This window comes from Gossypium hirsutum, chromosome D11 (assembly GCF_007990345.1).
Source record: "Gossypium hirsutum isolate 1008001.06 chromosome D11, Gossypium_hirsutum_v2.1, whole genome shotgun sequence".
Lineage (NCBI taxonomy): Eukaryota > Viridiplantae > Streptophyta > Magnoliopsida > Malvales > Malvaceae > Gossypium > Gossypium hirsutum.
The window spans coordinates 18,807,704-18,879,118 of record NC_053447.1 but is presented as its reverse complement, the minus strand read 5'-3'; the positions used below and the strand labels follow the sequence as shown (position 1 = coordinate 18,879,118).

Below are 71,415 nucleotides of genomic sequence, written 5' to 3'. Positions count from 1 at the left end.
CAATATGTCCGAGAAAACCCACCTCTCGAAGCCAAAATTCACATTTACTGAATTTAGCATATAGCTGCTTTTCTCGCAGAATTTGCAACACAATTCTCAAATGTTCTGCATGCTCATTTTCATCTCAGGAATAGATCAAGATATCATCAATAAAAACTACGACAAACCTGTCTAAGTACGGTCTGAATATCCGATTCATCAGGTCCATAAATATTGCAGGTGCATTAGTCAGCCCAAAAGGCATAACCAAAAACTCGTAGTGCCCATACCTGGTTCTGAAAGCTGTCTTCGGTACATTTGACTCCTTTACCCGTAACTGATAGTAGCCCGATCGAAGATCAATCTTTGAAAATATAGTGGCACCCTTCAACTGGTCAAACAGATCATCAATCCGAGGCAATGGGTACTTATTCTTTATAGTGACTTTGTCGAGCTGTCGGTAATCAATACATAATCTTAAAGACCCGTCCTTATTCTTCACAAATAAAACCAGAGCACCCCAAGGTGAATGACTTGGTCGAACAAAACCCTTGTCAACAAGTTCTTGCAACTGTGTCTTTAACTCCTTTAATTCTGTAGAAGCTATACGATACGGAGATATGGAGATTGGAGTAGTTCCCGGAATCAAATCTATAGAAAATTCCACTTCTCTTTCTGGTGGCAACCCCTGTAATTCCTCTGGAAACACATCAGAAAATTCACATACAACTGGCACTGCCTGTATCTTTGACTCGGATACCTTAGTGTCTAACACATATGCCAAATAAGCATCACACCCTTTTCTGACACACCTCTGAGCTGTCATAACCGAAATCACATTAGATAATTCCTCTATCTGATCAGATTTAACCCGAATAGTATTCTCTAACCAAAACTCAGCCCGTTCAGAATCATCATCAATTGCAGCTCTGAATTCTTCTGCCCCATATTTTCTGATTTTATCAACCGGAGCTTTCCCTTTTCTGATAGATTTAGTACCTGTACCCTGTGGAATCTCGGGAACTGATGGAGGAGGAGGAGGAGGGGGAGCTTGAGTTTGCTGCACTACAGGGTTAGTTCTTATATACTGAGTAAACCATTCATTCATCATTTGATAGAAAGCCATTTTAGCTTCTTCATTTTGAGCCTTTGTCTCGGACCTTCTACTACTAGTAGCTTCAGCTTCTCTTTGTTCTGAAGCCGGAGCATGACTCCCGACTTCTTCGGGTTGAGCTCGGTCGGCAGACATTTACTATAAGAAAATCACATTTCAAATGGTCAGGAGATATCACACTATCAATGATAATTTAAATGGCATGTATAGCTAATCTCATATTTGCTAGTCGGTCCGAGAACCGGCTAAACCGTAGCTCTGATACCAACAAATGTACTACCCCCTATCCGTATTCGTCGCCGAAATAGAGTATGAGGCATTACCAGATTTTACCGAATTTTTTTTTAAAACCGAGACCAAGCCAACACAACCAATTCATTTCAATATATTTTCAAGATAGATTTATTGTATTCATAAGATAATCTCATCACTTACCAAAATTAAAATTTGTTAGCCATACCAATGGCTAACTATACATTCATTTCACATTAACATATACTTTACTAGCTTATACATGCCATTGATTTCCAAAATAAAGTTTCTTTATATACCGAGATCTTAAGGTTGATAGTGTGATGCGTCTCCGACCAAATCCGACCTCTGAGCTCTTAACACTACAAAATAGGGGAAAAAGAAACAGGGTAAGCACTTTGTGCTTAGTAAGTTCATGCAACAGGAATTATACTTACCATACTTATACATCCATCATTTAATAACACAAGCACACATCCAATTCACATAAACATATACCTATCACATACAAACTCAACATCATACAAATTCATTACAAAGATAAATGATTGATGAGCTCACCAATTCCATGATTTCCATTTCCTTGTTATTTTTCCATATTTATCCTGTTGAACTACTTGGAATTTCGATGGATATTCAGGGGTACACCTAAGTGTACAAATCCGGGTCCGTCAATTCATATTCATGTGCGCACATTTCCATTTCAGAGAGCACACTCCGGCGAACCTCATCCTTACAGCTGGATTACCAGTCTAGGCTAAATCCCCTATAATATAAACTCATAGAGTATTGTCGGGATTACCAGTCCAGGCTAAATCCCCTGCAACGACAATTACTCTAATGAGCTTGGATCTGAATTACCAGTCCAGGCTAAATTCAGACCCTAATTCGGATTACCCGTCCGGGCTAAATCCATTTTCCACATATTCTTCGGGAGGGCTATATCAGGATAGGATCACCCGTCCGTGCTAGATCCTTTTTACCGTCAATTCCTTTTTCAGATATCCATCGAATTTTCCTTTCATTCAACAAGGATTTATTTCCTCTTTTCATCCAGAATATCAATACTTCATCAGTTATCATACAATAAACATCCAAATCATATTCACATCAATAACAAACATTTCAAGCATTTATGAATATAATTCAAGTTACACGAACTTACCTCGATAATTGTTCGTAAACAAAAATCTACTAATCCGGAACTTTTTATTTTCCTTGATCTAGCTTCGTATTTGAACTTTCTGGATCTAAATAAATAAATTTAATCATTAATCTAATACATTTCATGTTCATGTGTAACATTCTCTATAATTTCCTTATTATTTATAGTGCATTCAAAGCTGCCTCACTGAGTCACTGTCACTAAATTATTTATATCTTGAGCTACAAAACTCCAAATTAAGATCTGTTAATTTTTCCTGAAACTAGACTCACATATCTTCTTACCATAAAATTTTTAGAATTTTTGGTTCAGCCAATAAGTACAGTTTATTCTTTAAAGTTTCCCCTGTTTCACTATTTGACAGTTCCGACCCCTCTTCACTAAAAATTAATTATCTCTTTGTACAGAATTCGGATGATGTTTTACTTTATTTCTTCTGAAAATAGACTCATTAATTCTTCTAACCATATAAATTATAACTCATAATCATTTTTTTACAATTTTTAATGATTTACAATTTCATTGATTAAACCGTTTTTCTATGAGAAACTAGACTCGATAAGCTTTAATTTCATATTTTATTCATCCTCTAATTCGACTTCTAAAATTTTTGGTGATTTTTCAAAGTTAGAATACTGCTTCTGTCCAAACTGTTTTAGTGCATGAGGTTAATTACCATTTTTCCCTAAACTTCCAATAAATGATAATTTCATCCTTGCTCAATTAACCTCTCAATTGAGCTGATTTTTCTCAATTAACACATTATTCCATCAATTTAAACTACCTTATAAACTTTGGAAATCAGAGTTTTAGCACTAGACTTTAATTTCAAACTTTTTCACAATTAGGTCCTATAAATCAATTTCTATTAAAAATTGCCTAATAAAATCATCTCATAGACAATTTAAAGCTTCAATTTCATGCTATTTCATCATAAACTTCCAGCACATATTCATATCAACTTTCAATATCATTCATAAAATCAAAAACTAATGAATTTAGCAATAGGACCTAGTTGTAAAAGCCTTAGAAACACAAAAATTACAAGAAAAAGACAAGAATTAACTCACTTGGTGCAAAAATTATGAAAAACCAGCTTGAAGAAACCCTTAGGACGTTTTTGGCTGATGAGAGTGCAGAAAATATGAAGAGAATTCTAGATATTCCACTTAAGTCCCAACTTTTAAAGCAAAATTTGTAATATTCCAATTTTACCCTTAATTCTTCAATTCTCCTGATTTTTCTCAGCTTATGCCGCCAAAATATCTCCTTTTGGGGTTATTTACAATTTATGACCCTCCTCATTTAACAATTAAGCTATTTAATCCTTCTAGTAACTTTTACACATTTTTCAATTTAGTCCTTTTCACTTAATTTACTACCCAAACATTAAAATTTTCTAACGAAATTTAATACCATATTACTAACACTTCATAAATATTTATAAAAATATTTTTGACTCGGTTTTACGATATCGAAGTCTCGATATCTTATTTTTACTCAATTTCTTCAATAATTTTTTTTAACTAACCACTAAATCGGTAAAATTTTTCTATCGATATTTTCATACGATTTTTTTTCCTATCATATCAATATTCATGCAAAAACATTAAAATAAATTTCTCTTTAAATCGGATTTGTGGTTACGAAACCACTATTCCGATAACTTTGAATTTGGGTCATTACACCTTGTCTCACAAAATCTATTATATCTCATGATTTGCAATTCCATTGATTAAACTGTTTCTTTTATGAGAAACTAGACTCAATAAGCTTTAATTTCATATTTTATTCATCCTCTAATTCAATCTCTACAATTTTTGGTGATTTTTCAAAGTTAGACTACTGCTGCTGTCCAAAACTGTTTTAGTGTATGATGTTAATTACCATTTTCCCTAAACTTTCAATAAATGATAATTTCATCCCTGCTCAATTAACCTCTCAATTGAGCTGATTTTTCTCAATTAACACTTTATCCTATCACTTTAAACTACTTTATAAGCTTTGGAAATCAGAATTTTAGTACTAGACTTTAATTCCAAACTTTTTCACAATTAGGTCGTACAAATCAATTTCTATTGAAATTACCTAATAAAATCATCTCATAAACAGATTAAAGCTTCAATTTCATCATATTTCATCATAAAATTCCAACACATATTCATAGCAACTTTCAAATTCATTCATAAAATAAAAAACTAATGAATTTAGTAATAGGACCTGGTTGTAAAAGTCTTAGAAACACAAAATTTACAAGAAAAAGGCAAGTATTAACTCACTTGGTGCAAAAATTATGAAAAACCAGCTTGAAGAAACCCTTAGGACGTTTTTGGCTCATGAGAATGCAAAAAAATAAAGAGAAATCTAGATAATTCCACTTTAGTCCTAACTTTTAAAGTAAATTTTGCAATATTCCAATTTTACCCTTAATTCTTCAATTCTCCTGATTTTTCTCAGCTTATGTCGCCCAAAATATCTCCTTTTGGGGTTATTTTCAATTTATGTCCCTCATCATTTAAAAATTGAGCTATTTAATCCTTTTAGTAACTTTTTTACCTTTTTCAATTTAGTCCTTTTCACTTAATTGACTACCCAAACATTAAAATTTTCTAACGAAATTTTAATACCATATTACTAACACTTCATAAATATTTATAAAAATATTTTTGACTCGATTTTACGAGATTGGGGTCTCGATACCTTATTTTTACCCAATTTCTTTAATAATTTCTTTTTCTAACTAATCACTAAATCGGTAAAATTTTTGTATCGATATTTTCATATGATTTTCCTATCATACCAATATTCATGCAAAAATATTAAAATAAATTTCTCTTTATATCGGATTTGTGGTTACGAAACCACTATTCCGATAACCTTGAATTTGGGCCATTACAAGAAATGATATAATGTTTTATTTCAAATAGTTATTATGAAATTATGATTATCGTTATGTTATAAAAATCGAATTGTAAGTTCATATGGCTGAAATTTAATGATTAAATGTTAATTTCATGAATTATATAATGTATGATGAGATATATTTGTTGATGAATTGAGAATAAAATAAAAGTACGAAAACCGAATAAATGATTAAATTGAGCGGAACGTTGGATTTGAGTACTTCTGATCAGTAACAAGTGATAAGTGGTAGCTTTAGCTACACTTATCTAATCAATGACAAGTGACGATTGATAAGTGGTAGCTTTAGCTACATTTATCTGATCAGTGACAAGTGATAAGTGGTAGCTTTAGCTACACTTATCTGATCAATTACAAGTGACAAGTGATAAGTGGTAGCTTTAGCTACACTTATCTGATCAGTGATAAGTGACAAGTGATAAATGTGATTAGTGTAAGACCATATATGGGATATGGCATCGGTGTGATATGTGTTTCTGTGTAAGACCATAGATGGGCTATGGCTTCGGTGTGTGATATGTGACGATGTGCAAGACCATAGTTATACTATGGTAATGTGAAAATGAAGTACTCAATCCCGTAAGATGTTCTCTAATTTGACAAATTATGGCAAGTGTTAAGCAAATTTTATGTGATAAAGCATATTAAACAGTGAAATTTAGCTCAATTATGTAATCTCATCATTCAGAGATTGTGTTTGACAGGTTATGTTAATAAATTATGTGTATGTGAATTTAAGTGACAGAAATTAAACAGCTAATGATATTGAGCTCATTTACATGAATCTGTCATTTGAAATTGTGATTGACAGGAAAAAATAGTGAATTGAATATGAAAATGTGAATAGAAAGCATGAACCAAATGTTCATGAGATAAATAATGGCTAAATGTGATAGTATATGATGTTATCTAATGAAACCTAAATTGAATTGTAGATGACTCGAATTATCCGAAAATGTTCTGAAATCTCTGGTAATGCCTCGAAACCCTATTCTGGCGATGGATATGAGTTAGGGGTGTTACATGCTAGGCTGTGTGTCACACACGGCTGAGACACACACCCGTGTCTCTTCCCGTGTGGACAAAAATAGGTAATTTTAAGGCCTCTTCTCACCCATTTTGATATCAACCCATACACAACATTTCAATACATCAATATATCCCAAACAAGAAATCAATACAAGTTAAAATCATGTTTTAATCATGACATAACATCATAAATACCCAATTTCTTAAACTTACCTATTTAATCCATTTCACTGACTTATCAACATCTACATAAGTATTTCATTTCCAAACCAACCCTATACATGTTGTATAAACCAAAGCATATGTTACAAAAGCTACCGGATTAAGTTGGATAGTGTGGCTTGATGTGTTGATTCGATCTCCCAACCTCACGTTAATCTACAAGATCATTAAACAACACAAATAAGCTTAATGAAGCTTAGTAAGTTCAATAGGTTAAACATAAATCTTACCAAACTTAATATAATAAATTAAATAGTAAATTATTCATGCACTCTCCCTGTCAATCACAACATAAATCGATGAACACACTTCTTTTAAATCAATATTAATAATAAACGATAAATCTTTCAATTTCAATCACATAAGTCATTTACCAAATCTTACCAAATCGGAGAACGGCTTACGAATATGAGTACATCATTTTCGGAAGCCCGAAGGCTAAACAGAAGCACATAAGTGCTAAACAGAAACCCGTAAAGGTTGAACGGAAGTTCATAAGAGCTGAACGGAATCCCATAAGGGTTAAACAGTAGCTCAAAAGAGATGAACGGAAACCCATTAGGGTTGAACGGAAACTCAAATGAGTTAAACAAAAACTAGTGAGAGCTAAACGGAAAGTAAACACGAAAGTTCGCAACAAATGCTGAACCTCAGTTTACTTGGGTAATTTGCTGTCAATTCTTTCTTTGCTATTTTTTTCCACATAACGATTATACTCAATCCCGCACTCCATTCATTTTGAACATTTAGTTCAATTTCATAATTTTAACAATAATTTTTTAACAATAGATATGAATAAATAAATAATAACATTCATCAATTTAATATATAAATATTAAAGTTTAACCATACGAACTTACCTGGGTTAAATTGTAAGATTTGTAGTAGTTCAAGAACTATTTTGCTAATTTCTCTTTTTCACGATTGTCTACAGGCTCTTGATCTAAAATATAAAATTATTCATTCGTTAGCATATATTTCAGTTTCAATTCACTTCACAATTAATACCCTTTAATTTTCAAAATTACACATTTTCCCCAAATTTTACAACTTTTGCAATTTAGTCCCTCAATAAATTAGTCTATCAAATGAGCTAATTTTTCTCAATTAAAAATTTATCTAAATTTTCTAAGCTATCATACAACACTTGAAAAATAGAATTTAATACTAAACCTTAATATTTAGCCATTTTTACAATTTAGTCCTAAAATCATTATCTATCAAAATCACTTGATAAAATCATCATATAACAAAATTAAAGCTCTAAATCCATGTTAATTTATCAAAAAAATCCAGAATTAATCAATGGTAGCTTTCAAAATTTCCAATAAAATCAAAAACTAATGTAATAGGTAGTTGTACTTAATTGTAAAAGTCTCAAAAACATAAAAATTTCAAAAGAAAGGCAAAAATTGAACTCAGATGAAGTCAAAATAAGTAAAACCAGCTTAAAATCTTCTCCTATGGCATTTTTGGCTGAGAAATTGAAGAAGAATGACCTAGAAAATTTTAAAATTCAATTTATTTAAGTTAATTTTATAAAATTTACAATTTTACCCTTAATTCACACTAATTTATTATTTCTTTTCTGCTTATGCCACCTCAACCATTCCCATGTGTCTATTTACCCTTTAAGTCCTCCTTTATTCATTATTTAAGCCATTCAATCACTATTTCATTTAATTAGCAAGTTTTGTGCCTTTTTCAATTTAGTCCTTTTTGATTAATTAACTATCTAAAACGTTAAAATTTTCTAACAAAACTTTAATACTACCTTAATGACACTTCGTAAATATTTATAAAAATATTTACGGCTCGGTTTATAAAATTAAGGTCTCGATACCTCATTTTCTAAACTATTTAACCTAATAAATCCTTATAAAACACAAGTTACTAATTCAAAAATTCTCCTAAAATCACATTTAACTTGTAAATACTAAATAATAAAATTTAGAATCTTACTCGTGGGATTTGGTGGTCTCGAACCACTGTTTCCAACACCACTGAAAATCGAGTTGTTACACTCTACCTAGAGGTGGCAAGCAAAAAGGTAAAAGATGGTTATTATGCCAACCAAAAAAGAACAAGGACAAGCCTTATCTCGATGGAGAGAAGTGTGAGCGTCCCTGGTCAAGGACCAAGACAGAAACATTTTACTTGAGAGAAAGAAAGAGCTTTTTTAGGATGTTAAATTTCATCACACAAAGTTCAATTTAAGTTCAAACAAAACTTTCATCGTTGGACGAGATTAATCATATCCCTTAAATTATGGGATTTACAAGATATGTCATATCAAATCTAATCTAATCTTTACAAGATATGATTCCTAGCAATCTTCTAAGATTAGCTGCCAAATTTACCAAGATAGTCTTATGTTGTCATATCTTCATCATCAGGCCACCAGGCTTCAACCTGACATGCTTCTCTAATAGCTTACGAATCGGGCCAGTTCTTTTGGGTCAAATGATCCCTATCTAAACAAGAAACTTCCATTGGATGCATTTGGTGCGATAGTCATGGGCTTTGAACTGCGGTCTGTGACACATGCATGTATCATATACCTAGAGAGAGGATGGATAAGAAAGAGGGGAGACCCTAGAAAATCGACCACTATGGTATGCCTCGGCCTAGGGGTGGCAAGCAAAAAGGCAAGAGATGGTTATTATGCCAACCAAAAAAAGAACAAGGACAAGCCTTATCTCGATGGAGAGAAGTGTGAGTGCTCCTGGTCAAGGACCATGACAGAAGCATTTTACTTGAGAGAAAGAAAGAGCTTTTTTTGGATGTTAAATTTCATCGTTCAATTTAAGTTGAAACAAAACTTTCACTACAATCCCAATGCTAAATTAAAATTTATAGGTCTTAAGCTATAATTTACTACGATGTTTGTATTGGTGTCTTTCTGTGTTGTCCGTGTCTTTTCATGTTGAAGTTGTCTCGAGTAATCGGGCAATCCGCGTATTGTGTCTAGTGTTTGCTTTTAGTGTTCGCCGTGCAGTTATGAGATGTGTTGAAATTTTCAACACAATTATAACATATCTTTATAATAAGGTACGTACTCTTTGTAGAAATTTAAATTTTAAATTTTTTACTCGTAAAAAATAATGTTATTATCATTGGTTTTGGTATGAAAATAAAACAAAATTTAATCTCTACGTCTTAAATCTTAAAAATAAAATAAAATAAAATTATAAATCTAAAATCTGTACGTCTTAAACCTAACACTTTATATTATTTTTTAAAATGATTCAGTGTCAGTAGTATGAATGGAGCTTTTACTACTACAACGATAAATTGGAACAGTGCAAAATTCAGGTCGCAATGTAAATCACGTTGCATGAGTCTTTTCAAGTCAACTTTATAGTCTAAGTCTTTCTTTTGATAAACTTTCCCTTTATTTAGACCCAATCAACCCTTTCTATCTATACTTTCCTAATTTCCCTTGTCCTATTTTCCATCAATCCTAAGAAAAGAAAAAAAGAGAATGATTTATCATTGCTTCTCATCATCATTAATACCTGATCTTCCACTTCTTCTGTACTTTTCCTTATTATTCATCATCTTCGGTTTTCCTCTTTCACTAAGCGATCATGAACTGTACCAGAACTGTCGCGATGCAGTCTACAAATGCGGGAATATCTCCGCTGGATTTCCTTTCTTTGGAGGCCAACGAGCGATGGACTGTGGACGACTCGGTCTCGAGCTTCGCTGCGACAACAAAAATACAACGACGATCGTAATTAGTGATATAGAATATCGGGTTCTGGCCATCCATCGGGATCGTCATATTCTAAGGATTGCGAGGGAAGACCTCATCAAGTACGATGGCCTTTGTAGCCCTCAAATTATCCCAACTCGGAATTCGGTCCTCAATTCCGAGCTGTTTTTACCTGGTCTTGGTTATGCCAACGTTACTTTGTTTTACGACTGCCAATCTTCCATCTCCTCACGCAGTACTCTCGGGTTCTTCCCTTGCGACAACGCCGGTTCCAGTTACAGTAACGTTTCCGTTGCGACGCGAAATAATATCCGACCGAAGAGATGCTCGGCTAATGTTACTGTTCCGATTCTTCGATCTTCCCTGGAGGGATCACTGAATTCTTTGTTGGGGTTGAAAGAAGCCTTGAAAAGAGGAGTGGAAGTACAATGGTATTGGAAGGACAGCGAAGCTTGCGGGAAGTGCAATGATTCGGGCGGAGCCTGCGGTTTCTTTGGGCCGGCGGAGAATCAAACAGTGTTCTGCCACTGCCCTTTCATGTTTGACAATTCGCACGATGACAGACAATGCATTCGCATTGTTTCCTCACCATCCCCAACGACTGCCCGAGGTATGTAATTTTTATACCTGACAAATTTTTAAAAATTCTTTGTTCAAGTCTCACTATTTCAAAATGATTAAAAATGATGTTATCAAAAGCATCCAACTCTTATATAGATGAAGCATTAAAAAAAAAAATATTGTCAATGGCAGATACATTAGCAACCGTGAGTGTCTGGTTCAAATGCATCAAAACTATTTATATTAAATTAAAATTTCTCATCTGAAAATTACTCATTTAAAACATCAAGATTCCTTTTAAAAATAGCATATAATAATAAATAATTAAATATATTATTTAATAGTAACAAATAAAATATATATGATATTAAAATAAAAATAGATTAAATTATAAGTAAAATTAAATTTAAACGTGTAATATATCAGATTAAGAATACATAAATATTTTGATTGAGTTGGTGTTGCCCGTAACTGGACCTAGACTGCATCATGGGCCGAGTTGGGTCGATGCAAAATTTAGGTTCAGGCCTGCCTCAGCTTGAAAAGTGAGTCTAAAATTTTGTCCTAGCTCAACCCATATTAAAATGCTAAACTCAAGCCAAACCGACCCAACCCAACCATATTATTTTTATATAAAAAATTTAAAAAATATAAGACATCAAATACATTAAAAATATTAAAATAAATGTTTCCTAAAAATTGAAAATACAAAAAAAAAGGTATATGTGATTCTGGCTGAACCAGACCCAAAACAAAAAATTTATGTCTGAGGCCCGACCCGTTACTCGTTTGAAAAACGGGTCTTATTTTTTGTCCAAACTTATTTTTCGAGCATATATATATTTTTAAATCCTCCCGCTTTTTATATTGGTCTTTAAACTTAGACATTTGACCTGACTCATGACCAAATCTAATTGAATCATGTCTCAATTATTAAATTACTAAAATATCATTATTTTAACAAAAAATAAATATTAGTTTAAATTCTTATATATTTTTTATATAAAATCCAAAAAAAAATGCATGTAATGAAATTTGGAATAATAACACTCCCAACTTTACCATTTCAATAAAAAGTAACTTTTATAATATTTTTAAGACAAATATACAACACCGTTAATATGAGAAACTAATATTTGTTAGGTACGCATCTGCATCGGTTTTAGAGGACAAGTCAACACCTAGCATTCTGTATGTAACTTTTATCCATTCCATTAATATTTTTTATTTGAATATTTTATCAAATATAAACCATACTTTGCTTTTTCCTCAAGAAACTCATTTGAATTTTGTTAAAAAAAAAAAAGAAGCAATTTAAATGGTGGAATTATTAAAATGATTAAAACTGCAGAATAAACTAATTTACTACATCTGCCATATGTTTTACTTGCAGAATCCAAAGCTAAATCGAAATCGAGGCTGAATCTAATATTTATAGGTATGAATCAATTTGTTTCATCAAATGTTTTGTTATTTAAATTTAATTGAATAAAAGGTTTTAAATTTATGTTTTTTTTTGTTTAAGTAATTTTACTTCTTATTTATTTATTGAAACTTGGTTTCCTTATAGGGTTTTTTTTTTACTATTATCTGAAAGTGGTTCCTCTCATTCCTTGAATCAATTAAGGATTTGAATTTAATTCTACCAAAAAAGAACTAGTAACCTTCAATTAATTAATGGGGGAGAGAAGGAGAAGGGTGAGATTAAATGTGTTCATGGATTGGGTCGGGTTGAGTCTATCTATAATATAAATATATTTTACGTTTGTCTAAGATTGGTTCAGCCAAAATATCGGCTTAAAATTTTACTCAAACTTGCTTATATTTGTAAAAAAAAAAAACTAATCCAAATCCATTTTAAACTCACCCATATTATTTTTAAGATATTTATATTATTTTAATTTAATATTTAATATTTTTATTGAAAATTTTTATATAGCCATTATAATATTATTTTAATATTTATATTAGAGTAGTATTATATCTTTAATATAAGTTTATTTTTTCAATGTGTTATAAATTACATAATATATAAAAAACATAATATAAAATATTATAAACTTAAAAGTGGATCGGGTTGGGAGCCCGAGCCTGATCCATATTTTAAACGGGCCTAATTTTGTTACCCAATCTAATTTTTTGAGCCTAATCATTTTATCCAAACCATCTCAAATTTCGGGCAGACCTTCGGGCCTAGGTGAGTAGCTCGGCTTATGAATAGATCTAGGTGAGGAAGAGGGTGAGGGAAGGGATATTTTTTATTTTATTTAATATTAATATAATTATAATTGTTTAATATTATTATAATTTTTTATTTAACTAGATTTTAATGAGGTGCTGATGTGGCACTTCTTGATCCGCTGTAGCTTTTTTTTTTTTTAAATGGAGTCTATCAGTAAAGGCCAACTGTGGTTATGAGTAAAGTTTAGATACCCTGTTTGACAAAAAAAAAATTTAAATACCTAACCTAAACAAAATGCATAGTTAAAAGGCCTCTGTTATTTATTTTAAGATTTCTTGTTTAACTCTATTCATTGTTTTTTTAAAGTAATAATTTTTTACTTAATTAATCTTATTGATATTCATTTATAAATGATTAAGTAAAAGTTGATTAATACACCATGAACAGGATTGACGGTTGCTGTAACCATCACCGTTGTATTGGTTTCTGCTATATGCTTCTTTGTGTTAAGGTTAAAAGGGAAATCACCATCAAGTCATCTATGGAAGGGGAAGAAGAACGACAATGCTAGGATTGAGGAATTCATCACAAAGTTCGGTTCTCTAGCTCCTAATCGATATTTTTATGGAGACATTAAGAAAATGACAAATAAGTTTAAAGATAAATTAGGTGAAGGAGGATATGGTAGTGTATACAAAGGAAAATTGCCAAACGGTCGTCTCGTGGCGGTCAAAATCCTAAGTGAATTCAAAGATAATGGAGAGGAATTTATGAATGAAGTAGCCAGCATCAGTAGAACTTCTCATGTCAACATAGTGACTCTTTTGGGTTTCTGTTTTGAGAGATCAAAAAGAGCTTTGGTTTATGAATTCATGCACAATGGATCTTTGGATGGGTTTATTTATAATAAAGGATCACATAGTCAAAGTTGTCAATTGGAGTGGAAAACTTTGTACGACATTGCAATGGGCATCGCTAGAGGACTCGAATACTTGCATCAAGGTTGCAGTACCCGGATCTTGCACTTTGACATTAAACCTCACAATATCCTTTTAGATGAGAACTTTTGTCCCAAGATCTCTGATTTCGGTTTGTCTAAGTTATGTGAACGACAGGAAAGCACTATTGCAAATACAGGTGCTAGAGGAACTGTTGGATTTATAGCTCCTGAAGTGTTTTATCGAAATTTTGGTGGTGTTTCTCATAAATCAGATGTCTACAGTTATGGAATGATGCTCCTTGAAATGATCGGAGGAAGAAAAAATAAAAATATTGAGGGTTCCCAAGCTAGTGAAACATATTTTCCCTTATGGATATATAACCATCTTGATCAACCTATGAACTGCAATCCTAATGAAGTACTATCTATAGAGGAAGAAGAAATAACAAGGAAACTAATCATAGTGAGTCTTTGGTGCACTCAAACCAATCCAGTAGACCGACCATCAATGACTAAAGTATTAGAAATGTTGCAAGGAAACCTTCAATCATTAGCACTTCCGTCGCAACCCACCTAAAACTGTTGCAGATTTGTTGTTAACTTGAGTAATTTGTTCATGTTGAGGCAATCTTTAATAGATTTAGGAAAATGTTCATTTTGATCTCATGTTTTTTTATTGTTAGTTGTGTATATATAAATAGAACAATTTAAATGTGTAAAATTTTAAACATAAATCTATGATATACCTAAATGGTGTTATTCTTATTCAACGTATTTTTTGTAGAAATAATTTTATAAATATTAAAAGATAACATCGTTGAGAGAAACGGAAAAAATTCCTAAGAGGTTTTGTCACCATGAATCATAAAACAAAATATAAATGAATTCCATTAAAAAAAAAAAGCAAATATAAGATTTGATTGAAGATTCCTAATAGAAACCTAAACTCCTTCAATGTTCCCCTTTTATAGGAATGACAACAAGTCGAATACTTATATTTTTTGAATTATTGAAATCTAAATATGAAAATATGTTGAAATATTTGAATTTATTTATTATCTATAAATTATTCAGAGTATTATTATCTAATCTCAAATCTAAAACTAATATATATTTATACTACAATAATGTTTTAGAAGGAAAAAAGAAACAAGCTTAGGTGGCATGCTTTAGTCTTTGACAAGTGGCATTATATTTATATATAGGGCACATTTGTATTCAATATTGTGTGAATAATTTTTATGGGTTTCGCAATGATTATATGTTAAAATGAAAAAAAAAAAGTTTTGTGTCAAAATGTTTGAATATTATATAACAACAATTATATTAAAAAAATCACTTTTCATATTATTTTCTTAATTTTTATATATTAAAAAATAGAGAAAAACTTAATGAAATGATATAAATTTGTTAAATTAATAGTTTGTAATTTTTTTCTTAGTGACACGACTAAATTAAATTTCTTGAAAATTTTGAATTAATTGCAAACATATTCAGTAATATGAAATATAACTTTACATAATCAACAATTTAAAAGTAAAAAATAAATTAAAAGAATTTTGAATAAAAATAAATCAAACATATTCAATAACTTCACATTCTTTACGCTATAAATAGTGAAATTGCATAGTGTTACAAATAAATTTATTTTATTTTATTTTATTTTATTCTTGACCCTAAAAAAATTAAAATCAATACAAATTTATCACAATACAAACCATCAAGATTCTAAAAGTAAAAATTTTATATCATTTTATTTTTACCTTTTCATTTATAATATTTCCAAAAGGTTACAAAATTTGCAACTTTTTTTAATAAATAAATGTAATATACTTTAATTGATGCATATAATCAAATCTGTGCATTGTGTAATGCCCTTAACCTGACCCGATTCACCGAGTCCAAATCTCGAGTGTTACTACACATAATAATTAAAAAAATCTTGTCAAACAACTTTGCTATGAAGGATATAAGTGTAGCAAATGTTGTTCTTGATATTAAAATAACCCGAGAGGAAAGCACTATAACTTTATCACAATCACACTACATTGAAAATGTGCTTAAAAAATTTGATCTTTTCAATTATATATTAGCATCTACACCCATAGATTCTCAAATAAAATTAGTATCTAATACTGGTAGGAAAGTTGATCAATTGAATTATGCAAGTCTAATTGATTGTCTTATGTACATAACGAATTGTACAAGACCAAATATTGCATGTACTTTTAGGAAATTGAGTAAGTACACGAGTAATCCAAGTAGTTTTCATTAGCAAGCTTTAAATTAAGTACTTAGGTACTTAATGAAAACTATTAACTACAGGTTGTGCTATAGTGGGTATCCTTCAGTTTTAGAAAGGTATTCGGATGCTAGTTGGATTACAAGTTTGGAGGATCATGCTTCTATTAATGGATGGATCTTCATTCTTGGTGGAGGTGTCATTTTTTGGGGTTCTAAGAAACAAACATGTATTACTGATTCCACCATGACAACTAAATTTATTGCATTAGTTGCTACATTTAGCGAATCAGAATGGTTAAAAATTTTGTTTTATGATTTACTTCTATGGCCTAAACCAATTTCACCTATTTCTATTTGTTGTGATAGTGAGACTACTCTAGTAAATGCATATAGCCAAGTATATAATGAAAAGTCTAGACACATTAGATTAAGACAGCTATGTCTGACAATTAATCTTTGATTGAGTAATCACTATTAATTATGTGAGGTTAAGTGAAAACTTGGTGGATCCTTTGACAAAAGGTCTTGCTAGAGATGTAGTCAATAAGACCTCAAAAGGGATAGGACTCAAGCTTATTAATTAGAGTCACCCATGATGGAAACTTGACTTAATGCATAGTATAACGTCAAGTCTTGAGTTTAATGAGACAAAGTACATAATTAGTATGTGACTGCTAGCACTATAAATAAACTCATCTTAAGATTAAAGTGCTAGGTACCCGTGATGATAAGGGAAAGATTTGTAATGTACTTTTAACGGGCCCATAACATAAATATGTTAGAGTGATTTGTAATGTACTTTTAACGGACCCATAACATAAATATGTTAAAGTGTTATAATTACTAAAACACTCTTGATGAGATCTACCTATATGAGTATAAACTGTGGCCACTTTTAGGAGCACAAGGGCTTGGCTCTAACAACATTCATGAAAAGTTGACACAAATACATGACCATAATAGTGTCCGCAGATACTATGCATTGATCGATGTTGAAATCATTAAGTGAGATGTGTTTGGCTAATCAAACGGAATAGCTGGTTCAAAGCTTAATCTACCATCCAATTTTGATTAACTTTAACATGTTTTCATTAAGTAGAGTTTCAATCGTAAGACTCATTTATGCAAATTAATTTCCTAGATTATCAAAATCTAAAATATTTTGAAAATGGGGGAGATTGTTGGAACATTTTCAAATATTTATAGTGTTCTAATAGCCATAAATGAAAAAGTGTAATTAACCAAAAGTTATATCTTTTTGTTATTGATCATGAATTATAACAATCCATAACAATAAGTTAAGTCTCTTAAGTAAGAAGAGTTATATCACTTGATTTTTTTGACAAAAAACTACAATTATTCAAGCAATATTACTTGAATAGTTTTGTTTATTTAAGAGATGTTACTTGAAAAATTGTATCTCTTACTTTAATAGTTATATCTATTTAAAAAATATTAGTTGAATAATTATGTCTTTTTAAATATGTGATTATTCAAAAAAGATACCTATTAGAAATTATGTCTCTATGAAAATACATGAGAATTCCTATAAATAGGAGTGAGATTTTATTTGGAAAATATATCAAAAAATTCTCAAAAGTTCTTTCTATTATTCTTCCATATTTCGTAGATTGTTCTATAAAAAAATACTATAGAAGTTCTTCATAAAAATTGATTTTCTTGTTATACCATGCTCATTGCTTAGTCAGCTATTTTCATCAGTGCAAAACATAAATAATCATTGGGTTTCATTGTATCCTTGAGGTTTATTTGCTTGAAACTCATTTGCACACCAAGTATAGGTGAGGGCAAATAGAACCTTAAAGACAATGGCTTGATACACGCCTTGGAGCCTTGTCCTATTGCTTTGTTTTTCTATTCAACTTGTTCGTGTTTCGTTCGTGTGTTCGATATTTTCCTCACTGAAGTTACGCACTGACATGTGGGCTTATTGGATAGGGTGGTCATGGTTTGCTGTCGTTGTCATTGGGTTTCCTTTTCTTAAAGAGGATTCAAATGTTAGAAGTCCCTAGCTTTTGTCAAAAGTAAAAAATATCATGTCAGCAATCAGTTAGTGGATTAACAGAATTTTTAACGACAGTTACTAATTCGAATAATTATCTTAATTAAAGTGATTAAATTAACAAAAAAAATTTATGTGATCAAAAGAAAAATGATGCTATTTTAATGTAACCTGCAATGTAATTTACCCTTTTCTCTTTTTTTTTTTTTAATTTGGAACTCTAAAAAATCATATGCTATTCCTCAAAAAAATTTCATACGGTACAAATCTAAAAATCTAAAAATTGTACCCCGGAAAATTATTGATGGTACCAAAATATTTGTACTTACTTTCCTTTCACGAAAATAGAATTTTTAATACTCCGTTTAATTTTCGAGAATGCTTCCTATTTTCATTTTAAAAAATATTTTTTTATTTTTAAAAATTAAAAAAATACAGTTTAATAAAAAAATTGATTAAATAATGAAAAACATATTGATACTGTTTTCCTATAATAAGAACTTTAGAAATAAAATAAAATAATTTACAATTTCAAAATTTCAAAATTACTTTTTTAAAAGAATATTTCTATTTTTTTATGTATTTAAATCAAGGTCAATTCATTTAAAGTTAAAACACTTATTTTTATTATTTTTATTTTTATGAAGTATTTTTAGTGAAATCAATGAAAATAATTTCTTATTGTATAACTTATATCACACATATTTTCATTTTCATTTTCATTTTCATTTTCATTTTCCAAAAATTATTTTTAAAATTTTCAACCAAACATACTTTTTTTTAATGTTTTTTTTTATTTTCAAGAAAACAAAAATAAAATAACATATGTTTCTTTAAACTTCAAAATTTCCAACTTTAAATTTTAAAAATTCTACTCTTAAATCTTAAAAAATAGAATCTCAAGTTGTGTATAATCGAGTGTTTATATATTTAAAAAATAATTTGAGTTCGAATCAAAATCGTAAAAAATAAAATAATTATTGAGGAAGTTTGTTTGACTCACTAATTTATATATGGATTTTTTACCTAGATAATATAAAAAAATAAAATAAATACTGAAATAGGATGAGGCCCTAATATTTACAAATCTAAGCAAAGTGAACAGTGTAAAATCGGTGCTGCTTGACCAATTGGCGACACCCTTCTATCCTGCCACCGATGACATCACATTTTTAAAAACATAATTTTTTGGGTGCCGCCGATATCTTTAGACCCAAAAATACATGATTTTTTTATATTGGTAAAACGAAAAAAATATATTTTTTATTGGTACCGCCGACGTGCCAAGCGACACCCGAATATTTTTAAATAATTTTTTTAAAGCTGGAAAAAAACTGGTATATTAAATTTCGGGTATTGGAACCCGGACCCGTGACCGACAGGTTTAATATACCAATTTTTTTCAGCTTTAATAAAAAAAATTATTATTATATTATTTTTATTATTATAGAAGGGATTGGTTTGGCCCCCAAACCTTCTCCCCTACATATATCAATCGCCCCTACATATATCAATCGAAAGGGAAAAAAATCAAGAGCTGCTGAAGGTCCCCCCCCCCCACCCCAAAAATCAAAAGGAAGGTATGTATTTTTTTAAGTATAATTAGTTATATTAGTAGTAGTTCAATATTATGAAATGCTATTTTGTTTAAAAAAAGGTTAGTACTAATTATTCCCCCCAGATCAGTCACCACACGAAAGGAAAAAAAAATAGATCTAGCTAAAGGTCCCCTACCCAAAATCAAGAAGAAAAGGTTAGTTAATTACTATTAAGGTTATCTTTTTAGTAGTATAATTAGTTTTTAAGTAGTAGTTTATTTGTGTTAATAGTTTCTTTTATTTAGTATTAAGGTATGTTAATTATGAAATTTATTATAATTGTGTATGTTTACTTTTTATTGTTCGTTTATTAAGATGTTTTGTTGTATTTTTATAGTTTTATAAAAAAAATGGAGAATCAATTTGTTGCAGCCATTCATTCCGATGATGGTATTTTAGAAACAACTGTTGGTTGTATTTTTGAAACTCGTTAGAAAATGGTAATAAGATTCAATAGAAATGTGTCCGTCGTTGATATGAAAGAGAATGTCAATGAAAAAATTTTCAAACGTTGTGGAAGGAGGATGACAAAACTATTCTATAAATTTCTAGTTTCGTCAAATCCTATCAATTTTACCGGGATGGAACTTTTAGACGATGATGACGTCGAGACAATAGTCGCATTGTATTGCCCGCCAGGGAGGGTGAACACTGAACCGGTTCAGTTATTTGCTGAGTTAGCATATGCGGAGCCCGTCGAAAATGTAACTCAGTTAAGTCAACAATATGAGTTGCGAACCCGTGTACAACAGTTCCAGAGCGTCCATCGATAGGAGGTCGTCTGTGGGCGGTTTTGACAACGATCTTAATGTTGGATGTTTAGATCAGTACGGTGGTGGGTTAGAGATACATCCAGTTGTTATTGAAACTGATGCGTTTGGTGAAGATTGATTCGGTAATAATGGTTGTTTTGATCACGAAGGTGAAGATTTTTGGTGACCCTGATTTAGACAATGTCCCAAATGATATTGACGACGAATGACCGGATAATGGAAATGATCACGCCCCTTCGGTCGGAAACTTGAGTCGTGGCATCGTTATACGCAATGATCCCAGACCCACATGTCGATCATCGATCCTGATGCAACGCATGCTTCTGAGTTTCCCGAGTACCTAGACATAATACCTACTCAGCTGATGTTAGCAGATCCTGAATCGAGAGATTTATTCGTGGGTCAAACATTCGCGAGCAAAGATGAGTGTGTCAATGTCATCAAGCACTACAACATGAATGTGTCTGTTGACTACATGGTGACTGACTTTAAATCGATGATCTATGTTGGTGAGTGTTGGAAGTTGACAAAAGGGTACAAGTGGCTGGTATAAGCTATATTTATCTAGAGGTCCTAATAGTGGGAGATACGAAAATATGTTAGGTTTTATACATGCACTTCTACACTTATGATGTAGGATCACCGCAAGCTTGATTCAGAAACCATCTGCAGCTGCATATTGGCAATGGTTAAAGACATGCCCACCATTCCTGTATCGGTGCTGATTGCCGAAATACAAGAATGATTCTAGTACTGAGTTTCATACCGGAAGACATGGTTTGCTAAACATATAGCCATAGATCAGTTGTACTGAGATTGAGATGTGTCGTACAATGAACTCTAAGGGTGGATAGCCGCAATGAAAGAGTGTGTTACAAGGATAGTCGTTGAGTTGCAGACGTTGCCTTATACAATTGGGACAACCAACTACATTCGGGGGGAAATAACTTTTCACTGGAAGACTTCTAGCCTTCGACTTGTACACTGCTAAATCAAAACTAACTCAGGTCTGATTTTCACGAATACAATACCCTAACTTCTCAAAACCTGCATCTAAAAGAGAACATCTCTTCAACAAAATAATCATACATTTTTCCCTCCTGTGACCAAGTTGTCTTTGCTCCAAACGAGTTGACTTCGACTCCATAACGGATGAGGGATGTCCAATTTCACCGGTCATTGTAGAACCTCCTAAAATACAAAGACTGCAAATTCTTTTACCTTTTAACAAAATGAGAGCTCCACGAGATACTTTAGTGCCGCTCGACTCAATGTTGATTCTGTATCCTTTTAAGTCTAAAATACTCAAGGATATGAGATTTTTTCGTAACTTAGGTACATACCTAATATCTGAGAGTGTCCTAATCATCCCATCGTGTATCCTAATTTTCACAATACCAATACCAATTACCTTATTGGATGAATCGTTTCACATACGCACAACTCCACCTTCAACCGAATTATATGTGGAGAACCATTCTCTATTGGGACACATGTGGAAAGAAAATTTCGAATCTAAGACCCACTCGGAAGTAAGCTTGGAGTTATCGCTCGTTGACACTAGCAAGAAATCATCACCATTTTCATCGGCCAAATTAGCACCAGCTACATCTTCTTCGTTACTCTCAGCAGCTCTTTTATTTCGCAGTTTATAACAATCTGCTTTGATGTGACCTAACTTTTTACAATAGCGACACCTTTTGTCACGCTTCTTTGATGCTACCAAAATAGAAGCTTACTTATCTGCCTTGTTATTCGAACCAAACTCATTATCGAGTTTTCCTCTACTCAACAAATGACCCTTTACATCTTCGAATGAGAGTTTATCTCTGCCATAAATCAAGGTCTCTCTGAAAGACTTGTATAAAAGGGGTAAATAGCACAATATTAGTATAGTTTGATCTTCATCGTTAATCTGAACCTCAACGTTCTTTAAATAATTTAAAAGAGTAATAAATTGACTAATGTGATCTTTAAGAAACTCACATTCGTTCATGCGAAACGTAAATAGATGTTGTTTCAAAACTAAACGGTTAGCTAAAGACTTTGTTGCATAAAGAGTTTCTAACCTATTCCACAAGGCGGATGAGGTCTTTTCCATCAATACCTCCTACAATACCGTATTCGTGAGACACAACTGGATTGCAGATAAGGTCTTTTTATCAAGTTCTTCCCATTCTGTTTGATTTAGATTCTCAAGTTTTTTTCCCTGTAACAACCTTTTTCAAGCCGGTTTGAACTAGAATTGGCATCATCCGAACTTGCCACAAATTGAAATTTGTGACACCATTGAACTTCTCAATTTCAAACCTTGTTGCTGCCATCTCTGAACGAGCTGATCTATGAAAATTAAACCTGCTTTTATACCACTTGTTGGGAACCAACCTAGTTAAGTAACGAATGTAATAGCCTATTTTTGAATCAGATCAGAACAGTGATTTTGGGACCACAAAACCGAGTTAAAATATTTATTTTATTATTTTAATAAGGTTTATAGTATGATAGAATTATTATATGAAAGCTTCGTAAAGAAATTTTACTATTTGATTGCTTAATTTATCAAAAAGGACTAAATCACGTAAAGTAAAAAACTTGTGTTCTATTAGTTAAATATATTAAATAGCTATAAAACCTTAAAGTAAAGGTCCTTAAGTGTTCAATTATGTACTTTGGTAAATAATGTACTTTGGTAAATAATAACAAAATAAAATAAAACAACAATTAGGTTATCATCTTTAACCATTTTTTCAACTGAAAATAAAAGAAAAAAAGAAAGCCATGGAAGCTTAGCATTCGGCCATTCTTATTTTCCTTGATTGGTAAGATATTTTGTCTCGTTTTTAATTATTTTTACGTTTTCGGGATCGTTATAGCTTAATCTAGCTAGCCCGTACCTTCGTTTTTGAAACTGTTATAGATTTCAAATGATGCCATTGTTGAATGATTGGTTGTTTAAGTGTTTAATGATAGATTATGAAGGCTTAATGTTAGATATACAAGTTTTGTTAAGTGATTTTTGACAAAGATGTCAAAAAGGGATTAAATTGATAAAATATGAAATGTGGTGGTTAAAAGTGTAATAAATTGAAAATATGGGCTGCTAGTAACATGTATTAAATTCGGTTAAGCATGGGTTTGTACTAAATTACATGAATTTGCAATTTTATGTGATAAAGACTAAATTGTAAAAATGTGAAAGTTTAGGGGCAAATGTGTAAAATAGCCCTAATGTGTGTTTTGGATTAAATTGAATAAATAGTTTATTAAATAAGCTAATTTTGATAATATATAGATCAAGATAAGTCGAGATTAGGATTAGAATGGGGAAAAGGAAAAGTGGAAGAATAGTCAATAATTTCTATTTGAGCAACTCGAGGTAAGTTCGTATAACTAGAATCGAACTTTCATTTAATTGCAATTGTATGAAATGAATATGTATATATATGTGAATTAAATGGTTGAAATAAATGATATTGAATTGCTTAACATTACACTTTTGGTTGTATGAATGTTAATCGATCAAAGTTGGACTTTTTTTTATGTTGTTCGATTGAATTAATTGCTTGTTTAATTGAAGTATTAAAGCTGTCCAAAACAAGGCATGTTACCTATGTTTTTCCATATTTAAATGCTTGTCCAAATTCAAGAATTAATGTTTGTCAAAATTTGTATATTAATGTTGTCTGATTTCTAACATTTAAATTGATTAAGCATTTGATGTATACATGCTACTTATTTTTAATGGTTAAGCTGTCCAAAACTTGTATATTAATATTGTATACTTTATATTTATGACTTTATACATTATTTATAAATAGAGTTATCCGGGTAAGTCTTTGAGGTAATGTTTCCCTTAACTTTTTATGTTTTTTTAATTGTTAAACTAATAGGAAATTGGATTGGAATAGTGTTTCGAGTTATGTTATTATCGTAATCGTTAAATGTGTTCTATAATTAATTTATGGTTGATCAGAAATAATAGTATTTGGTTGGAAAAATTTATATTTAAAATGTTGTGAGAATGGAGATTAATGTATTGAGTAATACTGAACCCCGTTTGAACTATAGAAAATCGTAGGATATGAGTGACATGTCTCTAGGGTTACCGTTTTGGTCGAGCTCTTACATTTGTTGCGGACTCACCACAGCTCGTATAAGCTTATCGATATATCAGCTCATAAAAGAATGGAAATGATAATGAATTGACGGATTACCGATTAATGCACATAGAGTATATCACCCGAGTATCCTTCGATGTTTCGGTAGGTTCAACGGGCATTATACTATTACCGATTATAGAATGGAGAATGAAATGGAATTTGAGCTATGTGAATTATATAGATGAAATGTAATATGTGTTACATGGACATACGGAAATGGAAATGAGATATTATGAAATTTATGAATGAAATGCTATGTGATTTGAATACTAAATTGAAACATTCATAGATGAAATGTTAGTTATATGCATGCCTGAGACTCTAACCTATTGAGGTGTATGTGTGATAGGCATTTGAATATTCGAGTTGGACATATTGATTAATTGCTCAAATTATGCAATGTGGTAAGTTTAATTCTATTATACGGGGCTTACTAAGCTTAAATGCTTACTCTGTTTATCTTCCGTGTTTTATAGAGGTTCGTTAGCTAGCTCGATTCGGACAAAGTTAGAGATTGTCATCACGCTATCCAGGCGACTTCTCGGTACTTTTGAACTCAAGAAAATTGTGTAAATATGGCATGTATAGGCTAGATGAATGGATGGTGTTTTGATCACTTAGTTTATAAAGTATATGTATATATGTTTGATGTGTGTAAGCCATGAGATTTGGCTTAGTGACATAATAGTTAAATGGGTGCAAAATGATATGTTTTGACAAACTCATGAATAAAAGTCTTAATGCATATGCCCATACTATTATGAGATGAATAAGTGATTTGAAAATGCTTTATGAATGTGGCAAATTGGTATGGTATATAGTATGTGATGTGTATGATGTTTTATATTTTGGAAATGCTTGATTTAGGCATGTTATGAATATGAATGATTGATAATTACTGAAATGATATGATATTAGTTAAATGTAGATGAATTACTGTTCTGAAATGAGTTGCAAGTCCGGTAATGCCTCTTAACCTATTTCGGCGACAGTTATGAGTTAGGGGTGTTACAACGAACAAGTAACAATAGCGAAAGAAATTGAGAAATTGAACACACAAATTTAACATAGAAAAACCCCTCCAAAGAGGATAAAAAAAACTACGGGCAAAGATAATTTTACTATAATGGCAAAAGAACGAAGAGTACAAAAGATGGAGATAAAAACTAAACCCCGAAAACCTAAAAACAAAAAACCCTCAAAACATAAACACAAAATTCTCTAAATGTGTTATGAGTTTTAATCTCTAATAAGTGTATTTTCTAAGGTTGTAAAAGAGCCTATTTATAGGTTAAATTCATAGGTCAAATAATAATAAAATAATATAGACTAATCAGAGTTTAACTGAAACAAATAAATAGAATTTAACTAGAAGATTATTTCTCAAATTTGACTGAAATAGGAGTCATACTTAACAAAGGTGTCTGTTGACTACAGGGTGGCTGACTTTAAATCAATGATCTATGTTGGTGAGTGTTGGAAGTTGACAAAAGGGTGCAAGTGGCGGGTACAAGCTACATTTATCCAGAAGTCCTAGTAGTGGGAGATACAAAAATATGTTGGGTTTTATACATGCACTTCTGCACTTATGATGCAGGACCACCGCAAGCTTGATTCAAAAACCATCTGCAACTGTATATTGGCAACAATTAAATATATGCCCACCATTCCTATATCAGTGCTGATTGTCAAAATGTAAGAACGGTTCTAATACCGAGTTTCATACCGGAAGACATGGTTGACTGAACATATAGCCATGGATCAGTTGCACGGAGATTGGGATGCGTCGGACAATGAACTCTAAGGGTGGATAGCCGCAATGCAAGAGTATGTTACATGGATAGTCATTGAGTTGCAGACGTTGCCTTATACGATTGGGACAACCAACTACATCCGAGGGGAAAAGAACTTTTCACTAGATGTTTTTGACATTTAATCCATGCATTTGAGCCTTTCCCCACTATAACCCGTTTGTGCAGATAGGTGGAACCTGGCTATACGGGGAATATACGCAAATCCTTCTCATTGTGACTGCACAAGATGGGAATTGGAACTTGCTAACCGATAACGTTTGCCATTGTTGAGGAAGAGAACATGAAGTCATGAGAATTTTTCCTAGAGAACTTGTAGAGGTATGTTGTCACTCAAGACAACGTTTGCATCATTCTCGATAGATCAAAGGGGATAATTGCCGCAATTAGGCATTCAAGTGTTTTGTGGAGATCCGTCTATTGCATCAGGCACATTGCGGCGAACTTCCACAAGGAATTCAAAAATGCGGATTGGTGTAAACAAGTTTTAAAGATGGGTAACTATCTGTCTCAGTTTTTTTCCATATGTTTAGAGTTTGTGAAACAACACGTAATATGTTGTAACAGTTCAAGGTACGAGTTGGAACCACATCGGTTCAAATAGAGACTGGCTGACCTCTAAGCTGATATGTAATGTCAAACGAATACTTCGTTTTACCAATATAAAAAATCGTGTATTTTTAGGTCTAAAATACTGGTGCTGCCTATTGCTTAGGTGACACCCAAAAAAAATTATTATTTTTTTAAAAATGTGATGTCATCGGTGGCAAGGGACAGGGGTGCCGCCGATTGGTTAGGCAGTACCGATTTTACACTATTCGCTTTGCCTAGATTTATAAATATTAGGGCCCTTATCCTATTTCAGTATTTATTTTATTTTTTATATATTCCCTATTAGATACTTTTTTCGACTTTCTTTTTTCTCCTATTCATTTCTTTAAAGAATTATTTAAAGATTTATCATTAAGTATGAATGGAAGATTTAAACATAGGGAATAACTTATATTAGAATGATATTAAAATTTAAGGTTTTTAGGCATTAATAAAATTTCATCACATTATCAAATTTTAAAGACATGAAATTATTATTATACACTTATTCATATTCAACCTGTTCTCCAACTCCAAAGTTTTTAAAAAAAAGTATATATAAATAATTAAAATAAAAAAATCAAATAACTTGAAAACAATTTAAAATGAAAAAAAATCCATTGTCTAGAAACTAATTTTTTTAAGAAAATTGATTGAAAAACTAAATAACTTGAAAGAAAAGCAAAATGATTAAAAATTGTAAAATAAATGAAGAAGATGGTAAATATAGATCAAAATTTAATGCCTTAAAATTATGTTTTTTTAGGAGTTATACTTTCTTTTTCTTTTTTCTTTTTTTTACATAAAGCTTTAGACTTTTTACTACCCAGTGATAAATTAGAACAGTGCAAAATTCAGCATAAACGTAAATCATATTACATGAGTCTTTTTAAGTAAACTTCATTGGCGAAGACTTTCTTTTGATAAACTTTCCCTTTATTTAGAGCCAATCAATCCTTTCTCCGTGTACTTTCGTCATTTACCTTGTTCAATCTTCCATCAATTCTCAGAAAATTTTAAAAAAAATGAATAATCTTTGGTTCTCATCATCATCATCTCCATTACCTCGTCTTCCACTTCTGTACTATTCCTTATTATTCATCATGTTTGGGTTTCCCCTTTCACTAAGCAATCATGAACTGTACGAGAACTGTCGTGATACAGTGTTCCGATGCGGGAATATCTCCGCCGGATTTCCTTTCTCTGGCGGTCAACGAGTGTCGGAGTGTGGACGACACGGTCTCGAGCTTCGCTGCGACAACAACAACAACACAACAACGATCGTAATTAGTAATATAGAATATCGGGTTCTGGGCATCGGCTGGGATCGTCATATTCTAAAGATTGCGAGGGAAGACCTCATCAAGTACGATGGCCTTTGTAGCCCTCAAATCGCAACTCGGAATTCGGTCCTCGATCCCGAGTTGTTTTCACCTGGTCCCGGTTATGCCAACGTTACTTTGTTTTATGAATGCCAAGCTTCCATCTCGTCACGCAATCTCGGGTTCTTCCCTTGCGATAACGCCGGTTCCACTTACAGTAACGTTTCCGTGGGGATACCGAATAATATCCAGCCGAAGGGATGTTCGGCTAATGTTACTGTTCCGGTTCTTCGATCTTCCATGGAGGGATCACTGAATTCTTCGTTGAGGTTGAAAGAAGCCTTGAACAAAGGAGTGGAGGTACAATGGAATTGGAAGGACAGCAAAGCTTGTGGGAAGTGCAATGATTCCGGCGGAGCCTGCGGTTTCTTTGGGCCGGCGGAGAATCAAACAATGTTCTGCTACTGCCCTTTCATGTTCGAGAATTCGCCCGATGACAGACAATGCCATCGCGTTGTTTCTTCATCATCACCAACGTCGTCTGCCCAAGGTATGTACTTTTTATCTGTATTGGTGTTGATAAGTAAGATCAGACTGGATTGCAACCTGAATTTAAAAAAAGAAAAAAGAAAAAATCTTTATTCAAGTTTATTAGAAGTTTGATTTCACTATTTCAAAAATATTAAAAATAATCTTATCAAAAGCCTGATAGATAATCCGACAAATAATAATAAAACTTGAATTTATTTTATTTTATTTTTTATATTATGAATCATGTAAAATAATTTAATTCATTTAATAACGTATTATCTTATGATTTTATATACTTCCAATTTTTTATATAATAATCCCTCGTTATAATAACTAAATTTTTAGTAAAATTAATATTTTATGTTTTATTTTAATCATTTACAACAACTTTTTACTTATAATATCAGCAACAACAATAATTATAGAATACATTTTTTATCAAATTAATTTTCTATAATAGCATTTATTGAAAATTTTAGAAAGATTATAGTTATTTTATATAAACAACTCTGTTAATTATAATTTATTAAATAAAAATACAATAATTAAAATATTTTAATAAATTATTTAAATTTCACATTTAAAACCTATTAATAATATTTTATTAAATGAAAATAATCTTTAATGAGTGAATTAAAGATATCAATTCAATAAACTATTAAGTTCCCTAATAAATATTCTACTATGAATTTGGATCATTATAAACTTATAAATTGATTGCTTAAATTTAATAATTTTATGATAAATTCATTAATTTAATTAGAAAATTCATACTGATTAATTGAACTTGTTTAAATTAATCATGTGAAAGAATGGAAAATAAAATATACATAAAAGTAATAATGCATGCATCTACTATATGTCTTTTAGTTTTGTTCATTTGATTCTCCCTTTTTTTTCTTTTTTAACACAATTCACATTTACTTTATTTAATAGAAATTCATGTTATAAATTTTATTGTAAATTTATAATAACTAATTTTATATAACAATATATTGTTATGAATATATAAACAACGGACAAAATCTTCATTATTATAAAGAAAATTTAATATATTATCAATGATAAAAATTTTGTTATAAATAATTACTTTTAAAAAGATTTCGAATCATAATAAATTAATGCAAAAAATAAACTTAAAAAAACCATTATTTTCAAAATTTTGAATTTCTTTTAAAAGTTAAAAGGGGTCGAATAAATAAAAACAACTCTTGTTTCTTGAAACCAAACACACCTGTTTTTATTAAAAATGTTTTGTAAAAATAAAAATGATAAAAACAAGTATTTTTAATTTTAGATGAATTGACAGATTGAGTCTTAACTCAATTGGTATAGACATTATTGCCAATGCAGGAGGACATGATGTTTGAGTGCGCTGAAGCGCATTATCCTCCTATTTATATATTGGTGAGTAACTATAAGTAGTTTTAAACATTGTGTTAAAAAGAACAGATACAATCAGAAAATACCATGAGATTGTTCAACAAAAATAAGTTTAGATGAATTGGTCCGGGTTCAAATCCATATAAATGCAAAAAATATTCTCTCTTTTTTTCAATTATTTTTTAAATATTAAATCTGGTATCCTAGTTCAAATCTAAATGAAATGTAATTTTTTTTATTTTATTTCTATTTGAGAAAAATAGTTACTAGATATAACAAATTTTAAAGGTAATATTATTGAGAAGAACAATTTCAAACATAAATTATAAAATACAAAAGAAAAAAAGAGAAGAAAAATATGCTTAATAATAACATCTTTGAAATATACAAAACTTTACCCAAAAAAAATTATATTTCTTCCGTCATTGTCAATCATTTAAAGCAATAATAACGTATTAATCAGCATTAATTTTTGAGGAAAATTCAACACCTAAAATTGGATATATCTAATTTTGATCCATTCATTTAGATTCTTTTTATATCTCAATGATACGTCCTTTTTATAAGATAATGACAAGGATGTTATTTAGATTTTCTATTTTTTGGTACGATAATAAAATTAGTTTTTAATATTTAATTTTTTTAGCATTTTTTATATCTTTTTACTGGATCACTTTTATCCTTAACTTTTAAATTTTTGTTAAATTATTATTTTTAACTAAAAAATAATTGAACTATTAAAATTTTAATACTAATGTGATTATTTGTATAACAGTCCATGTATATCTCATAAGAAAATTTAAGAAAAACGTAAAAATTAAAAAAAAATTCCATATTTTTTAAAAAAATATTAATAATAAAGTATAGGTGAATTATCATGTATGTTGTTAAAATTTTAGCCTAATCAATTTTTTTATTAAAAAAAAGACTAACATTTAAAGATTAAGGGTAAATAAAAAAACAGATTAAAGTCAAACCAACTATAGAGATACATATTTTTCACTAAATTTATTATTTTATATTTAATTTTTTTATGATGTGGTATCATCTATTTAGCCAAACGTATATATATTATATTACACGGTTTTAGATTTCTATATGAAATTCGTTATCGATACATGCCAAACATTTTATCACAACATGATTACTAATTAAAATTTCTAAATCAGAATTGGTTAAAAGAAAATATCATAATTCTACAAAATACTAGTGATATATTTTAATGTATCAATGAAATAAATTTGGGCTTCCAACAAATTAAAAACTCCAACAAAACCAATGTCTTATTCTATTGAAAATTCAAGGGTGATGTACATGCAAAATATAAGATAAACTCTGATATACACATTGAGTTTATAGACAAAAATTAATTCATAATTCATAATTATTGTAAAAATATACATACTAATTTGAAATCATAAATAATAGCAATAAATTCCCATTTTTAAAGTATTTAAAATGTTAATTGTTTCATATTTAAATCCAACATACTTACCAATTGAGTCTTAACTCGATTGGGATCGGTATTGTTGTCAGTGTAGGAGGATGTGGGTTTGAGTGCGGTGAAACGCATTATCCTCCTATTTAAGGGTTGGAGAGGAGTTATGGATAATTCTAAGCATTGTATCAAAAAGAACAAATATAATAAGAACATATAATGAAATTAATATTAAAAAAAGTCCAACATACTTTGCAATATAATCTCAATTCAGTATGATTCGTAAAGTTATGCAATGAAACAAGTATTAACAATAATTCATATTTTTAAATTTAATTAAAATTTCCTTGCTTTTTAAAAGATTTCATTTATAGTTTCAAAAATTATATCTTAAACCATTTTTAAAAACACATTTAGGATAGGGTAAAATTATTTGCACATTTAGCCCATGATCTTTTATCATTAGTTGATTAAATTTTTTATTAAGTCTTTTAAATTGATTTTTTACTCCTTCAAAATTTTCATTGCTATATTTTATTTGCAGAATCTGAATCCGAATCCAAATCCAAATCCAAATCCAAATCGAGGCTGAATCTAATATTCATAGGTATGAAACACTTTGTTGTTACGACAATATTATCTATTCACGAAATCTTCTGTTATTTGCTTTACGATTTCTTGTTTGGTTTTATTCAATGTTGTTTTAACTGATAAAAGTTTTTACTTACTTCACCTTATTCCTCTTCATTTATAAATGATTTAGTAAAAATTGATTAATAATGCACCATGAACAGGATTCACGGTTGTTGTAACCATCACCATTGTTTTGGTTTCTGCTATATGCTTCTTCGTGTTAAGGTTGAAAGGGAAATCACTGTCAAGTCATCTATGGAAGGGAAAAAAGAATGACAATGCTAGGATCGAGGAATTCATCACCAAGTTTGGTTCTTTGGCTCCGAATCGATATTTTTATGGAGACATTAAGAAAATGACAAATAAGTTTAAAGATAAATTAGGTGAAGGAGGATATGGTAGTGTATATAAAGGAAAATTACCCGACGGACATCTCGTGGCGGTCAAAATCCTGAGTGAATTCAAAGAAAATGGGGAGGAATTTATGAATGAAGTAGCTAGCATTAGTAGAACTTCTCACGTCAACATAGTGACTCTTCTTGGTTTCTGTTTTGAGAGATCAAAGAGAGCTTTGGTCTATGAATTCATGCCCAACGGATCTTTGGATGGATTTATTTATAATAAAGGACCACATAATCAAAGTCGTCAATTGGAGGGGAAAACTTTGTATAACATTGCACTAGGCATCGCTAGAGGACTCGAATACTTGCATCAAGGTTGCAACACCCGGATCTTGCACTTCGACATAAAACCTCACAATATCCTTTTAGATGAAAACTTCTGTCCTAAGATCTCTGATTTCGGTCTATCTAAGTTATGCGAACGAAAAGAAAGTATTATTGCAAATACAGGTACACGAGGAACTGTTGGATATATAGCTCCTGAAGTGTTTTGTCGAAATTTTGGCGGTGTTTCTCATAAATCTGATGTCTACAGCTATGGAATGATGCTCCTTGAAATGATAGGAGGAAGAAAAAATATAGATATTGAGGGTTCCCAAACTAGTGAAACATACTTTCCCTCGTGGATAAATAACCATCTTGATCAGCCTATGAACTTCAATCTTAATGAAGTAATAGCTGAAGGGGAAGAAGAAATAACAAAAAAACTATTCACAGTAAGCCTTTGGTGCACTCAAACCCATCCAATAGATCGACCATCAATAACTGAAGTGTTGGAAATGTTACAAGGAAGCCTTCAATCATTGGTACTTCCGCCACAACCCACCTAAAAATGTTGCAGACGTGTTAACTAGATAACTAGAGTAACTTGTTCATGTTGAAGCAATCTTAAGTAGATTTCGCAAAATGTACATTTAGATCTCATGTTTTTTTAGTGTTAGTTGTGTATATACAAATAGAACATATTAAATGTGTCAAAAATTTTAAACATAAATATGTTATACATATATATGATGGCATGCTTATTAAATGTATTGTTTGTGGAAATAAACATTATAAATATAAACAGATTATATTGTTAGGAGGAATAGATAAAAATTTCTGGAAGTTTTATTTTTATGAATTGTCCCGAAACCTATTACATATTTTAACCGAAAATTAATTAATACAATTTTCAGTAATGAGATCAATCTGTTGATCACTTTTAAAAGCATAGAAATTGTGCAGGGATTTTTGCCAAATATGATACATATAAGAATCAAGTTAGGTTTAAGGGTTAGTAAAATCCATTTCGATTTGAAAAAAAAAATTAAATTTTAAATTAGTTGATTCAAGTTAAATAAGTCATTTGAGTTATTGGGTCAATTTAAATAAGTACTTTGAGTTATTCGAGTTGAATTTGAAAATATCTTAATATCTAAAACAATGTTGTTTTAAGGTCTAATTTTTTTTCACTTTGATGTAAATACTCTTTTTAGTCCTTATCAATTTAAAAAATTATAAAAAAACACGTAAAAAGTAAAATTTATATAATATAAAAATCTAAAAAATAAAAAAGTATATAAATTTTTTTAAAAAAAATATTAATAACAATTCATAATTTTGAAAAAAAAATCTTAATTATAAAAATAAAAAATCTTAAAAACTTGTTATTTAAAATTCAAAAAGAATTATAATTTTTTTTCCAGAATTGTACTAAATATATAAAAATAAAAATCATATAATATTTACATTCTAAAAAATTTCAAAGTTTTCAAATTTATATACTCTCAAATTTATTTACTCTAGTATTGTGAACAAGGTTTTAATTTGATTGTTTTTATTTTTATTTTAAATTTAATCCAAATAAATTTATTCAACTCCATTCGAATTTGATTTTATTGAATCCAATTCGTAAAAGAATAAAAAATTAATTTAATTAATAAAATAAGAGACATTAATTCAACTAATTCGAGTTGGATTCCATACAATTTAACACATAGTACTTAATCAATTGTAAGTTGTGTGCTCTAAAATAATGGCGGTTTCCAGGATATTCATCAACAATGTTCCCCCTAAAATCCATTAGAAGATAACTGATCTGTGCAGTGCTCATCCAAATGAGTGCTTTCAAAAATGTGGATGAAGTGATAAAAGGGTTAATAGCGGTGCAAAGATGGTTGAAGTGAGATTGTAATCCGGACATGTTTTCCTTGTAAACAACTTTGTTGTCAGTAGGAGTAGAAATTAGAGGAAGAGGGGTTGGTGATGGTTAATCGGAAATCCACCAACATGGCTATAACACCTTCCTAAACTAGAAGAGGACGACTTATGGTTCATCTATTTATAAAAATTTAACGTCACCACATTTTTTGGTAAAAGAAAAGCTCAGTCAAAGACTGAAAGAAAGACTAACAAAATTACAGCAAAGAAGAACCATTGAGACTCTCCATGCACTAACCGGAGGTTGCTCAAAAGTGTGAAAATCGAAATCTGAAAGTCTATCGCGGTTGTAACCCATAAGCCAACGCCATCAGAATTAACAGTGACCCAACCTTTCGCTGGTGGTAGCCAAATGTCATGGCTTCCCTGCAAAGATCGAGCTTTTTCCTCCGATAGCCAGCTCCGAAAGATGGTTATCACGCAAGCCCGACTGAGGCTAACAATAGTTTCAGCACTCCAAGTCGAATTTGAAAAGAGGAAATTGCATCTATACTTCCAAAGCCTCCAACAAAGTATTGCAAAGAGAGTCCCCCATTCGCACTCATTAACATTAATCTGTAGCTCATTCCGTGTATTACTCATCATCCAACTCACAAAGGAAGAACTGAAAAAACTAGCACTACAAGTTACTACGCACTAATCTTGACCAAATCGATTTAGCAATCAGAAAATCTCGAAGAACATGTAACGTACTTTCCTCATGATGTCCACAAAGGCTATAAGAAGAACCGGTCGACAGGCCTTTCCTTACCCGTTCCATATTTGTCAGGAGGCTATTGCGTGAAGCTAACCACAAAAAATTCCGAACTCTTTGTGGCACCCGTACTTCCAAATTACTTCCCATTTAGCATCCTTATCATTCCAATCTGCGTTGGCCAGAAGAGAATAAGTACAGATAAAGAGAACAAGCCATTTTCAGAACTTGACCAAGCAAACCTGTCCTCTTCCGCCATAGGATTTGGTGGAGGAATAGCAGCAACGTGCAACATGGTCGAGGCTTCCAACAAATGCTGGAATTTATGCCAACTCCAATTTCCATTAATATCAACCATATCGGAAACACAAACTTCATGATTTGGAGGGTTGGATTGAGTAAGATTTACAAGAGGCCCAAGAGCCGGAATTCAATTGTCTCTCCAAAAACGATTTCTCCTTCCATTTCCCACTCTCCAACAAATATTCGTTTTTAACACATCCCAAATTTTTGCCTACAATTTCTCCATACAAACGAACATTTTTGTTCTACAAATATGTTCTGGGTACCAAACATCAACCTTAGACTTGCCTTGATGATCAGAACCCAAAATGCTTCAGGATTATTAAGAAGGTTAAAGCCTATTTTAAGAAGAAAAGACTCATTCTTATAAGCAAATCTTCAAAGACCGAGACCACCCGACGAGATTGACTGACAACAATCCCTCCAATTCACAAGATGCGGTTTTCGCCTTTCATCTTAAGAATCCCAAAAAAGTCCTCGGATCAATTTCTCCAAAATGTCGCAGAGTTCTTTAGGGATCAGAGTTGTCTACATGCAATAATTGGGAATAGCAAAAATGATCGAATTAACCAAAGTAATACGACCAGCCATCGAAAGGAGCTTTGAGTTCCATCCGCTAAGCCGTTCTCGGATTTTATCAAGAAGGAACTGAAAGGTACTCTTCATGACTCTTTAATGAAAGAGGGGCATCCCCAAATACTTTCCTAAAGCATCGACCCTTTGAAAACCCAAACTTTGGCTAATCGACCATGCCACATACCTTTGACATTCCCCGAAAAATAAATCTGATTCTTTCTAGCACTAACTTTTTGGCCCGAATAAGCTGAAAATTCGGACAAAATCTCACCAATTAAATTAGCTTGCTCCTCATCTGCTTTGCAAAACAAAATAAGATATCAGCGAAAAAAAGGTGAGATACTGGTGGAACATCGTTTGACAATCAAATAGGCTTCCACTTACTCAACAGAACAACTGAGATAATCTTTTGCCCAAGCTGCTCCATACCTTTACAAACAAATGCGGAGAAAGTGGATTACTCTGACGAATTCCCCGAATCGATTTAAAGCTTTCAACAATAGAACCATTCCAGAGAATTTGCATAATCGTAGAAACACAGTTAATAGTAACACGGACAAAATGATGAGGAATTCGAGCATCAATGAGGGACTCTTACAAGAAGTCTCACTTAATCTGGCCGCATGCCTTCTTAAAGTCCACCTTAATTGCCATCCAACCCACAAAACCTTTATAAATTTTCATAGAATGAAAAATCCTCCTAGGCGATCAAGATATTATCATTTATCGATCTACCTGAAACCACTTTACATCATTATTCTTGATGCTCACTAAATCATATGTAAGTTCAGGTTCAAAGAAAACTTATCAATCACATAACCTAACAGAAATATACTAAAAACACTTTAAGAAATTAACAATGATAGATGAAGGATGAAGACGAAGCTTTTCTGATTAGTGAATCTTGAATCATATAATGATAGATGAAGTTTAGTATTTACTGCTTTTTTTTTTATTAATCATATATATAGTTATTTGTTTTTTAATTCAATTCAATTTTTTTTATTTAGTTTTTCCCGTAATGTTATATTATTAGTGTGGATTTGATGGTTTGAAAAAAAAAATTATGTGTCAAATTTTAATTAGTTGAGTTAACAATTCACTAATAGTGTTAACACTTTATTTCTTAATAAAATGATAATTTAGATACTACATCATGAGACATTTTTATAAAATTACCATGTGCCATGACAAAACATATTTTGATGGTTGAGGTATATTAGACTTTTTAAACTACAAATATAACTTTCATCATTTTATAAAAGTATGTGGACAAGAAAAAGATGAGAATGAATGTATATTTGATCCATCTGTCTCCCACTTAAGTATGTTTTTATCTTTAATAATCAATCAATGGTTATAATTCACCCAAGCTTAAGTGAGTGGAAGTGGATTGTAGATAAAAGGTTAATCCACTATCAAGTTTTTAATTATTCTCAAGTCCTATAGGTGAATTGCATATTAAATGCCAAAAATTTTACCTTTAATCCAATCACTCTAGTTTTGTCATCTAACAAATTTTCCCTGTACTGTCTACAAACAAATCATTTATAATTCTATTCCCTAGTCAACTCATGAACTTCTCAATTTAGTACTCGGACTGTCTTGGTTTAAGAAAATTTAGCTCCAATCGAGTGGATTAAGTTGCTACTAAAACGTACGTAGTCTCCCAATATTTTCGGTTCCTTCTTTCATGTGTTCCTTTACAAATCTAAACTGGTATATATTGTTGCATGGGCTGCTGATTGGACCCAAAATTTGTTACATTGCCTTTCCCTGGTAAAGAAACCTTCTCCACAAGGTTCCAAGCTGGAAAATTCTTCAAAATTTCGTCCTCATCTTCTCATGTAGCTTGGCTCTCATTTGCACTATTCCATTGCACCAGCAGTTGAGCTACTGCCTGATTTTCTTGTAACTTGACCCTGAAATCTAGTGCTGCCAACGCCAGCCTCGTTAATTTTTGTCTCCTTTCAAATGGGATAGTGAAATCGATTCATGCATCATAGTGGGCCCGAGCACTAATACCTCATCTTTTATGTTTGATCTCAACCCAGATAAGAAGCATTGAGTTAGGAAAGGTTCAGAGAGACTCATTGTATGGAGTACCATTTCTTCAAACCGTGCTTGGTACTCTTTGACAATTAACGTCTACATTATTTTAGTTAATTGGCATTCAAGCGACTCAATTTCCGTCCAAACAAATTAGCATCCACTAAATTACTCCACTCGACTATTTGTCTCCTTTGCATTCATCAGAACCACTTCTTCGCCGGTACGTCCATTCCAAACGACGTGATCGTAACTTACTGGTGGTCCTCAATAGGATTGAGGTGATGACGTGGAGTATAAATAAATGGTTATATATATAAAAAAGATGTACTGTTTAATATCGAATAGTTATCTCAAAATAAATGGTTCTTTTTTCAAAAGAAATATGAGGTAGAAATAATAAATAAATAAATTAGAGTTGAATATAATTAGATTTAAGATTCATGTTTAGAATAACAAATTTAGCATGTAAATTTAATTCCAAAGCCGATTCATATGTAAATTACAAAATTAGATTACATGGTAGTACGTTGGGGCTCGGCCACTATTTACTTACGTCGCTGTATACAACATTTTTCATTGGAAATTCAAAGATGAGACAATGCCTTACTGCTGTTCGAAGCTAAAAGTCTTAAAAGGTAGAGTGTATGGTCAAAGTCTTCGTTTTGATAATTTCCTCGAAATTCATTTGAGTTGAGCTCAGACAATAATCAATCCTTTCTCTTTATTCATCATTTGACTTGTTCTCTGAAAATCTAAAAACAAAATGACTTCATCATCATCTGAACTTGCTCTTCTTTTGCTTTCCTTATCATTCATGATGCTTGGTGTTGCTGCTTCACAAAGTAATAATACCAGAGGTATGTCTGCATGTACTTTCCATTTTAGAGCTTTTCTTTCTGGGTAATGGTAATAAGATGAAGATAATGGTTGCATGCATCTGCCAGTTTAATAATTTGGGTGCTTAACACAGTTTAATAAGATGAAGATAATGTCCTTTCCTGTTTCAAGGCCTCTCTCAGTTTACCTATTCACCGTCTGCTTGGACCCTTTGGATGTCTTGTCCCTGTTCAGATACCCCTTTTCCACGCCATTAGCTGCGGGAGGTTACTCTGGAAGTTTTGGCCTGCATTATGATTTCTGACTTGAAATTTCTCTGTTTTTCCCTCGTTTTCCATATTCCTCGTAGAACCATTGCCAATCATCCCTATCATTCTTTCCATCCTCAATCCACTCTTTGATCCAATTACCAACGCTTCAAGTTAATCTTTTGAGTTTTGACCCATTAACGTGAAAAAAATTGAAGCTTGCATCAATGGAAAAAGAACAGTTTTCAGATTTTAGAACTTACGTAGATCTTTTGAACTGATAAATATAAAAAAAAAATTTAAAAAGAAAGAGAAACAGTCTAGATTTTTAAAGAACCCAAATTGCTAAACCAGAATGTAATTAAAAAAAATCAAAATCCAGACATGCAAATTTCCCTTCAAGTTTTCTTAGAAGCCAAACATAACCCAGAAAAGGAATCCCATCTTTTTGAAAAGAAAAGAAAAACTATTCAAGATCTAAACTTTTCCTTCCTTATCCTTTATCCTCTCCACCTTTCTCATCACCCAACTACACACACAAGCCAAGTTAAGCTTCTTCTTAAGAAAAGCCTGATAACCTTCTACATCTGCAGGAATATTGTTGGTGTTGTTGTTATTATTTTCTAAACACCCATTCTTCAGCTCCTCCTTAGCTTCCTCCTCTTCGTTATTTTCACCTTTCATATTAAATTCTTCTCTAAGGAACTGCTGAAAAGCCCACTCTGAAGCATTTCGGTTCATTTCAGAACCGAGGTTTTTATTTCTATTTTCGTCGCCACCACCGGCAGCGGAAGTGACGGCGGATGAAGATCAGTAGTGATCGGGGATTTCTTCAACGGGGAAAACTCTATCCATTGTGATAGGTTGGGTCGTTTGGGGGGATTTCTTCAACCGACCTTAATAAATTAGATTATTTGTATTGTTAACAAATTTCAATTTCAGCTTGTTTCTCGAGAAAACAAAATGTCCATTTCCATTTTGGGTTTTTTCTTTTGTTCTCATTTCGTTGAATTCGCTGATTTGAAATGGGTACCTGTTGAACTTCAATGGGATTTTTGAAAATTTTTAACTTCGAGAAAACTAAAAAACATACCGATGAAGAACCTAATAGGGCAGGTTCAGAGGCACCCATTGATGCAAGCTTCAATTTTCTTTCACGCTGAATCTTAAAAGATTAACTTAAAATTTTGTAATTTTTAAAAGAATTAAAAGAATATTATAACAGTGACAAAATTAATAAAAAAATTAAAGGAGTAATTTCGCCGCAATCAGCATTAGTTTTCTGTGTTATTTAGTCAAATCTATTCTGAAAATCTAACCACAAAATTATTTTAATGGACAGAATGATGAAATAAAATAATCATATTTGTCCACAGATCAGATTGGATAGATTCGGGAGCTGGAACCTTTTCTTCATTTTAATTTCTAATTCAGCCGGAAAGTCTAATTCATGAAATTACAAAATTTATACATTAAATGGATATATACCCTCTAGTAATTGCTCAATCCAAAACTGAAAACCCACACCAAGTTTCAATGGATACGAAAAAGTTGTAGGCTCTTTGACGCTAAGTAGTCTAGCAATATTCTTGCAGCAGAAGTGTGCGGAAGACAAGCAGGAGGTGCTCTATGTCCAAATGGACTGTGTTGCAGTCAATTTGGGATGTGTGGCAGCACGTCTGACTACTGCGGATCTGGCTGCCAGAGCCAGTGTAGTGGCAATGATATTGGCAGCATTATCACTCAACACCTCTTTAATAATATGCTTAAATATCTAAATGATTCACGTTGTCCTGGCAATGGTTTCTACACTTATAGTGCTTTCATTACCGCTGCTCGATCTTTTAACGGATTTGGCACAACCGGAGATCTTACAACCAGAAAGAGGGAACTCGCAGCTTTCTTAGCTCAAACCTCTCATGAAACAACAGGAGGATGGCCAAGTGCACCAGATGGCCCATATGCATGGGGATATTGCTTTATAAGGGAACAAAACAACAACCAAGCATATTGTCTTCCTGGTGTCTGGCCGTGTCCTCGTGGAAGATTGTATTATGGACGAGGACCCTTCCAATTGGCTTAGTAAGTTTCTCAGTCGCTCGACTAATGAAGTACTAGTTCATGATGTTGTTGACTGACTCAACACAACTTTCACAATTTAATTTCCTCAGCAACTTCAACTATGGGCCAGCTGGAAGAGACATTGGAGTAGACCTAATAAATAATCCAGACCTCGTAGCCACCAACCCGACTATATCCTTCAAGACGGCCATTTGGTTTTGGATGACCCCGCAAGGAAACAAACCATCAAGCCATAACGTACTTGTCGGGCAATGGACACCGTCTGCTGCAGAAAGGGATGCAGGTTGGCTCCCTGGCTATGGAATCATCACTAACATAATCAATGGTGAGCTAGAGTGCGGTCATGGTCCTGATGACAGAGTGGCAGATAGGATTGGTTTCTATCGGAGGTACTGTGACATATTAGGTGTAAGCTACGGGAGCAACTTGGATTGCTATAACCAAAGGCCTCATACAAGCGGACGATCCCAACGTAGGTAATAAATGCATGTCAATTTCAACATAAAGTCCTATACGAACCGACGATCTCAAGGTAGTGGTGATTGTTGATGTCACCATGATAGGTGACATTAGCAATCAACCCTTATATCTCTTCTCTGAAAATTTTTGAAAAAGAAATTGGATTCTATTTCTTTCTGCCTCTTCTTCTGTTTTGCTTAATCTTGCGTTTCTTGTTTCACCACCCAGTCCTAGTCAACTGTACGAGAAGTGTCGTGATGCAGTGTTCACATGTGGGAATATCTCCATTGGATATCCTTTCTCCGGAGGTGATCGAGAACCAGAATGCGGACATCCTAATTTGGAGCTTCGCTGTGATTTTACTAATACTACTAAGATTGAAATTGTTGGTATTAAGTATAAGGTGTTGGACATTCATCAGGAAAGTCGGATTCTAAGGATTGCGAGGGAGAACTTCATCAACAATGGCTCTTGTCGTCCTCAAATTCCAATTCAAGATTCGATCCTGAATTCTGAGCCGTTTGTTCCCGGTTCTCGGAATACCAATCTTACTCTGTTATATGATTGCCAATCTTCATCGAGTCTTGGAATCTTCCCTTGCAATTCTTCAAATTACAACAATGTTTCCATAACTACAGATAATATCCGTGGAGATGGATGTTCAGCTAATGTTAGAGTTCCTGTTCTTCAATCTTCCTGGGAAAGATTTCGAAATAAAACCTTGGATTTGGAAGAGGCACTGGAAACAGGATTCGAGGTGCTATGGGAGGAGGATATGGAAGCCTGCGGGAAGTGCAATGCTTCGGGTGGAAGCTGTGGTTTTAACGATTCAAACAATCAAACAGTCTGCTACTGCCCATCAGGATTTGAGAGTTCATCGCATACTAACAAATGCCATCGATCCCATCTCCCACCATCTCCAGCATATACCAAAAACAACAATAATACCAAAGGTATGTATGTACTTTCCATTTATGCAATTAAACAATTTTGGTTATCTAATATGAAATATTACATAATTTTTATATTATTTTAATTTTTACAAAATTAAATGAATTACTTATTATAAAATCTTATAAAAATTAATTATTATATATAATAGTCGAAATGTTATAAAATCTCAAAAATACAAAAACTTTTAATTAAAAGAATATATAATAAACAATTAAACATATAATTTGAAACTAAATAATAATAGCACATACAATGTGTACGAAATTACAATGAAAAATTATATTAAATAGTAGGTAAAACAAAATTTAAACACGTAAATATATAAAATTAACAATATTAAATTTAATATAACTATTTATTAATTATTATATTGGTGTTATTAATGTTGAGTTGATGCCAAGTGACACGAACTTAATAAGAGATTTAAATAGTAGTATATATATATTAAAAATAGTTGTAAAATAAAAAATATAGATATTTTAGTAAACTTTTTTGGACGGGATAAAACTTGCTCTCAAACCTGCCCTTATTAGGTGAGGGTGAAACTTGATGGAATCGAGTTATTTTACCATGTAAAATTATTGACTAATCAATTATTCAATCAGTGTATACTAATATAAAAAATTAATTGAGTTAATTAATAATTTTACAATAATAATAAATAATGGTTGAAAGCATTGAAGTAATTGTTTTTTCAATAGGGTTTTTTAGAAGAGTGGAACCAATAAGAGTTTATTAATAGTATTATTATTTGGTATATTTATGGTGATTTTTTTAACTACACAAACGAAATTAAGAAATTGTCTTTTGTCCTTAATTAGTATTTAAAAAAATTTAAAACTAGATGAGCTGTACATGGCGGGTTTTTTATCCTACTTGTAAAATTAAAAAACTTCTTCACCAATGGGTACACAAGGGATGAAGACGAGAGGGAATAAGAAGGAGATCAAGTGGTGCAATGGAGATTGATTCACCTATAAAGGTCAAGAGCTGGAACAAGAACAATGGGACAAGTTGAACAAATAGATGAATATAGAGAATAACCTTAGGATGCTAAAAGGTCGATCTTTTATTCGTCGTTTCAGAGAGTATTTATAGGAAAGGTCCCCTTGTTCGCAGGTATGATGTGTCAGAATATAGATATGATCCCATTAAATGCATAATAGACATATATCATGAGACTCTATCGATATAAGATAGTTAAGCCTAAATAGACTTCTTATTAGAATAGTATTCACATTTAAGTTTGTGTAAGTGACTCTTTAAGGTAGAATGGGTGATCACATTCAGAAATAATGGATGAGAGGTTTGTCGAAATGTTATATTAAAGAAAGCCAACGTGGAGTCAACGATGCCTTTAGTGCTGACATGTGTCTGATCGACAGAGGGATATGACATTATTATTATTATTATTATTATTATTATTAAAAGCTTCTTCCTATTTCAACTATGTCAACCCATTGGAGTACCAGATGATTTGGTTTTATTATAATTTGACAAATTCAACATGGCATTTATTTATTTTCTGTTTTTCATATTCTTTCTTTCTTAAAGAAAAAGGTAGTAATATTAATTTGGTGTGAATGTTTTAACCCAAAAAATAAAATTGTTGAAATTATTTGAATGATTGAAATTGTAAGTAACCAATGTGTGGTATATTGTATTGAATAGGTGGGTCCAAATCCAAGTTGAAGCTGGCTCCAATTTTAACGGGTATGAAACATTTTTTTGTGGTTTGAATTAATTATATACCTTCTACTATAATGTCTTATTGGGTAATAATATGTGGTTTTATTGCTACTATAATTAATTTTTTAAAGCTGGAATCAAAATCAACATGTCTAATCCGAAGTAATATTTTCACGTACTCACTATTAATTAAGATATACTACAATTAAACTTTTAGGATTAACTAGGTTTTAATTAATATAACTTAATTGGTTTTAAACAAATATAATCAGGGCAAATCCAGCAATTCATTATTGAGTGCCAAAATAAAAGTTTAAAAGAGACTTAAATTAAATATCTCACAAATAAAACGGGTTAAAATAAATATTTTACCTTTTAGCTAAGGCGGGAATGTCAAAGCCACCGCATGCTTTTCTTTTAAATTAACAATGATACTTTATGTGTTATAGCCAACAGAAGTTTAAGGGTTTCCCTCAAGATTTTTCTTTAATTTTAGTCATTACGTTCTTTTACTTAATTAAATATTACATATGTGTTAATAAACAGGATTAACAGTTGCTGGAATTGTATTGGTTTTTCCCGTTTGCTTCATTGTCCTAAGGTTCAAAGGAAAATCATTATCGAATTATCTCCAAGGAAAGATAAACGACGATGCTAGGATTGAGGCATTCATCACAAAGTTTGGTCTTTTTGCTCCAAAGCGATACTCTTACGAAGAAATCAAGAAAATGACAAATAAATTCAATGATAAATTAGGCCAAGGAGGTTTTGGAAGTGTATATAAAGGAAAACTACCTGATGGTCATCTTGTGGCAGTTAAATTCTTAAGTGAAATGAAGGGAAATGGAGAGGATTTTATGAATGAAGTAGCTAGCATTAGCAGAACTTCCCATGTTAATATAGTGACTTTACTTGGTTTTTGCTTTGAAAGATCGAAAAGAGCTTTGATCTATGAATTCATGCCCAAAGGATCATTGGACAAGTTCATTTATGGACAAGGATCGGATAATCAAAGCCGTCAATTGGAATGGGTAACTTTGTATGACATTGCACTCGGCATCGCTAGAGGACTCGAGTACTTGCATCAAGGTTGTAACACAAGGATCTTGCACTTTGACATAAAGCCTCACAATATCCTTTTGGATGAGAATTTTTGTCCCAAGATCTCCGATTTTGGCTTGTCGAAATTATGTGAAGGAAAGAAGAGTATTGTATCAATGACAGGTGCTAGAGGAACTGCGGGATATATTGCTCCAGAAGTGTTTTTTCGAAATCTAGGAGGAGTTTCTAATAAATCCGATGTCTATAGTTATGGAATGATGGTGCTTGAAATGGTCGGAGGTAGAAAAAATGTTAATGTTGAAGCGTCCCGAACTAGTGAAATATATTTTCCGTCATGGATTTATAAGCATCTCGATCAGTCTTCAAACTTGAATATTAATGAAGAAGTAACAGAAGAGGAAGCAGAAATAACAAGGAAATTGATTGCAGTGAGCCTTTGGTGCATTCAAACCAATCCATTAGATCGACCATCAATGACTAGAGTATTAGAAATGTTGCAAGGAAGCATTCAATCATTGGAACTTCCCCCACGACCTACTTAAACATTTTTGTGGAAATTGTTCATTAAACACGTGTCTATTTTTTTAAATCTATTAAACATGTAGTGTTCGTGAATTTAAGAGAGTTATAAATATGAAAAAATGCAAATAAGGGCATGCAGAATATATGAGGATCTATTTGATGATTTCTAATAGAATCAATAATTGATTAAACAAACAATCGTTCGAAAGGTAACATAAAATTTGATAGGCTTTTTTACAATACTTTTTAATACTACCTGCCAAATTGGAAAATTAACAAATGCTTATGGCTTGGTGTTTATTCACGTGGACAATATGTATGATTTTGTTGAAGGCGAAAATATCGGTGAAAATGAGATTGAAAATATTAGGAGAAGTTTTCGAAATGTTGTCTTTAGGAATGCCAACCAAGTTTCTCAATAATGGAAAGTTTTGTCTCTCAGGAGTGGGTTTTGTCTCCCGCTATGCAGAGAGCCATTTACCGTTCACAGAGGCAAAAGTCCAACCATATGTGGACGTACGACCACCCATCAAAATACGATGTGAGTGTCTCACCCTTCATGAGATTCGAACCCTTGAACTATTGTCGTTGTCTCCGAAAATGACATTTCGAAAACTTCTCTTAAAGTCCCTCCTCAACAATAACGATAGTATTAGAATCAAATAATTTGGGTTTTGATAAGAAAAATCAAACAAATTGTTACCATCCATGATTTGACTATATATTCAGTATAAAATGACATCAATAGTGGCATTCGTAGGGTGTACTTCAACCAAGTTTGACTCCAAATTTAAAGTTTAATCTTTACAAGTTAAAATTTTGGTTCAATCTCTCAACTCTGATTTAAGATAATGATTTTTTATCTAAAGAAGAAAATGAGCTTGATTGTCATGTAAATTATTCGTGCTTAACCTCGAATTGAAAATTTTCAATAATAATAAGTGAAAGTTTGATTATACTACTAAGTTTTCTGGTACAAATCAAGAGGGGTTAATGCCTTGAAAAGTTAATAAATTATAAACGCCTTCTATCCTATTTCAGTATGCCCGGACATTTTTTGTTACCTCCAAAAAACCTACAAAAAGAAATATTATGATTTTTTTAGTATAATAAGGATAGAACAAAGAGTGAGATGTCTGGCCTGAATTTTATTGGCAATTTTGTAGCTTCAAATGGACAGAAACTGAGAGGCTCTATGGTCTTGAATGATGGCAGCTCCGCCAGTCATGCTATTTCACCCGCAGTGGACAATGCAAAAAGAGAAAGTCCAGTTGGAGAGGGGACTTTCAATGAGATCCGATATTTGAATTCTTGATTGAGGATTCTACAAATTGTTGAAAGGGAAGGCGTTTATTGTAGAATTATGGAAATTTTAAATGTGACCTACTCGATAGTTTAAGTTATTTAAATTTGAACTCAATTCGAGAATGATTAAATTGAATTTAATTTTTTTTCTTTGAGATGGACAAAGAAAACTGCGAGCAGCTATCTCTTAATGGCATTTGATTCATGTTTTAATTAGATCTTTGGTTGTTTAGTTATACGGTTTTTGATTCTCCTATTAAAATTTTTATATTTTTTTATATATATTTAAAACTAATTAAAAAATTATAAAAATCATACATTTTGAAAATAAATTTGAATTCACCATTAAATTTTATTAAATAATTTTATAATTAAAGAAATATATTAAAATTTTTATATTTTTATACTTTAAATTTTAAATAACAAACGATATTTTTAATTAATACATAAAAAAAATAAGGCCAAACTGGATCGGCCCAAAATACAAAATAATTTATCCAAAATCCAACAGAAACAGAAACTAAAAACATGAGCCATGTCCATCTATGCAACAATTTCAACAATTTCCCTTGGAAGTTTAGTCGATAAAAGAAGAGAAATTTCCTTTGGACAGTTACGTCTTAAAGGCCGACTGCCGACTTTATAGTCAAACCCTTTTGTTTTGACAATTTCCTCGTAATTCATTTGAGCTGAGCTGAGCTGAGATAAAAATCAATGGTTTCTTTTTATCATCATTTGACTGGTTATCCTACTATCTCTTCTCTGAATTTTTTCTAAAAACAAATTGAAAATGAAATCATCAGCACCAGCATCAGCATCATCAGATCTTGCTCTTCTTTTGCTTTCCTTATCATTCATGATGCTTGGGGTTGCTGTTTCACAAAGGAATAATACCAGAGGTATGTATGCATGTACTTTCCATTTTAGAACTATTCTTTTTGGGTAATGGTAATAAGATGAAGATTAGTGTTGCGTGCATCTGCCAGTTTAATAACTTCCTCTTGGGTTGGGTGGTTAACACAAGTATGTTCTGTTTCAAGGCCTCTCTCAGTTTAACTTATAAACTCTCCTGTTTGAAACTCGGCTTGGATCCTTTGCTTGTCTTGTCCCTGTTCATATACCTCTTTTTGTGTGTGTGTATATATGTTTTGTGTAGATTTAAATTCATTTTCCTGTGCACAGATGCTCGTCTATCGATGTTTACTATTGTAAATAATTGCAGCTATACAGTTTGGCCAGGGATGATAACATTGGCCGGAGGCTCACAGAGTTTTCCTACTACAGGTTTCAGTCTTAATCCCGGCGAATCAACATCTATTTCTATTCCAAGATCTTGGACAGGTCGGATATGGGGTCGAACTCTTTGCACTCAAGACTCTTCTGGCAATTTCTCTTGCCTCACCGGCGACTGCGGCACATCTAGACCAGAGTGTTCTGGTAGTAGTTCCATCCAGGCCACCCTTGCAGAGTTTGGATTCAATGATCTGGGAGATTTCTATGATGTTAGTGTTGTTCCAATAGGGTCGGAAGCGTGTAAATTATTGTACTAAAAAATCACACAAAGTTCAATTCCCAGGGAAGAGAGGTGGATCACATGGATCTCTTAAATACCAAGTCTTTCCTTAGACAGAATATCCCTTCTATAGTAATTTAATAGCACAATTAAATACTACTATTATACCCTCAAATATTGAAAGAAAAAATAGGACAAGAAAGAACACAAGAGATTTAACGAGGTTCGGTAAATTATACCTACGTCCTCGGGCACTAACACCAGATGATAACTTTACTATCTCCAAAATATTACAAACAAATAGAATTCCTTAAGAATTCTCAAATGGGAGAAGAGAGAAAACTAAGAGAGAAAGATTGGTTGGGGATGGTTGAAATGAGAAATGGTTAGGCCTATTTATAGTTGAAGTTCAGGGACTAACTTGCAAATGGCCTAAAAATTAGGGACCAAAATTGCAATTATCCCTTTCAACTTTAAACAACTTGCCAACTATTTTTTTTTCTTTCGGTGCCAATTGCACCTCTCACCATTTTTGACTTTTCAACCCCTTTTTAATTTAACTTATCAACAATCTCCACCTTGAAGATTTGATTAGGATAATCACATCTTCACACACTTCCTTCAACTCCCCAAATTCGATAAAGCTATCTTTTGTAGTGCCTCCAAATGCGCTCTCGAGCGCCATACACCTAAAGGTGCTCAAATTCTCAGGATGTTAATCAAGTTCAAACAATGATTAAACTTGATTGTTGTTACCACCTTGGTCATCATATCTGCGGGATTATCTGTTGTCGGAATCTTCTCAAGTAGAATTTTTCCTTTTTCAAAGACTTCCCGCACAAAGTGATATCTTACGTCGATATGCTTGGTTCTTGAATGATAGACTTGATTTTTCGCTAAATGAATAGCACTCTGACTGTCACAATATAGACTAATGTGACTTTGAACAACTCCCAAGTCTTTCAATAATCCATTAAGCCAAATAGCCTCCTTAACAGCTTCTGTAACTGCCATGCCTCTGTAGTAGACACAGCTACTGTAGACTGTAAGGTAGACTTCCAACTCACTGGGGCTTTCGCAAGAGTAAACAGATACCCCGTAGTTGAACGACGTTTATCTAAATCACCAGCAAAGTCAGAATCAACATATCCAACTACAAACTGACCAAGTGCTTCATCTTGTTCAAAAATTAAACCAACATCTACGGTTTTTCGAAGATACCGTAGAATCCATTTCACAGCTTGCCAATATCCTTTTCCAGGATCATGCATATACCTGCTCACAACTCCAACAGCTTGTGAAATGTCAGGCCTCGTACACACCATCGCATACATCAAACTCCCAACTGCATTAGCATATGGGACTTTCGCCATATATTCTCTTTCTTCTTCAGTTTTCGGAGATAATTGAGCACTAAGTTTCAAATGAGAAGCAAGTGGGGTACTTACATGTTTTGTGTTTTCATTTACACCAAAACATTGTAATACTTTTTTCAGATATTGCTTCTGATTCAAACAAAGCTTGCCTCTCTGTCTATCTCTACTTATCTCCATGCCGAGAATCTTCTTGGCCTCACCTAGATCTTTCATCTCGAACTCTTGATTCAACTGAGCCTTCAGCTTATCTATCTCATTTTGGCTCTTCGAAGCGATTAACATATCATCAACATACAAGAGTAGATAAATGAAAGATTCGTCATGCAGCTTCTGCAAATACACACAATTGTCATATTTGCTTCTTGTGTACTTCTGCCTTCTCATAAAGCTATCAAATCGCTTGTACCACTGCCTCGGGGATTGCTTCAATACATATAGCGATTTGTTAAGCTTACAAACCCAATTTCTACCACCAGCATCTGTGTATCCTTCTGGCTGAGTCATATAGATCTCATCTTCTAACTCACCATGCAAGAAAGCCGTCTTAACATCAAGTTGAGCTAGCTCCAAATTCAACTGTGCTACCAAGGCCAACAAAATTCTAATGGAGGAATGCTTCACAACAGGGGAAAATACATCATTGTAGTCAATTCCCTCCTTCTGAGCGTAGCCTTTAGCTACCAATCTTGCCTTGTAGCGAATATCCTTCTTGCTAGGAGATCCATCTTTCTTTGCGAATACCCACTTGCATCCGATTGCCCTTTTATCTTTCGGTAATTGCGCCAACTCCCAAGTATTGTTCTTCCGGAGAGACTGCATTTCTTCATCCAAGGCGCTTTTTCATTTATCACTTTCTAAGCTTTGCATTGCTTCTTGATAAGTGATAGGAATATCATCAACAACGGGAAGGGCGTAGGCCACCATATCAGTAAATCGAGCAGGTTTACGAATTTCTCTCCGTGGCCTTGCAACTGCAACTGGAACTGGTTCTGGTGTACTTAGTGGTTCTTGGGTCAGAACCTCTTCAACCTCTAATTCCTCCATTGTGGCTGGAGAATTAGACTTATTAACTGGGCAAATCCTCATCTGCTCAAACTCTACCTGTTTTGGAGTACACTCCACCTGCTGTGGAGTATTGCTCGTCTGAATATTTTTATCTGCTACCTTTTTCAATGTGGCAGATTCATCAAAGGTAACATCTCTGCTACAGATCATTTTCTTTGTGCTTAAGCACCAAAGACGAAATCACTTCACTCCAGAAGTGATTCCCATAAAGAGAGCTTTCTTTGCCCTCGGATCTAACTTTGACTCCTTCACATGGTAATATGCAGTGGTTCCAAACACATGTAAGGAATCATAATCTGTAGCCGGTTTTCCAGACCATACCTCCATAGGAGTTTTTTTTCTAATGCAGATGATGGCAAACGATTAACAAGATGGCCAGCGTATGTCACAGCCTCAGCCCAAAATTGCTTGCCCAACCCAGCATTGGACAACATACATCGAACTTTCTCCAGCAATGTTCGATTCATACGCTCTGCCAATCCATTCTGCTGTGGTGTATCCCTAACTGTGAAGTGTCGAACAATACCATACTCTTGGCACACATCGAAGAACGGATCACTTTTATATTCCCCTCCATTGTCCGTCCTAAGCCGCTTGATTTTCTTGCCAGTCTGGTTTTCGATCATAGTTTTCCATTTAAGAAAAACTCCAAGCACTTCATCTTTAGTTTTCATGGTATACACCCAAACTCTTCTGGAAAAGTCATCAACAAAAGTAACAAAGTAGTGTTTTCCTCCCAACGAAGGTGTTTTGGAAGGCCCCCACACATCTGAGTGAATATATTCCAAAATACCTTTTGTATTATGGATAGCAGTGCCGAATTTCACTCTCTTTTGCTTTCCCAGAACACAGTGCTCACAAAATTTTAATTTGCAAGCCTTTGCACCTTTCAACAATCCTTGCTTTGCCAGAATTTGCAAGGATTTTTCGCTGGCATGTCCCAACTTCATATGCCACAACTGCATTGAGTCCAAGTCTTTGTTACCGGAAGCTGCAGCGACTGCTCCAATAACTGTACTACCTTGGTAGTAATACAAGTTATTTTTCCTGATGCCCTTCAATATCACAAGTGCGCCAGATGTCACTTTCAAAATCCCATCTCTCATAGTAACAACTGAACCATTGGATTCCAAGGCTCCCAATGAGATGAGATTTTTCTTCAAACTGGGCACATACCGAACATCAGTCAGAACTCTGGTTGATCCATCTTGATTCTTTAATTGGATTGAACCTATCCCAACAGTTTTACAGGCATTGTCATTGCCCATATAAACAACTCCTCCATTTAGTTCTACTAAATCAGAGAACCACTCCCGGTTAGGGGACATATGATAGGTACAACCCGAATCCAATATCCACTCATCTGAGTGGAACGACGATGATGATGCAACTAGTGATAGTTCAGAGTCACTGGTATCATGCTTTGCAACACAAGCATCTACAGCAGCTTTTCCCTTACTCTTCAGCTTTGGACAATTTTTCTTCCAGTGGCCTTTCTCATGACAAAAGGCACATTCATCTTTCCCAAGTCTGGACTTTGACTTTGATCTCCCCTTTTGAGTTTTCTTCCGAGTGTATGAACGACCTCTGACTACTAAAGCTTCTGTATCTCTGATTGAGTTTTTCTGTTTGTTCTTCTTTCTCTGTTCATAACTGTATAAGGCCGCACAGACTTCGCTCAGAGATATATCACTCCTGCCATGAAGTAGAGTAGTTTCTAGGAACTCAAACTCCTCAGGAAGTGACCCCAACAGCATCAAAGCCAAATCTTCATCTTTGAATGTCTCATCCATATTCAGCAAATCAGTGACTAACTGATTAAATTTGGTGATGTGATCATTCATTGTGGTACTTGGGACGTATGTGAAGCGAAACAGTCTTTTCTTCAAGTGGAGCTTATTTTGACTGTTTTTCTTCAAAAAATTTTCTTCAAGTGCCACCCACAACTTATTTGCAGAAGTCTCCTTTGAAAAAGCATACCTCTGCTCTCGAGAAAGGCACGATCGAATTGTGCCACATGCCAACCGATTGATCGCCTTCCAATCTTTCTCCTGTACATCATCTGGTTTCTCTTCATCAATGGCAATGTCTAGACCCTGCTGAAAAAGGGCATCTAGAACCTCACTTTGCCACATACCAAAATGGCCCGTGCCATCAAAGATCTCCACGGCCAATCTTGCATTTGCAATTATCGGTCTTGTCCACATGGACGATGTTGAAGCTCCTACACCGACCGTTTTCTCCATAATCTTTCAATTACCTAAGGAAATCTTTTCTGATGTGGAAGATCAGTTTAAACTGCAACCACAGAGCATACTACGATTAACCTTCGGCTCTTGATACCACTTGTTGTTCCAATAGGGTCGGAAGAGTGTAAATTATTGTACTAAAAAATCACACAAAGTTCAATTCCCAGGGAAGAGAGGTGGATCACATGGATCTCTTAAATACCAAGTCTTTCCTTAGACAGAATATCCCTTCTATAGTAATTTAATAGCACAATTAAATACTACTATTATACCCTCAAATATTGAAAGAAAAAATAGGACAAGAAAGAACACAAGAGATTTAACGAGGTTCGGTAAATTATACCTACGTCCTCGGGCACTAACACCAGATGATAACTTTACTATCTCCAAAATATTACAAACAAATAGAATTCCTTAAGAATTCTCAAATGGGAGAAGAGAGAAAACTAAGAGAGAAAGATTGGTTGGGGATGGTTGAAATGAGAAATGGTTAGGCCTATTTATAGTTGAAGTTCAGGGACTAACTTGCAAATGGCCTAAAAAATTAGGGACCAAAATTGCAATTATCCCTTTCAACTTTAAACAACTTGCCAACTATTTTTTTTTCTTTCGGTGCCAATTGCACCTCCCACCATTTTTGACTTTTCAACCCCTTTTTAATTTAACTTATCAACAGTTAGCCTTGTTGGTGGATACAATCTACCATTGATGATATCCCCACATGGTGGAACTGGAGGTGACTGTAACTCAACTGGATGTGTTGCGGATTTGAACGGTGACTGTCCTTCGGAGCTTAAGGTTGTCAATGGGAGTGAGACAGTTGCATGTAAGAGTGCTTGCTCTGCTCTTGGGGAACCCCAGTATTGCTGCTCTGGAGAATATTATTCTCTAGCTACGTGCCAGCCCACTTCTTACTCACAATTCTTCAAGACTGCGTGTCCTACAGCTTATAGCTACGCCTTTGATGATGATGCAACCAGTATGTTCCATTGTGTTGAAGCTGATTATGATATTACTTTCTGCCCTACCCCTTCCACCAGGTAACAAATGCATGCCAATTTCAATATAGAGAACGGGCGATCCCAAGGCAATGGTGTCTGTTGATGTCACCGGTCCGCGGTGGCAATGGCAATCAATTGCCAACCCTTTCTTCCATCTCTGCTCTGAAAATTTTTGGAAAAGAAAATGATTCTCTTTCTTTCTGCTTCTACTTCTGTTTTGCTTATTCTTGGGTTTCCTGTTTCACTACCCAGTCCCGATCAACTGTACGAGAAGTGCCGCGATGCAGTGTTTAAATGTGGGGATATCTCCATTGGATATCCTTTCTCCGGAGGTGATCGAGATCCAGAATGTGGACATCCTGGTTTGGAGCTTCACTGTGAAGTTTTTACTAATACTACTAAGATTGAAATTGTTGGTGTAAAGTATGAGGTGCTGGACATCCGTCATGAAAATCAAATTCTAAGGATTGCAAGGAAGGACTTCATCAAGAATGGCTCTTGTCATCCTCAAATTCCAATTCAAGATTCGATCCTGAATTCTGAGCCATTCGTTCTCGGTTCTGGAAATACCAATCTTACTATGTCTTATGACTGCCAATCTTCATCGAGTCTTGGAATCTTCCCTTGCGATTCTTCAAATTACAACAATGTTTCCATAACTACAAATAACATTCGTCCAGATGGATGTTCAGCTAATGTTAGAGTCCCGATTCTTCAATCTTCCTGGGAAAGACTTCGAAATGATTCCCTGGATTTGGAAGAAGCATTGGAAACAGGATTCGAGGTGCAATGGAAGGAAGATGCGGAAGCCTGCCGGAAGTGCAATGTCAGAGGTATGTATGTACTTTCCATTTATACAATTCAACATGTTATTTATTTTCTATTTTAAGATAGTAATATTAATTTGATGTGAATGTTTAACTCAAGAAGAAAAAAAAAAGGAGTTGAAATTATTTAAATAATTGAAATCGTACAGTAACTAATTGATTGCTTTGTGTGGTATATTGTAATTGAATAGGTGGGTCCAAATCCAAGTTGAAGCTGACTCCAATAATCATAGATATGAAACTGTTTGTTGGGTAATAATGTGGTTTGAATTAACTGCATATATTCTAAGCACACACTAAATACATCACAACTACTATAATTGTAGTGTTGAAATAGCTTTTAATTAAGTTGATTTTAAATAAATATATATACTCTTTCTATATCTTTTAATGCTTTTCTTTTAAATTAATAATCATCCTTTTTTTTTAACTTTTATAATTTTTAGGGTAAACTATTAAAATAGTCTTTTTTTTTTTGGTTTCAGGTTACATTTTAATCACTTATGTTTGAAAAATTACATTTTAGGCACTTACGTTATCGTGTTGTAACATTTTAGTCACTGAGTGTTAATTGTAGTCAACAGTGTAACGGTAAGCTGAGGTGGCACGTTAAATCATCATTTCAAATGAAAATTTTAGGTTAAAATTTAGCTCTAAACGAAAAAATATAGGGACCAATTGTACAATTTAATCTACAATTTTTGTTCGAAATGATGATTTAACATGTCAAGTCAACTTATTGTTACATTGTTAACGATAATTAACAGCTTAGTGACTAACATGTTACAACACATTAAGGTAAGTAACGAAAATGTAATATTTCAAACATAAGTGATTAAAATGTAACCCGAGATAAACAAAAGTAACTATTTTGATAATTTACCCTTTGTTTTTAAGTTTCTTGTTCGATTTTATTCACTACTTTCTTTTTATTTTAACCAATGTTTTCACTTTAATTGAATCTTATCTATTGAGCTAGCAAAAATTGATTAATAGTTCATAAACAGGATCTGTTGTTGGAGTTGTATCGATTTCTACTATATGCTTCACTGTCTTAAGGTTCAAAGGAAAATTATTATCAAATTATCCCCGCCAAGGAAAGAAGAACGACGATGCTAGGATTGAGGAATTCATCACAAAGTTTGGTCCTTTTGCTCCAAAGAGATACTCTTACGAAGAAATCAAGAAAATGACAAACAAATTCAATGATAAATTAGGCCAAGGAGGTTTTGGAAGTGTATATAAAGGAAAACTACCTGATGGTCATCTTGTGGCAGTTAAATTCTTAAGTGAAATGAAGGGAAATAGAGAGGATTTTATGAATGAAGTAGCTAGCATTAGCAGAACTTCTCATGTTAATATAGTGACTTTACTTGGTTTTTGCTTTGAAAGATCGAAGAGAGCTTTGATCTATGAATTCATGCCCAAAGGATCATTGGACAAGTTCATTTATGGACAAGGATCGGATAATCAAAGTCGTCAATTGGAATGGGTAACATTGTATGACATTGTACTCGGCATCGCTAGAGGACTTGAGTACTTGCATCAAGGTTGTAACACAAGGATCTTGCACTTTGACATAAAGCCTCACAATATCCTTTTAGATGAGAATTTTTGTCCCAAGATCTCTGATTTTGGCTTGTCGAAATTATGTGAAAGAAAGAAGAGTATTGTATCAATGACAGGTGCTAGAGGAACTGCGGGATATATTGCTCCAGAAGTGTTTTTTCGAAATCTAGGAGGAGTTTCTCATAAATCCGATGTCTATAGTTATGGAATGATGGTGCTTGAAATGGTTGGAGGGAGAAAAAGTGTTAATGTTGAAGCGTCCCAAACTAGTGAAATATATTTTCCGTCATGGATTTATAAGCATCTCGATCAGTCTACAAACTTGAATATTAATGAAGAAATAACAGAAGAGGAAGCAGAAATAACAAGGAAATTGATTGCAGTGAGCCTTTGGTGCATTCAAACCAATCCATTAGATCGACCATCAATGACTAGAGTATTAGAAATGTTGCAAGGAAGCATTCAATCATTGGAACTTCCCCCACGACCTACTTAAACATTTTTGTGGAAATTGTTCATTAAACACGTGTCTATTTTTTTAAATCTATTAAACATGTAGTGTTCGTGAATTTAAGAGAGTTATAAATATGAAAAAATGCAAATAAGGGCATGCAGAATATATGAGGATCTATTTGATGATTTCTAATAGAATCAAAAATTGATTAAACAAACAATCGTTCGAAACGTAACATAAAATTTGATACGTTTTTTTTTACAATACTTTTTAATACTACCTGCCAAATTGGAAAATTAACTAATGCTTATGGCTTGGTGTTTATTCACATGGACAATGTGTATGATTTTGTTGAAAGTGAAAATATAGGTGAAAATGAGATTGAATATATTTAGAGAAGTTTTCGAAGTCTTGTCTTTAAAAATGTCAATCAAGTTTCTCAACAGTAGAAAGTATTGTCCCCTAGGGGAGGGTTTTATCTCCCGCTATGCAGAGAGCCATTTACAGTTCACAGAGGGAAACGCTCGACCATATGTCGATGTACAACCACCCATCAAGAGGCGATGTGAGTGTCTCACCCTTCATGAGATTCGAACCCCTTGACCTATTGTCGATGTCCCCGAAAATGACATTTCGAAAACTTCCTCAACAATAACGATAGTATTAGAATCAAATAATTTGGGTTTTGATAAGAAAAACCAAACAAATTGTTACTATCCATGATTTGACTATATAGTCAGTACAAAACGACATCAATAGTGGTATTACTAGGGTGTACTTCAACCAAGTTTGACTCCAAACTTAAAGTTTAATCTTTAAAGTTGAAAATTTAGTTCAATCTCTCAATTCTGATTTAAGATAATGATTTTTTATCTAAAGAAGAAAATGAGCTTGATTGTCATGTCGATTATTTGTGCTTAACCTCGAATTGAAAATTTTCAATAATAATAAGTGAAAGTTTGATTATACTGCTAAGTTTTCTTTTTGGTACAAATCAAGAGAGGCTAATGCCTTGAAAAGTTAATAAATTATAAACGCCTTCCATCCTATTTTAGTATGCCCGCTTATTTAGTCGGCCATTTTTTGTCACCTCAAAAAAACCTATAAAAACAAATATTATGATTTTTTTAGTATAATAATTGTCGAAACCTCTTTGGAGATCCACTTTTTATTTTAAAATGAAAATAGAGTTGCCACCAATCCTTTTTATTTAGATATGATTGCATCACCTCAAAATTTGGTCATTTTAATAAAATGTTAGATTTACTAAAATAATTGTTTTTGGTCTACAAAATCCAAGAAATGGGTTCGAGAGTCGGTTACGTATGTGGAAGGGTTAACACACTCATAAAGCCCAAAGTTGGTACCTAGTTGATTACTTAATGTCTCAATGTTGAAAATTAAAAATTTGAAGAGAATTTAAAATATGATCCCTCTTTGCATGATGTTATTTGATGATATTAAAAAAATCCCGATCTAAATTGAATTTTTAATGAGGTTTTTCTCATTTCGGGTTGATCAAGACGAAAAATCATGTTTCGTAAGTTGGGGCACAAAATCTCGAATTTTTGAAAATAAGAATGCTCACCATTTAAATATTGCTTAAATCTTATATTTTTATTTATTATTTATTGTTTTTTTAAAAGGAAGGGCTATTTGATTATTTCGGTTCAAGAGAAAAAAATTGTACCTCGTAAGTTAAGGGTACAATTTGTCAAATTCTCTAAATAAATAATATCATCTTGGTTCAAAGTCATTTTTTTATGCGTTTATGCCGAAAAATGGATGAATATAAGTAGCAATATTTACAATGTATGATGATGACGAAAGGATGGTATTAACAAAACGACAACATGAATGATGAAATAAAATGTTCAATCAATAATACTACATTATAATAAGGATAAGGATAATGATAATGACATAATATAAAAATGTATGACAATAATATAATTAATTAAAATATTGATTGAGCAAATTTTAACAAACATAATATTAATTAACATCAATGATCACTTAATAAATGGGAGTTGTATCGATTTCTACTATATGCTTCATTGTCTTAAGTTTCAAAGGAAAATTATTTTCAAATTATCTCCGCCAAGGAAAGATGAACGACAATGCTAGGATTGAGGAATTCATCACAAAGTTTGGTCCTTTTGCTCCAAAGCGATACTCTTACGAAGAAATCAAGAAAATGACAAATAAATTCAATGATAAATTAGGTCAAGGAGGTTTCGGAAGTGTATACAAAGGAAAATTATCCAACAATCATCTTGTGGCGGTTAAATTCTTAAGAAAAATGAAGGGAAATGGAGAGGATTTTATAAATGAAGTAGCTAGCATTAGCAGAACTTCTCATGTTAATATAGTGACTTTAATTGGTTTTTGCTTTGAAAGATCAAAGAGAGCTTTGATCTATGAATTCATGCCGAAAGGATCATTGGACAAGTTCATTTATAGTCAAGGATCAGATAATCGAAGTCGTCAGTTGGAACGGGTTATATTGCTCCAGAAGTGTTTTTTCGAAATCTGGGGGGAGTTTCTCATAAATTCGATGTCTATAGTTACGGAACGATGGTTCTTGAAATGGTCGGAGTAAGAAAAAATATCAATGTCGAAGTGTCCCAAACTAGTGAAACATATTTCCCCTCATGGATTTATAAGCATCTTGATCAATCTATGAACTTGAATATTAACGAAGAAAGAACAAAAGAGGAAGAAAAAATAACAAAGAAGTTGATTGCAGTGAGCCTTTGGTGCATTCAAACCAATCCATTAGATCGGCTGCCAATGGCTAAAGTAATAGAAATGTTGCAAGGGAGCCTTCAATCATTAGAACTGCCGCCACGACCCACTTAAGATGTTGCAAATATTTGTTAACTTGAGTAACTTGTTCACATTGAAGCAATCATAAGTAAATTTAATAAATTATATATTTTGATTTCATAAATTTTTTAATTGATATTTTTTAAATATATTTTAAATGTTTATTGTGTAAACATAAATTATTAAATGCATAAAAAATCAAATAATTTTTTTTGTATTTATCAGTATTAACTTTGAGTTCTTTAAATGTGTTATATTTGTATATTTAATAGAGGGTAAAAATATCATGGAAGTCCCTATACTTATAGTTGAATTGCATTTTGTCCTTGCTACTCAGAAAATGGACAAACTAGTCATTGCACATTAGATTAAAAAAAATTTGTCCTTTTTGTTAAAAAAATTCATATATTTGTGCAGTCAAAAATTAATATGGTTGATGGAATAATCAAATAGTGACATGCTATGTTACAATTATTCTATGTATCTAATAATTATGCTACTATAAATTGCAATAGTTAATTGTAATTTATTTTGCAATTAAGTTGGTTGACTTGGTTATTATATTATTGTATTTTGATTTAATTAAATATTTATTTTTTAGTATCTTTTTAAGAGATTTTAGGCAACAATTTTTTAGATTAATTAGGAGAAATTTAGCTAAGAAATGATAATCTGAAGTTATCTAATATGATTTTATTTTCTTATTTGAGACATTAAATCAAGAAGTTTAAATTAAAAAAAAAAACTCTCTACCTTAATTAAAAAAATTAAATGATAGGTTTGAAACCTATCGGCCCGGTTTTTTTCATCTCGTCCCTAAATCCAAACGTAACGTCATCTCTTAACCGTTCCACTAATTCCCAACTCAGTGACTCACTCTTCCCTCTCCTTCTCAGCCTCCAATTTCTTTCGTTCTTTTTTTTTTTTTCGTTTTTCCTTCCTAAATTTCTTCTTCCGATTGCTTTTATAAATCTATTTTGATCTAAATTATTCTGTTTATTACTAACTTTGATTTCATACTCTAAATTTGAAAAATTCATAGTTTCAATTTGATTGCTGAGAAAAAGAAGGCAAGGGAAAGAAGAAGGCGCTATTCTTTTATTTAGAATTTTAAATTCGTAATTGAGCAGGATGGTTTACTGTAATAATTGCTCCAGAAACGTTACTGGAGAACGCGTCGACGACGGTCTTTTGTAAGTGGATTTCTTGCTCATAAACAGTGTGGGTCTTTTTTGGAGAAAATTTCAGTTTCTTGTTTCATTATTTATTTTACTTATTTATCTCTTCTGTAGGTCTTGCACTTTTTGCGGGAAGGTGTTGGAAGATTGCATTTTTGCAACCGAACCTCAATTCGTTAAAGATTCATCTGGCCAAGTAATGTTTCTTTCTTTATACGTAATTTTTATGTTTGGAACTATGTTATGGTAAAATTTAGTTGAATAGATGCGAGTTAGGTTTAAGCTAGGTGATATGTACTCTTAAATTTTGTGCGAGGTTCATTGTTTTTGTCATAGACAATTACTTCTTACTAGCTATTTGTAGTTTCCTAACTACGAGAATGGCTGGCTGAATATGCCATCAAACAGAAGAAGAAATTGGCAAGCTAATCTCATTGTCAGACGTGTTTTAATTGAGTGAAGTGCATTGAATTGTGGAGTTCAAGTTTTGTTTCCCTTTGTTTAGTTTGTTGATAACTTGATCTTTGCTTTCTTGTTTTTGACTTGCATTTATTTTGATTTCTGTTGCTAATTTCACTTTGTTCCCAGAGCAAACTATCTGGAAATTTTGTGAAATCTACGCAAAGCATTTCAGATTCACGCCAGCATACCATAGCTAAAGGTATGCTTTATTAAGTTGCATCTATGTTATGCAAGAAGCTATATGTTGCCAACTTTTGATAAAGGATTATTTATACATTTCATCAAATTCGCTCTTTCAGGGTGCTCTGATTTCAAAACCTTTTGACATCTTTATTGCAGGCTCAACTTTACTTTTATGTGTTATTTCAGTTTGTTGTCGTGGCTAATTATGTGTTAGCATTACACACTTATTGCAATGTGACTTATAAATATCTTGTTTCTGGTTTTAATTTCATGGTGATACAGCTCTTGATGGTATCAGATCTTTGAAGACTGGATTGCTTATTGACGAGTATAGTGATGATGTTGCTAATGTTGCTTTACGGTTTTATGAAGTATGTTTTCTTTTTCGGAACTTTCATTTCATGCTTGTTATTTTTGTCCTCCCCCCCCCTCAATATTTTAAGCTATTTTTATATTTACTGTGAAGGTTGGCCTTGAACGGAATTTCACTAAGGGACGCAGATCAGAGCTAGTACAGGCTGCATGTCTTTACCTTGCCTGTCGGTGAGGAATTTCTTCTTTCTTAAACTTGTAATGTGGTTACATGGAAATACTATTGCCTGAATTCGAACATGGTCTATTGTCTTAAACTTAAATGTGATGATTCAGCTGTTTATATCTCAGTTTAATAAACAAACATGTAGACGTCTACTGATTATGTGCATAAGCACTTGCTAAAATAAAATTTCACTCATGTAACTTACAAATGCATATTTTCACTAAAATATAGGGTCATGCAGATGGTAGTAACTTCTACTACTTCAAACCTCTCGTTCTCATTTGTAAAATAACAAGCGTGATTCTTTACCTTCTATCCTTTTATTTATGGGAAGTATCTGATCTTTTTTCCTTTCAAATCTTTTTTGAAATTTGTGCAGTATTGGCTACTTTTTCTTCTGCAAAACACAATAAGCTGTGACTCTTTACTTCATCTTCTCGTATATGTTTTTTGGTCATGGATTTTGCTTGAGTTTGGCTTAGGAAAAGGTGGGTAATACTGTAATGTTAAAGATTTTTTTGTTGACTAGGATTTTCAAGAACGAGGGTAAGAGTCTTGTATTTTAGGGTTTGATATTGGTCAAACAGATGTGTTTGTGGCTGGGGTTGGAATGCAGAAAGAATATTGCTGGTCTGGAATTGAGAAAGAAAATATTGGATGGGATCTCTTTCAGCTAGTGGTCCACTAGTTGAAAAAAACACAAAAGGTTCATGCTGTGCTCGTAAGAGCCATATTAAATATTCAAATTAGCTCTATACTTTCTTGAAAATTAGATCATTGCAGAGATACACAAATCAGTCAGTGAATGAAAGAGTCAGGATAGGGAACTGTAGAGGGAGAGGAAGAGAGAAAGAGGGAGAGCTATCATGAGCGACATGATTCTTTTTGTTTCTTCTTCAATTTAGGGTTGAATTGTTTACCCTCCTTTTTATCACTTTTTTGTTTCTTTTTGTTCTTTGAACTGTTGAACTATTTCCCTCCTCAACCATATAATTTTTGGCAGGCAAAAGGGAAAGCCATTCCTTCTTATTGATTTTTCACATTATTTACATGTAAATGTGTAAGCAATTTTCCCCCTTTCTACCCCTTTTAAACAAATTTAACTTGCTCGATAATTCTTTATCTCTGTGTTTCTGCGTGATGAGGTTTTTTTTTGACAGATGTTCTGTTGTTTCTTCTTCAGTTATGAGCTTGGCTCTGTATATCTGCAACTTTGCTATGTGCTGTACCTTGCTGACTCAAAGGATCTTCCGAAACTAATTGATCCTTCAATTTTTATTCATAAATTTACAAATGGTAAGTTGCTTAATCAATTTCTGTACCTTGAGATTTTTTAGTTGATCGCATGCTCCCAGTGTTTGTGCGTTGAACTTAGACATGCATAATAGACATGCATAATAACCAATATACTTTGCAGCTTTGATTCCAGAAGGAAATGATGAAGTTGTTAAAACTGCACGGGACATTTTAGCTAGCATGAAACGGGACTGGATGCAGGTGTGATTTTATTCAAAAGTACTTTATTTTGATTCTGTGTATTATCTAGGTAATTTTTGGAGTTAAAATCTTACTGTAACACAAATTAACAGACAGGGCGGAAACCCAGTGGATTATGTGGTGCAGCACTGTACATTTCTGCACTTTCACATGGTCTGAAGTTTTCTAAGTCAAAGATTGTAAGTTATAGTTCATACCTTTTTGTTTTTTGCCTTCTTTAATAATCATATGTTGTTGTTCCTTTTGCTTGAAAATCTATAAGTTTTTACTTTTTATTTATACTATTTGGTTGACAGGCTTTGCAATTTTAATTTTATGATAGGGGCTTGAAATTCAGTAGATGTTTTAACTTCCAACCATGTCATGATTGTTCTCATACACATTCTAAATAAGGTCCTAACTCATATTAGGTGGTGTTGGATTAGGTTCATGTCTTGGCCTAAGCTAGAGTAGGGAGAGTTTTAGATGCCTCACTGCCCTGTCTAAGACCCCCTCTACAATTTTCATTGTAGTAATATGCACATGTCCATGTTGTCATTATTATTATTTATTATTTATTCTTTTTCCGTAAAGTAAACTTTAGCATCATGGTACTAAAAGGTGGAGGCATAAAATAACTGAAGTTTAATACGATAAAAATGAAAAAGCAAAAGTAAAATAAATCCACGACAGCCTTAAGCCATAACAATACTGGATAGCTTGATATTACCATTTAGCATCTGCTAGATAATGAATTTTTGTTTTTTCAGTTTAATTTATTTCATTATATTTATTTATTTATGCTTGTGGGCAGTTTAATTTTTTGTTTTTCCAATTTCTTCTTTACTTAGATTCATGTTGATTCTTGTTTTTTCCCCCCTTTTGCTTATTATACTCTCTCTCTCTTAAATTGTTCGGTTAATTAAGGTCTGTTTATCAGATAGAGGTTGTTCACATTTGTGAAGCAACATTGTCAAAGCGGTTGATTGAATTTGAGAATACCGACTCTGGAGCCTTAACGGTATGCATTTTTTTACTTGTGCATGGTAAAATAGAACTACATTGTGCTAGGAAATTGGTAATGGAATAAGATTGTAAATTAGAAACTATGGAATGAAGAACCATATTCAACTGATGCTTACAGTAGTTTGAATTTTTTTTCCCCTTTTGATGTTGATATGACTTTCTATCTGCATATGGTCCTAAGTAGAGCATGATGGCGTAATCCGATCTATAAGGCTTGCAGTATCTTGGGCGAAAAAAGCTTTGTTGTTGTTGTAATTGTAACTTGTGTCAGTACAATTATTTTTTTCTTATGCTAGAATTTGATTGTTAAATCTTTACTATTATTACTGTTGATGTTACTTTTTTTCACACTACAGAGTATCTAACTAATTTTATGAAAAAGTTGATGCCAATTTTTCATCATTACCTCAGGTGTCATGTTGAATTTGTTGTATTCCACATCTTGTTACTTTTCCTCCTTCGTATTTCTTGAAAATACCTCCTTTGTTTTGAACTTGTGACCAGATGGAGGAATTTACGGAAAAGGAGAGGGAGCTTCGAACTAGTTCATTAACTGAAAAACACCCAAATATTGGGTCAAAAGAAACCAGCTTAGATGAAGTGCTATGTAGGCATGTGGGGAGAAAACCTTTTGCCTATGGACTTTGTAATGAATGTTATGAAGAGGTGGCACCCATGTTTTTTTTGTACCTTTTTATATTCTTTGACCCACTACAATTGTACTACTGGAAACTGTTTTATCATTGAAGCTGAAGTTCATGCTGTTACTGGCTCGTGCAGTTCATGAAGGTTTCAGGAGGGATTGATGGAGGGTCAGATCCACCTGCATTCCAACGGGCTGAGAAAGAGAGAATGGCAAAATTATCTATTGAGGAAAATAATAAAGTAAGTTCTGTAATTATACCTTTTTAAAGGCTTAAGGACAGTGAATGTTGAGAATCTGAATTGTAGACACTTCATATATTTTGGATTGCAAGATTCACATCATGGGCATGCAAAAAGGTTATTCTCTCACAATGCCCCCCTCCCCCCCTCATGTGCTAACTGATCTCTTAATGTGCTGTCATTCTTTTCAGTTTAAACACTTAATGGTAAAGAATTTATTTATTGTTATGTTGATTAACTATGACAGACTGAACTCTCAAAATCTTGTCACAGGACGCTTGAGTCCTTTCTTCTCTTGGATTTTTTTTTTACCTTTATTTATCATAAGGTTATCTTCTGGATTGTGAGATTCATGTGAGCATGCAGAATTATTCTCTCCTCCGTCCTCATGTGCCAACTGATCTCATAATTTGGTGCTGTCTTCTTTTTAGTTTAAAAACTTAGTAATGAAGACTTTATTAATTGTTCTGTTGCTTAATTATGAGAGATTAACCTCTCTCAAATTTTTGTGACAGGACACTTGAATCTTTTTATTATTTATTATGAGGTTATCTTCTGCATAGTTTTAACTTTCATTCTTTAGCACGATATTTCATTGTTGTGGTTGTTTTTGATAACCCAGAGCATATCTAGCAGCACGTTTGCAAGTGGATCTGAAATACCTGAAAATAGTGGTAAGTTTTATTATCATGAGTAATCATGCATGACATGGTTTAATAATTGGACTTTTTTATCTAAATGCCCTAGATCTTTTATTAGAAAAGGTATTTTTCAGGGTTTTTAGAGGATGCAACTAACAAGGCAGCCATTGGTGAGGGTGACAATGATAAGTTACCTGGAGTTGATGATAGTGATGATGGATCGGATAACTTTTCTGATATTGATGATATTGAGGTGCAGAATAAGTCTGCTTTCTTGTATTTTGACATTGCATTGTCCATAGGAACTTCAACAAACAAAAGTACTTCATACTCTACCCAAGTGCTAAACTAACTACATTGGTTATATTTCCTAGTCTAATGGAATATTGTTTTAAGATGTATATAGAATTATGTAAATTACATCAAGTTTCTTGAGCTTTGACTAGCTTAACTGTTTTGCTTCTTTTACTTGCATATCATCTTTTTTCCTTGCATTCATAAACCATCTAAGATGCTCTACACTTGATTTGAAGTCAACTGGGCTTAAATTCAGCTTTGATCACTGCTACCAAAGTAATCCTGAACGTTTGGGTGGTTGTCTGTCTTATGCAATCAGCACCGCTATTGTTATAGTTTCTTCTGAGCTACTCTAGGTCTAAATAATGGTTGATCTGTAAAGTTGAGTCTTCAGAATACAAAATTGTCAATTTGAAAGGGAAAAATGTTCAAGAACTGACTACAATTTACCTAAACTAAGTTTATTGTTCAGGTCTACTCTCAGTTTATTGTTCAGGTCTACTCTTCAGTATTTAGAGTTTGGTTCTTCATAACTTTCTTAGGAGGTGAGTTTGGTTGGTCTGGTACAGAATCAACCATCCTGAGATCTAGTCATATAAATAGCCTTCAGTGTACACCTTTTCTCAACAATATTTTCATGCCTTTTAAACTGTTATGTCTTTATTAATGCATGCATGCATTTATGTATATGTGCATTAAATTTTATCTTCTTACTTTCATTTTCTTATCACTCTTGGGAACTACTCATTATTACATTTTCAGGTTGATGGTTACCTTCACAATGAGGAGGAGAAGCATTTCAAAAAGATCATTTGGGAAGAAATGAACCGGGAATATGTTGAGGTGATTTGAACCATGACTTTGTTAAGTACAACATTATTTTGGCCTCCTCTACTCTAATCTCACAGATTAAATGCAATATTCATGCATTGGCATGTGCTCAAGTAAGGGCATTGGAAAAGCATTTTGTATCTTTCTAGTTAAAAACATACATAAGAGGATGATTTCTCCTTGAAGAACAATTCAGATATATTTGACTATTGAAAAGACGGACTTTTAGATGGTTTTTCTCATACTTTTGGTCAAATTGAGCCCTGAATCTGTGAAATTGTTTGATATAATTTATTTGAGTCTCAGTGCATTTGTGTGTTAGAAGGTAAATGGAAAATGCAACTCGACTTTCCTTTCATGAATTTATTGAATAAATAAATAAACCTAGCTAGTTACAGGAACTTAATCATACTGCAATCTTTGCAGGAACAAGCAGCCAAGGAAGCAGCTGCAGCAGCAGCTAAGGAGGCTTGCATGGCCAACTATGATAAATGCCCAGAGGATCTCCAAGCTGCACAGAAGCTTGCTGCAGATGTTGCAGAACTAGTGGCAAAATCTAGAAAGGTGATTCTTGAATATCAAGAAAAATTGGAAGTTTCCTGATTTCTGAAAATTATATCAAGAGAAATGCAAGCCACCTCTTGTACTTTATTACTTATTATTAAGATAGACATGGAAGGCAATATCTAAAAGGCTAAAATGAAAATGCAAAACAAACTATAAATGGTACCACACGTAATAGCTGGATTGCATGCACTTAATTCTTGATCTCTATTTCAGCTGACTTTTGCCACTATGGCTTGATGCAAAGTTTGTCTTTCTTTTTTAATTATGAGCATTGTTCTAAGCTTAGCAATTAGCATGTTGCAAGATGTAATTCTTATGTCCAACCATGATCGTCTTTAGATTATGGTACTTATCTTTTTAAGATATATTGTTTCCAGAAATCTTTCCTCTATTTTAGCTTGTTTTTCTCTTCTTTTTTTTTTTGGTTTGCTTTTGTTATATTAACAGGAGAGGCAACAAAAGCGAGCTGCTGAAGAAAAAGATGCAGGTCCTGCTCAGACTGCTGCCGAGGCAACCCGGCGAATGCTGGTTAGGAAGGTATTAGATAGCCTTTCTTTCTTGTTTTGGCCTAAGGGGTACCGCGTGGCTGAATAGATTTGTGATTATGATGAAACTGCACTTTGAAATGGGAACATTGTAGTGTTATAGTAATTAAGATCTACAGTAATTTTGGGTTAATGAAACTAAAACTAATAATAATCTCTCCAGATGGCTGTAAAATTGCCTCATTATTCTGTAATTTTAAAATAATAAACAATCAAAAGATTTAGGTCTTTTTTTAAAAAAGAAAAAAGGAAATCCCTTTTACACAAGACTTTACTGAAAAGAGCTTCGTCTTTGTTGGAAGAATATGGTTGAACAGGTTAAGAAACTAAATACTACAATATTGTCTCTTGTTTTTTCACCAGAAAACATCAAAATTTGTTAATATATCACTTTCTTGGCATGTATAAACATTATGCAATTCAAAATTTTTAGGATGCCTGGAATTTGTTTGTTAAAATAATGTCAAAAGTTGGCTTCTTATTTAATCCCATCAGGCAATTACCTAACTGAAATGGAAACCTTGAACAGGAGATTAATCTGATACTCCTTTTGCAGACAATCTCAATGAGATTTAAAAGTTAGTAGACAGATTAGCTATGCCTTGATAACCACCCCGGAGTCGAACAAAGTGATCCTGAAAATAAAATGCTGATTTTGCTTGGATCCATTTGACAGGTCTAGCATTCACGCATTTCTGCAATCTACAGTTGTTGTCATAATCATGCATTTGTTTAGGTTCTATAATTTTTCAAGTGTTTCATGCACGTATGGATGTTTACTAGTAAAACTGTCATTTTAGTACTTTATATGGATTCTACTAACCGAATTGCTTAACTTTTGCCTTGAATGCTTATACTTGTATTGGTTCTGTGCAGAGATTAAGTTCAAAAATAAACTATGATGCATTGGAGAAGCTCTTTGATGACCCGGTATGTTTATGCCTAATTTGTTTTAATGTTTCAAATTGATTGTTAGACCGTAGACACGAACTTACAAACAAATACTTGGTAATTTCTTTTGTATCCCTTATTGTATTTGACAAAGACTTATTCATTTGGGTGGTATGATACCTATGTTACTCCGACTTGGAAGTGTTGGATATGATTATTCTCAACGCATCAACCTGGATACTTCAGAGTCGGACTAACATAGGGTTGCTTTAGAGGGATTTGTTTTTTAAAAAACAAAAAAACTTCATGAAGTTATCTTAGGATTTCTTTGGTATAACAGGTTACAGAGAAACCCAAGAAACAAAGAATAGAATCAAATTCAGATGAAAAGGAGGAGAAGGCTTCTAAAATTGGCAAAGAAGGTGATTTAGAAGATGAATATAACGACAATGATGATGATGGATATGGAGGAATTTTTTACGGTGACACTGAATATGAGTATGAGGATAATTATGATTACGATGGATATTGAATTGTCTTTTATGTTGGATTTGGGTGAATTCTTATATTCAGAACTCTACTCGTAGAGCAAAAGAAGCAAATGGCGTTAGTAAAGAGGGAGTTAAAACTGCAGTCATTAGTGATAGTTTTACTCTTGAGGAGACACTAGGATGGACAGTGAGAATAATGATTTTATTGAAATTGAATATATTCTATAGGTGGGTTTTAATCAAACATGGAAACTTCTTGAGTTTTAGCCCAATTCTCAGCTTCTCAAGTTTGACGGCATTGTATAATATTTAACACGTATTTTTATATTAAGCAAGTAAAATTTATAACGTTTATGAAATTCCAAATTAAATGGCAAGAAATCAAAATTATAGCACTAAAAAGAGTTATATTACATTTGACAAATAAATTTATTTAAACACACGTCGCTGGAATTGTGGGTTCTTCATGCACTACAAAAGTGGCAGGTTTTACCAGTTTGCAACATAATTAACGATTTTTATAGCATACAATTAAATTGCTAAT

The 71,415-nt window shown here is 32.6% G+C and overlaps 6 protein-coding genes and 1 pseudogene across 16 annotated transcripts; all 7 read left to right on the top strand.

The window, feature by feature from the left end:
- Positions 1-10,129: 10,129 nt before the first annotated feature.
- Positions 10,130-14,849, top strand: LOC107916693 (LEAF RUST 10 DISEASE-RESISTANCE LOCUS RECEPTOR-LIKE PROTEIN KINASE-like 2.3). The gene is made up of 3 exons (XM_016846031.2): positions 10,130-11,011; positions 12,356-12,400; positions 13,592-14,849. Exons 1-3 carry the CDS (start codon positions 10,168-10,170, stop codon positions 14,659-14,661), a joined length of 1,959 nt encoding a protein of 652 aa, XP_016701520.2. The 5' UTR covers positions 10,130-10,167; the 3' UTR covers positions 14,662-14,849.
- A 13,271-nt stretch (positions 14,850-28,120) lies between these two features.
- LOC107916691 (LEAF RUST 10 DISEASE-RESISTANCE LOCUS RECEPTOR-LIKE PROTEIN KINASE-like 2.4) lies at positions 28,121-34,549 on the top strand. Its single transcript, XM_016846030.2, has 3 exons — positions 28,121-29,156; positions 32,503-32,565; positions 32,753-34,549. Exons 1-3 carry the CDS (start codon positions 28,310-28,312, stop codon positions 33,820-33,822), a joined length of 1,980 nt encoding a protein of 659 aa, XP_016701519.2. The 5' UTR covers positions 28,121-28,309; the 3' UTR covers positions 33,823-34,549.
- A 4,900-nt stretch (positions 34,550-39,449) lies between these two features.
- On the top strand, positions 39,450-46,765 carry LOC107916689 (LEAF RUST 10 DISEASE-RESISTANCE LOCUS RECEPTOR-LIKE PROTEIN KINASE-like 2.4). Of its 2 annotated transcripts, none has more exons than XM_041106374.1 (6): positions 39,450-39,676; positions 41,503-41,986; positions 42,076-42,462; positions 42,674-43,398; positions 45,071-45,112; positions 45,635-46,765. In XM_041106374.1, the coding sequence occupies exons 1-6, from the start codon at positions 39,583-39,585 to the stop codon at positions 46,690-46,692; spliced, it is 2,790 nt and encodes a 929-aa protein (XP_040962308.1). In that variant the 5' UTR covers positions 39,450-39,582; the 3' UTR covers positions 46,693-46,765. The 2 variants fall into 2 exon arrangements, with proteins under 2 accessions (XP_040962308.1, XP_016701516.2); XM_016846027.2 differs by having other exon boundaries at positions 41,500-41,986.
- A 1,813-nt stretch (positions 46,766-48,578) lies between these two features.
- LOC121223807 (PR5-like receptor kinase) lies at positions 48,579-49,601 on the top strand. 2 transcript variants are annotated; one of them, XR_005921207.1, is made up of 2 exons: positions 48,579-48,876; positions 49,200-49,601. XR_005921207.1 is itself a non-coding variant. In XM_041106376.1 (2 exons), exons 1-2 carry the CDS (start codon positions 48,768-48,770, stop codon positions 49,525-49,527), a joined length of 375 nt encoding a protein of 124 aa, XP_040962310.1. In that variant the 5' UTR covers positions 48,579-48,767; the 3' UTR covers positions 49,528-49,583. The 2 variants fall into 2 exon arrangements, 1 of the variants encoding a protein (XP_040962310.1); XM_041106376.1 differs by having other exon boundaries at positions 49,262-49,583.
- Positions 49,602-54,864: 5,263 nt separating this feature from the next.
- Positions 54,865-58,146, top strand: LOC107917488 (LEAF RUST 10 DISEASE-RESISTANCE LOCUS RECEPTOR-LIKE PROTEIN KINASE-like 2.4). The gene is made up of 3 exons (XM_016846837.2): positions 54,865-55,220; positions 55,434-56,014; positions 57,016-58,146. The coding sequence occupies exons 1-3, from the start codon at positions 54,889-54,891 to the stop codon at positions 58,071-58,073; spliced, it is 1,971 nt and encodes a 656-aa protein (XP_016702326.2). The 5' UTR covers positions 54,865-54,888; the 3' UTR covers positions 58,074-58,146.
- Positions 58,147-60,141: 1,995 nt separating this feature from the next.
- Positions 60,142-60,893, top strand: LOC121223156 (PR5-like receptor kinase; annotated as a pseudogene).
- A 769-nt stretch (positions 60,894-61,662) lies between these two features.
- Positions 61,663-71,115, top strand: LOC107916695 (transcription factor IIIB 60 kDa subunit). Of its 9 annotated transcripts, XR_005921206.1 has the most exons (22): positions 61,663-62,053; positions 62,153-62,234; positions 62,627-62,699; positions 62,966-63,054; positions 63,150-63,226; positions 63,453-63,465; positions 63,601-63,709; positions 64,225-64,273; positions 64,405-64,517; positions 64,639-64,718; positions 64,811-64,897; positions 65,638-65,718; positions 66,228-66,389; positions 66,504-66,608; positions 67,231-67,282; positions 67,384-67,502; positions 68,309-68,389; positions 68,804-68,941; positions 69,392-69,481; positions 70,046-70,165; positions 70,366-70,419; positions 70,721-70,888. XR_005921206.1 is itself a non-coding variant. In XM_041106368.1 (21 exons), exons 1-21 carry the CDS (start codon positions 61,992-61,994, stop codon positions 70,910-70,912), a joined length of 1,908 nt encoding a protein of 635 aa, XP_040962302.1. In that variant the 5' UTR covers positions 61,663-61,991; the 3' UTR covers positions 70,913-71,115. The 9 variants fall into 9 exon arrangements, 8 of the variants coding, with proteins under 8 accessions (XP_040962302.1, XP_040962304.1, XP_040962303.1 ...); XM_041106368.1 differs by lacking the exon at positions 70,046-70,165 and having other exon boundaries at positions 70,721-71,115; XM_041106370.1 differs by lacking the exons at positions 66,228-66,389; positions 70,046-70,165 and having other exon boundaries at positions 70,721-71,115.
- Positions 71,116-71,415: the final 300 nt, after the last annotated feature.

Coding starts and splice junctions, on each gene's coding strand:
- LOC107916693 (XM_016846031.2), top strand. CDS start 10,168: ATGATTTATCATTGCTTCTCATCATCATTAATACCTGATCTTCCACTT. Junction 11,012..12,355: donor ATCCCCAACGACTGCCCGAG/GTATGTAATTTT, acceptor TTTTACTTGCAG/AATCCAAAGCTAAATCGAAA. Junction 12,401..13,591: donor GCTGAATCTAATATTTATAG/GTATGAATCAAT, acceptor CACCATGAACAG/GATTGACGGTTGCTGTAACC.
- LOC107916691 (XM_016846030.2), top strand. CDS start 28,310: ATGAATAATCTTTGGTTCTCATCATCATCATCTCCATTACCTCGTCTT. Junction 29,157..32,502: donor ACCAACGTCGTCTGCCCAAG/GTATGTACTTTT, acceptor TTTTATTTGCAG/AATCTGAATCCGAATCCAAA. Junction 32,566..32,752: donor GCTGAATCTAATATTCATAG/GTATGAAACACT, acceptor CACCATGAACAG/GATTCACGGTTGTTGTAACC.
- LOC107916689 (XM_016846027.2), top strand. CDS start 39,583: ATGACTTCATCATCATCTGAACTTGCTCTTCTTTTGCTTTCCTTATCA. Junction 42,463..42,673: donor AGCGGACGATCCCAACGTAG/GTAATAAATGCA, acceptor TTCACCACCCAG/TCCTAGTCAACTGTACGAGA. Junction 43,399..45,070: donor AAACAACAATAATACCAAAG/GTATGTATGTAC, acceptor TGTATTGAATAG/GTGGGTCCAAATCCAAGTTG.
- LOC121223807 (XM_041106376.1), top strand. CDS start 48,768: ATGAAATCATCAGCACCAGCATCAGCATCATCAGATCTTGCTCTTCTT. Junction 48,877..49,261: donor ACAAAGGAATAATACCAGAG/GTATGTATGCAT, acceptor TTCCTACTACAG/GTTTCAGTCTTAATCCCGGC.
- LOC107917488 (XM_016846837.2), top strand. CDS start 54,889: ATGATATCCCCACATGGTGGAACTGGAGGTGACTGTAACTCAACTGGA. Junction 55,221..55,433: donor TGCCCTACCCCTTCCACCAG/GTAACAAATGCA, acceptor TTCACTACCCAG/TCCCGATCAACTGTACGAGA. Junction 56,015..57,015: donor CCGGAAGTGCAATGTCAGAG/GTATGTATGTAC, acceptor GTTCATAAACAG/GATCTGTTGTTGGAGTTGTA.
- LOC107916695 (XM_041106368.1), top strand. CDS start 61,992: ATGGTTTACTGTAATAATTGCTCCAGAAACGTTACTGGAGAACGCGTC. Junction 66,390..66,503: donor GTAATGAATGTTATGAAGAG/GTGGCACCCATG, acceptor TGGCTCGTGCAG/TTCATGAAGGTTTCAGGAGG. Junction 67,283..67,383: donor TGAAATACCTGAAAATAGTG/GTAAGTTTTATT, acceptor GGTATTTTTCAG/GGTTTTTAGAGGATGCAACT.